At 43.5% G+C, this 66,538-nt stretch overlaps 1 protein-coding gene across 1 annotated transcript; it reads left to right on the top strand.

Annotated features, from left to right (window-relative positions):
* Nucleotides 1–56,825: 56,825 nt before the first annotated feature.
* On the top strand, nucleotides 56,826–60,243 carry LOC121582820 (oocyte zinc finger protein XlCOF6). Its single transcript, XM_041898940.1, has 4 exons — nucleotides 56,826–57,088; nucleotides 57,317–57,574; nucleotides 57,760–57,856; nucleotides 58,019–60,243. Exons 1-4 carry the CDS (start codon nucleotides 56,951–56,953, stop codon nucleotides 59,830–59,832), a joined length of 2,307 nt encoding a protein of 768 aa, XP_041754874.1. The 5' UTR covers nucleotides 56,826–56,950; the 3' UTR covers nucleotides 59,833–60,243.
* Nucleotides 60,244–66,538: the final 6,295 nt, after the last annotated feature.

The raw sequence follows: 66,538 nt of genomic DNA on the forward strand, positions 1-66,538 counted from the left end.
GACTTGCAACTCGACTTGGACTTTAACATCAATGACTCGTGACTTGACTTGGACTTGCGCCTTATGACTCGAGAAGACTTGCTACGAGGACTTGTAATGACTTGCAAAGGCTTGCTAAGAGGACTTGAAATGACTCGAAACTAAAATGTAGGACTTTGGACTCGACTTGAGACTTGATGGCTTTGACTTTTGACTCGACTTGGGACTTGCCTCATCTTTGACTCGACTTGACTCGGGACTCGAGGGCAAAGACTTGAGACTTACTTGTGACTTGCATAACAATGACTTTGTCCCACCTCTGCCATAAGATAACCCTTTTTGGTTCAAGGTAGAACTATTTTGGGTTCCATGTAGAACCATCTGTGTAAAGTGTTGTGCATGGAACTCAAATGGGTTCTACCTGGAACCAAAAGGTTTCTACTTGGAACCAAAAAGGGTTCTTCAAAGGGTTCTCCTATGGGGACAGCCGAATAACCCTTTTAGGTACTAGATAGCACCCTTTTTTCTAAGAGTGCAATTAAGGTTCCACCAATCTACTGTGTCACTCATATTATGAGTTCAAACAGGTTGGAGGATATAATGAGGTAAGGAGGGTGAGTAGCTAGCTTGCTAGCTACAATAACTGAGAAGTGTCAGTTAAAAGTTATGTTCATCAGCTGCACTTGGGTCATTCTACACTCTTAGAAAAAAATTGCTATCTAGAACCTAAAAGGGTTCTTCGGCTGTCCCCATAGAATAACCCTTTTTGGTTCCAGGTAGAACCCTTTTGGTTCCAGGTAGAACCCCTTTGGGTTCCATGTAAAACCCTTTCCACAGAGGGTTTTACATGGAACTCAAAGGGGTTATTTCTACCTGGAACCAAAACGGGTTATCCTATGGGGACAGCCAAAGAACGCTTTTGGAAACTTTTTTTCTAAGAGTGTAGCTATCGAGAATAGCCTATTTCTGTTATTATTGTACATCTCTAGTGTTTTACGTTGAATGTCTCATTTTCTTCCTCAGAAGAAACTGCTGTGTTCACTGATGGAGAGGTTGTGCAAAGAGGCCACAGACAAGATTATTAAACTTGTGGATGAAGGCACTGCAGAGAAAGAAGACCTGAAGAAGTAGCAGTTGGTGCAGACTGAGCAGGGTTCCATTAAAGACAGTCAGTGTATGGACACTTGCAAAGACTCTCTCCCTCAATCCTGCCTTTGCAATACTTTTTGGCAGTGTATATTTGACCTGCAGAAAATGAATGGTGGGGATGGCGGTACGCTAACTCAATCTGTGGATCAGTAGAGAGAACATGCAGACTTTCATTCTGATTAGTGGGGTCAGTTCATGCACTAGCTACTCATTAGAATAAGATATTTGCATGACAGAAAGTGTTGAAGTGAAGTGTTTCTGTATGACTGAAATGATCATAATATATATTTTTTAAGTGCAGTCATAAATGCGGACTGGTGTGGATCTCTGGTCAATGTGGAGAATTGTGATGGTGAGCACATCATGGTGAAGGACTTATAAATACAGGCACGACTCCAACACCATCATTAAGTTTGCCGACGACACAACAGTGGTAGGCCTGATCACCGACAACGATGAGACAGCCTATAGGGAGGAGGTCAGAGACCTGGCCGTGTGGTGCCAGGATAACAACCTCTCCCTCAACGTGACCAAGACAAAGGAGATGATTGTGGACTACAGGAAAAAAAAAAAGAGGACTGAGCACGTCCCCATTCTCATCGACGGGGCTGTAGTGGAACAGGTTGAGAGCTTCAAGTTCCTTGGTGTGCACATCACCAACAAACTATCATGGTCCAAACACACCAAGACAGTTGTGAAGAGGGCACGACAAAGCCCTCTCAGGAGACTGAAAAGATTTGGCATGGGTCCTCAGATACACAAAAAGTTCTACAGCTGCACCATCGAGAGCATCCTGACTGGTTGCATCACCGCCTGGTGTGGCAACTGCTCGGCCTCCAACCGCAAGGCACTACAGAGGGTAGTGCGTATGGCCCAGTACATCACTGGGGCCAAGCTTCCTGCCATCCAGGACCTCTATACCAGGCGGTGTCAGAGGAAGGACCTCAAATTTGTCAAAGACTCCAGCCACCCTAGTCATAGACTGTTCTCTCTGCTACCGCATGGCAAGCGGTACCAAGTCTAGGTCCAAAAGGCTTCTCAACAGCTTCTACCCCCAAGCCATAAGACTCCTGAACAGCTAATCATGGCTACCCGGACTACTTGCACTGCCCCCCAACCCCCACCCCATTTTTTTATGCTGCTGCTACTCTGTTAATTATTTATGCATAGTCACTTTAACTCCACCCACATGTACATATTACCTCATCTAACCATTACCTCAGCCTCCCTACTGTTATTTTATTTTACTTCTGCTCTTTTTTTCTCAACACTTTTCTGTTGTTGTTTTATTTTACTTTTTTATAAAAAAATAAATGCATTGTTGGTTAAGGGCTGTAAGTAAGCATTCGGCGCATGTGGCAAATAATATTTGATTTGATTTGATTTGATTAATTATTATCATGTTATGATTGCTTATGTTTTTGCTCATCTAACCTCACAGCGGGTACCGAGCCCAGTTCATATGATGGAGAGATGGTCAGTGAGCCTCAGCACCATGAAGAGGGATCAACAGCTCAGCTCACCCCTACAGAGAGCCTGGAAAAACCGGACAAACTGCTGCCTCCCCAGGTCCCACCTCAAACACCAAAGACAACGATAGTAATTCAGCAGAACAGAGCAATAAGAGCAGAAGCAAGACTACAGTAACACGAAAAAATGGTATACATGCAAACTTTGTGGAATGCATTTTTCGGCACAGGTTGATGTCACAAATCATGAGCAAATAGTTAGTACACCTCTTTAAGGCGAAACCATTAATCTGTGATTACTGTGGATTTCTTTTTCCCTGGTTGACACAGACATGCTCAGGAAAGTGATATCAGAACTTAAGCCTTCTACCTGCCTTCTCGAATCCTATCCCCACCACCTTGTTCAAAACGGTTTTTAATTGCATACAGTGGCTTGCGAAAGTATTGGCATTTTTCCTATTTTGTTGCCTTACAACCTGGAATTAAAATGGATTTTTTTGGGGTTTGTATCATTTGATTTACACAACATGCCTACCACAAACTATTTTTTATTGTGAAACAAACAAGGAATCAGACAAAAAAACAGAGAACTTGAACGTGCATAACTATTCATCCCCCCAAAGTCAATAATGTGTAGAGCCACCTTTTGCAGCAATTACAGCTGCAAGTCTCTTGGGGTATGTCTCTATAAGCTTGGCACATCTAGCCACTGGGATTGTTCCCCATTCTTCAAGGAAAAACTGCTCCAGCTCTTTCAAGTTGGATGGGTTCCGCTGGTGTACAGCAATCTTTGTTCTCAGGGTGATGAGAGGTGTTGGGTTTGCGCCAGACATAGCATTTTCCTTGATGGCCAAAAAGCTCAATTTTAGTCTCATCTGACCAGAGTACCTTCTTCCATATGTTTGGGGAGTCTCCCACATGCCTTTTGGCGAACACCAAACGTGTTTGCTTATTTTTTTCTTTAAGCAATAGCTTTTTTATGGCCACTCTTCCATAAAGCCCAGCTCTGTGGCGTGTTCGGCTTAAAGTGGTCCAATGGACAGATGCTCCAATATCTGCTGTGGAGCTTTGCAGCTCCTTCAGGGTTATCTTTGGTCTCTTTGTTGCCTTTCTGATTAATGTCCTCCTTGCCTGGTCCGTGAGTTTTGGTGGGCAGCCCTCTCTTGGCAGGTTTGTTGTGGTGCCATATTCTTTCCATTTTTTTATAATGGATTTAATGGTGCTCCGTGGAATGTTAAAAGTTTTTGAATTTTTTTTATAACCCAACCCTGATCTGTACTTCTCCACAACTTTGTCCCTGACCTGTTTGGAGAGCTCCTTGGTCTTCATGGTGCCGCTTGCTTGGTGGTGCCCCTTGCTTAGTGGTGTTGCAGACTCTGGGGCTTTTCAGAACAGGTGTATATATACTGAGATCATGTGGCAGATCATGTGACACTTAGATTGCACACAGGTGGACTTTATTTAACTAATTATGTGACTTCTGAAGGTGATTGGTTGCACCAGATCCTATTTAGGGGCTTCATAGCAAAGGGGGTGAATACATATGCACGCACCACTTTTCCATTATTTATTTTTTAGACTTTTTTGAAACAAGTTATTTTTTCATTTCACTTCACCAATTTCAACTATTTTGTGTATGTCCATTACATGAAATCCAAATAAAAATCCATTTAAATTACAGGCTGTAATGCAACAAAATAGGAAAAACACAAAGGGGGATGAATACTTTTGCAAGGCACTGTATCTGAAGAAGTGCAAACTATTGTTAATCACTCACAGTTCACAGGTACTTTCCCCATTGCACTAAAAACTGCTATGGTGAAACCCCTTCTGATGAAAAGTAATCTAGATTCTTCAGCTCTTAGCAATTTTTGGCCAATCTCAACCTTCCATTCTTAAGCAAAATTCTGGAGAAATGTTTAAGTGAAAACTGTATTTTTTTAAAATTCCAGTCTGGTTTCGTGCCCACCACAGCACAGCACAGAGACAGCCTTAGTTAAAGTGGTAAATGATCTTAGAGCCAACACAGATGCCAAACAGCTCTCTGTCCTTGTACTATCCTTGACCCTATCCCCTCCTCTCTTCTCCAGACCATTTCCGGAGACCTTCTCCCTTACCTCACCTCGCTCATCAACTCATCCTTGACTGCTGGCTATGTCCCTTTCGTCTTCAAGAGAGTGAGAGTTGCACCCCTCCTCAAAAAACCTACACTCGATCCCTCCGATGTCAACAACTACAGACCAGTATCCCTTCTTTCTTTTCTCTCCAAAACTCTTGAGCTTGCCGTCTCTAGCCAACTCTCCTGCTATCTCTCTCAGAATGACCTTCTTGATCCAAACCCGTCAGGTTTCAAGACTGGTCATTCAACTGAGACTGCTCTTCTCTGTGTCACGGAGGCTCTCCGCACTGTTAAAGCTAACTCTCTCTCCTCTGCTCTTATACTTCTAGACCTATCTGCTGCCTTTGATACTGTGAACCATCAGATCCTCCTCTCCACCCTCTCCAAGTTGGGCATCTCTGGCGCTGCTCACTCTTGGATTGCGTCCTACCTGACAGGTCGCTCCTACCAGGTGGTGTGGCAAGAATCTGTCTCCGCACCACGTGCTCTCACCACTGGTGTCCCCCAGGGCTCAGTTCTAGGCCCTCTCCTATTCTCTCTATACACCAAGTCACTTGGCTCTGTCATATCCTCACATGGTCTCTCCTATCATTGCTACGCAGACGACACACAATTCATTTTCTCCTTTCCCCCTTCTGATAACCAGGTGGCGAATCACATCTCTGCATGTCTGGCAGACATATCAGTGTGGATGTCGGATCACCACCTCAAGCTGAACCTCGGCAAGACGGAGCTGCTCTTCCTCCCGAGGAAGGACTGCCCGCTCCATGATCTCGCCATCACGGTTGACAACTCCATTGTGTCCTCCTCCCAGAGTGCAAAGAACCTTGGTGTGACCCTGGACAACACCCTGTCGTTCTCCGCTAACATCAAAGTGGTGACCCGATCCTGCAGGTTCATGCTCTACAACATTCGCAGAGTACGACCCTACCTTACACAGAAAGCGGCACAGGTCCTTATCCAGGCACTTGTCATCTCCCGTCTGGATTACTGCAACTTGCTGTTGGCTGGGCTCCCTGCCTGTGCCATTAAACCCCTACAACTTATCCAGAACGCTGCAGCCCGTCTGGTGTTCAACCTTCCCAAGTTCTCTCATGTCACCCCACTCCTCCGCCCACTCCACTGGCTTCCAGTTGAAGCTCGCATCTACTACAAAACCATGGTGCTTGCCTACGGAGCTGTGAGGGGAACGGCACCTCCTTACCTTCAAGCTCTGATCCTACACCCAAACGAGGGCACTATGTTCATCTACCTCTGGCCTGCTAGCCCCCCTACCTCTACGAAAGCACAGTTCCCGCTCAGCCCAGTCAAAGCTATTCGCTGCTCTGGCACCCTAATGGTGGAACAAGCTCCCCCACGACGCCAGGACAGCGGAGTCACTGACCACCTTCCGGAGACACTTGAATCCCTACCTCTTTTAGGAATACCTAGAATAGTATAACAGTAATCCTTCTACCCCCCCGCCTCCCCCACCCCCCCATTAAAAAAAGGGGGGGGGGGTTGTCCCACTGGCTATCCTAAGTTGAATACACCAATTTGTAAGTCGCTCTGGATAATAGCGTCTGCTAAATGACTAAAATGTAAAATGTAAATGTACTCTTGGATTTAAGTGCTGCATTCTACACTTTTGATTATGATGTCCTTCTGGACAGACTGGAGAGGTGGGTTGGCCTCTCCGGTCCAGTTTTAAATTGGCCTAAGACCTATTTAACCGGGCGAGAGTTTTTTGTTACCCTTGGTGAACATAACTCAGAGAAAATGCATATCACATGTGGCGTTCCACAAGGTTCGATTTTGTGTCCGGTTCTGTTTAGTTTATATATGTTACCCCTTGGCAGCGTTATCAGAAAGCCCTGCATTGATTTCCACTGCTACGCAGACAATACACAACTTTACATTTCTGTGTCACCAGAGGATTTTAACTCCACGGATAAATTATTAGACTGTATTAGTGATTTAAATACTTGGATGGCTCACAACTTCCTCCAGCTAAATCAAGACAAGACCGAGGTACTTAGTGTTGGAGCTAAAGCACAGAGAGAGAATCTGGCCGCACATTTTAATTCACGGGCAATCAATATAAAACACCAGGTAAAAAACAAGGTGCATCCGTTTCTCGCTCAGGCTGATGCAGAGAGACACATCCATGCTTTTATTACAAGCAGGCTTGACTACTGTAATGCTCTCCTGTCTGGTCTACCCAAGAAAGCCATTGGTCAACTGCAAAACATACAGAATGCTGCAACACCGGTACTGACCAAGACCAGACTGAGAGCACACATCACACCTGTTTTAAGGTCTCTGCACTGGCAGACTGTAAGTTTTGGAATTAATGTTAAGATTCTTCTATTGGTTTTTAAATCAATCCACGATTGTTCACCCCAATACATGTCAAACATGCTTTTAAGTTATGTACCCAGTAGTTACCTCAAGTCCTCTGGCACTGGCCTTTTAACTACCCAAAAGCCTAGGACCAAGAGGCATGGAGAGGCAGCCTTTAGTTATTATGCCCTCAGCCTCTGGAATAGCCTGCCAGAGAACCTGAGGGGGGCCGAAACTGTGGATATATTTAAAAGAGATCTTAAAACGCATATTTTTAGCTTTGCTTTTCCTTAGAGTGCTTTTTAGTCATTCAGTTTTTGTAATTATTTTCTTTTTATCTTATGTTTGTTGTGTAGTAAATATTTCAGCTTTTATTTTCATTGTTTTTTATTAGTTTTTTCCTGTGAAGCACATTGCGTTGCATTCCATGTCTGAAATGTGCTGTATAAATAATGCTTGATTTGATTTGATCAGATCTTTTCAGAGCTGATCTGATTGGTCAAAAGACCAATTCATGAAAAAAAGATCATAATTGGGCTACCTGTCTAGTCGCAGCCAAAGAGCACCAGAATATCCACACAGGTGAGAACCCATACAAATGTGCCACCTGTGGTAAGGATTTCGGATCAAGGATGTCTCTATCCAGGTACAGCAGTTTTCACAGAGGTGAAATGCCCTTTATAAGTACCACATGTGGAAAGAGATTCCGTCTCTGTCATTTCTTGAAGACTCATCAGGAGACACACTTAAAACAGAAGATGAGGAAGCTTGAAGTGAACTCACGGGCAGGTCCACAGTTTGAATAGAATTGATTTTGCTTTTCAGGTGAAGATATGTAGGCCTATTATGTAACATATGGGTACTGAATATGAATACTGATATTTATTAATCAATACATTACATGACTAAAATTAAAATAAAGTTATAATTTTTATTAAATGCAGCCTCTGTATATTTACTTGGTCATAAGTACATGTCAATAAACATTTTAAAAAATTATTATTACACATACTTAAAAAGAGTTTATGTATTTTGAAACAGTATTTTTATTTCATTATCCTACTTTTAGATATCTGTTATTTGACTTATTTTATTGCTGTTTTCGCACAGAATAAAGTATCTTGTTGACATTGCTTTGCTTAGCCTCATTGTGATGGCTTGAGTGAGTAATGAAAACGCAAAATACTATCACTGTTGCCCTATTCGGTTTATGGTTCTTAAGATTCACAATATCTAGTTGTTTTTCATGTCTAGGTTAAGCTTTAAACCCCTGCTTAATCACATATAATTCCCACTTAATGGTTCACAAATCATATAATTGCTCTATTGCTTTCCTTCATTTTCCACATTATAGTCTAATGGCTCACTGCCTTTAATCTGAAATTGTTTTGAGATAACAATGTTTTGAATAGCAAATAAGCTAGTAGATTTCCAAATAAAATTTTATTTTGAGTTGGGTTCACTAAAAGTTTATTTATCCTGTAACATCAACAACAACAACAGCTTTAATATGATACATAACACACATTTCCAAACAATAGTACAATAACAATAATACAGTATAATAATACAGTATAAACAAATTAAAGCTGCAAGCAGCATTGCCGGGATTTAAATGTTGCCCGTTATTGCGCCACCACGTGGTCGATATGAATGTGCTTGCATAAGCTGAGTCTTCACAGTGATTGGAATATGTGTACCAAGTTTTGTTACAATACGGATATCCGTATTATTACTGATTTATATGCATTTATGTGACAGACCACGCACACATTAATGTTTATTAGTCAGTTGCGGCCATCTTGTTTGACATACTAGCCTGGATTATAGTGTGTTTACAGACCTCGGTCCATAGATGCCATATATGAAGTTTCGTACAGAACGGCCATTCGGTGCCAGAGGAGTTTAAGTGTTTTTCACAAAATTCTAAATGGGGGAAAATCCATCATGGAGGACGTTGTGGGTCCTTGAGGTACATTTATTCCTTGTGAGGAGAGAGACATATGTATAACAAAGTTAATGACTAGATCACATGGTGTGCTGGGCGTGAGCTTTCAATATTTGCATTTTCAATAATTTGTTATAGCGCCACCATCTGTCCAATTGGCATGGCATTGCAGAAGGTGTGGCCCATGGCTCTTTACCATCATGCACATTTTCATCCTCCTAGGCCTTGTTACCTCACGGGAATTTGCATGTGAATTTTGGCCTTACGGAGGAATAATGGTCCCTCTTTAAATTATGATCATCTTATAAAGGCTTCATAAAGCCTTCATAATGCATTCATAAGCACTACATAAATGTGTTACAAAGTATCTATAACTGTATGTCATGCTTTATAAGGGTTCATAAATGTGGCAAAACTGTGTGATGTAATCACCAATGTCAAATGTGACATAACCCACTATTTCGAATATGATATAAATATGTGCTTTATAAAGGGTGACATGTTGTGCTGAAGGATGGCATACGCTCTAAAGTGAAGTCATGTTAGTCACATTACACCTAATCTCGTTCCCAGACACTACTGCCGAAATGCGCAGAATGTCTGGTGGACCAACGCATCAAACTTGGCTTCATTACTTAGAGTTAGGTTTAAAATCTCATTTTATGAAGAGAAATTGTGGAAATGGGCAGGGTTTAACCATAATTAGGACTTTGTGTCTGTGTTAACTAGTGGCGACCAGGGGGAATGTTTTTGCTAGCAAAGGACATACAGTTGAAGTCGGAAGTTTACATACACTTAGGTTGGAGTCATTAAAACTTGTTTTTCAACCACTTCACAAATTTCTTGTTAACAAACTATAGTTTTGGCAAGTCGGTTAGGACACCTACTTTGTGCATGACACAAGTAATTTTTCCAACAATTGTTTACAGACAGATTATTTAACTTATAATTCAATGAATCACAATTCCAGTGGGTCAGAAGTTTACATACACTAGGTTGACTGTGCCTTTAAACAGCTTGGAAAATTCCAGAAAATTATGTCATGGCTTTAGAAGCTTCTGATAGGCTAATTGACATCATTTGAGTTAATTGGAGGTGTACCTGTGGATGTATTTCAAGGCCTACCTTCAAACTCAGTGCCTCTTTGCTTGACATCATAGGAAAATCAAAAGAAATCAGCCAAGACCTCAGAAAAAACATTGTAGACCTCCACAAGTCTGGTTTATCCTTGGGAGCAATTTCCAAACGCCTGAAGGTACCACGTTCATCTGTACAAACAATAGTACGCAAGTATAAACACCATGGGACCACGCAGCCTTCATACCGCTCAGGAAGGAGACGCGTTCTGTCTCCTAGAGATGAACGTACTTTGGTGAGAAAAGTGCAAATCAATCCCAGAACAACAGCAAAGGACCTTGTGAAGATGCTGGAGGAAACAGGTACAAAAGTATCTATATCCACTGTAAAACAAGTCCTATATCAACATAACCTGAAAGGCCGCTCTGCAAGGAAGAAGCCACTGCTCCAAAACCGCCATAAAAAAGCCAGACTACGGTTTGCAACTGCACATAAAAGATAAAGATCGTACTTTGTGGAGAAACGTCCTCTGGTCTGATGAAACAAAAATAGAACTGTTTGGCCTTAATGACCATCGTTATGTTTGGAGGAAAAAAGGGGTTGCTTGCAAGCCGAAGAACACCATCCCAACCGTGAAGCACGGGGGTGGCAGCATCATGCTGTGGGGGTGCTTTGCTGCAGGAGGGACTGGTGCACTTCACAAAATAGATGGCATCATGAGGAAGGAAAATGATGTGGATATATTGAAGCAACATCTCAAGACATCAGTCAGGAAGTTAAAGCTTGGTCGCAAATGGGTCTTCCAAATGGACAATGACCCCAAGCATACTTCCAAAGTTGTGGCAAAATGGCTTAAGGACAACAAAGTCAAGGTATTGGAGTGGCCATCACAAAGCCCTGACCTCAATCCTATAGAACATTTGTGGGCAGAACGGAAAAAGCGTGTGCGAGCAAGGAGGCCTACAAACCTGACTCAGTTACACCAGCTCTGTCAGGAGGAATAGGCCAAAATTCACCCAACTTATTGTGGGAAGCTTGTGGAAGGCTACCCGAAACGTTTGAACCAAGTTAAACAATTTAAAGGCAATGCTACCAAATACTAATTGAGTGTATGTAAACTTCTGACCCACTGGGAATGTGATGAAAGAAATAAAAGCCGAAATAAATAATTCTCTCTACATTATTCTGACATTAAAAATAAAGTGGTAATCCTAACTGACCTAAAACAGGGACATTTTACTACGATTAAATGTCAGGAATTGTGAAAAACTGAGTTTAAATGTATTTGGCTAAGGTTTATGTAAACTTCCAACTTCAACTGTAGCCTGATGTCAAATACTTTACTCAGTAAGGTCACTCCCATAGAATTGTATGGTCACTCCCACTAAGGCCAACTTTGAATGGTTGATACACAAATACTCATGCAACAATATAACAAGCCGTACCTTGCTGTGCTGGACCCAGTCAGGTCTTTGACACATTCACCCACCCCCCACTGAAAGATCAACCACAAAAAGTTGGCACCATTAAAACAGGTTGTAATCAAGCCCTGGTCTCCAGCATGGGAACAGAACAGGAATACCTGGGGCGGTAGTCTCAGGTTGGACTACTCTAAATAATCTTGGCTCTGACACACACACAGTCGCGAGCTTTGCAGGTCCATCAACCCATTTAAATACCTCTCACACCCTACAGTAAGCTGTGGATCGTGAGAGAACAGTCATAAATCCACAGAACCTTAATAACCCATTTATTGACACTTTACGTAGTGTCCTGTATTACTTAGTTTGAAGTGAGACACTTTCGGTCATTCATAACACATCTACAAAGCCTCTATATCGCATCACGCTGTACTTACTTTAATGTCAAACCACTTTGGTCATTTATAACACATACATAAATGCCTTGTATCATATGATGGTGTGCTTACTATAAAGTCAGACACATTTGGTAATTCATAAAACATACATAAATGCCTTATATCATATGACGCTGTACACATTATAAATCAGACACCTTTCGTCATTCATAACACAGACATAAAGTCTTAATGATGTAAACACAAATGTATTAACACTTAGGGAATTAGCACTAACAGTTAAAACAAATAAACATTAAAGACATGTTTAAACCATACATTTACTTTTATTTGTACATTTTTAAAACAATACAAATACTTTAAGATTCAAAAAGTCCAGTAATGCAATTACATTGAACATTACACCGGGCTGTGAACAGTGTAGCTTGTTCCTAAGTTGGAGGACGAATGGTTCTTGCCTCTCTGCCTGCTGGAGGTACTGCATGTTGGTTCCAACCTTAAAAGTAACAACAAAGAAAGTTACCAGGTCTGTTAGAAAATGCCTTTGTCTCACCATTTGGATAAGGGCATTTATGTACTGCACCAGAAACACTCTAAATGGGGAGATGGGAAACTCCATTCAATTCGTATTATTATATTCCTCTTTCATTTACAAATCTCATGACGTGACTATGAGGCATGGCTGTATCTCGGGGGATCTTTATTGAGCTGAGTCTGCTAGCTAGCAACATTTCTGCTAGCTACCAATTGCTGTGAAGTCACTGAAATTATTTGAAATAATGATTGAGGTAGCTACAGTATGTAATCTAACTAAACACTTAACTACTCCAAACGAATTTAAATTACAATAAATAAAGATTAATTTACTATTTTCTTGCTGTCCAGTGGCACCACAAGTGAGCATTTGATTTGCGATCTGATCACGTGTGTGCTTACTGCGTTACCAAAACACCACCAACCAAACAACAGTGCAGGGCATGTGCACTGAATTAAAGTGCAACTACACTAAAAAACCTAAGTTTCTTAGATTTTTCCCAGACCTCAAAAGTCACCCCCTGATGTGGTTTAAGAATTGTTATGAAAACAGAAATTCCAAATTTGTTGTTTTTCTATTAAGAAAGTTTTTTTTTAAACTGGGGGAAAACCAGAAGAAAACTTGGAAAAACTGAAATTGGGAAGAAAAAAAAACATAATTAGGCACACAAAAAAAAACAGATTTGAAAGGCCCTACCAATGTTTATTTTGCTGTACATGACTGCACTTTAGAGTGTGTGTCATCCTGCAGCACAGCATTTTGAGGTCAGGTCTAATATTGGCTATGCACCCAAGAGAGAAAGAGGTTGGGCCAGCCTAGAAATGTTTTAGAGTAATATAATATATACAATTTAGCAGACGCTTTTATCCAAAGTGACTTACAGTAATGCGTGAATGCATTTTTATGTATGGGTGGTCCCAGGAATCGAACCCACTATCCTGGCGTTGTAATGCTCTACCAAGATGCATGACAGGGTTATAAATTCTTTGTAAAGCCTCAATTTATTAAGAAGTGCTTATGCCACCCTTTATAAACCACAGGTTTATGTCATATTTGACATAGTGGGTTATGTTACACAGTTATGCCATATTTATGAACCCTTTATAAAGCATGGCATACGGTTATAGATGATTTGTAAGACATGTATGTAGTGTTTATGAAGGCTTTATGAAGCCTTTATAAGCTGCACGTAATTTAAAGCGGGACCAGAATTTTTTATTAACAATAATGAACCAGAAGAAACACAATAGGGTTTCACCAGCTTCGCTGCTGAACCCCTAATAATACTCTGATTGATCATAGCATGATAAGGTGGGTGTCAACACATCCTGCATTTGAGTAATGGCGAGAATTAAACATTTCACAAGCAAATATTTTACAATGATCGCTTGTAAACATGGTTCTCTTGGAATTAGTATTGTAGGTATGCATAACCAGACTGTTTATCTGTTTCTGTGTACTATCCAACAAGCAGAAATCAATGTTTAATTCACCATCATTTACATTTACATATTAGTCATTTATCCAGAGCGTTCATCTTAAAATAGCTAGGTGAGACAACCACGTATCTCAGTCATAGTAAGAAGAATTTTCCTCAATAAAATATATCAGCAAAGTCAGTGATAGAAGGAAAAAGTCAAGTGCCAGCGTTAGTTCACAAAAGGCAAGGATGTTACTATAAAAACATACTATTATTTTGTATCATTATGTAATGTTTAACTCCACAGCCTCATCAATCTAGAATACCTCCCAATTTTAGCTAACATACAAAAAAAAAATACTTATAATAAACTACACAGGCTGAATAACTCAGAACAATATTATTTAGTACAATTACAATCATTAGTATTAAACTATTGATAATGCTCAGTGAACCAATCGTAGGTCACATTATGTGAGTGATTGCTTTTCTCATGGATTGATCGAACAGATTAGCAGCAGGGGAAAAAACTAAACACAAAGAGATTATGCAGGGTTCTCCAACCCTGTTCCTGGAGAGCTACCCTCCTGTAGGTTTTCGCTCCAACCCCAGTTGTAACGAACCTGATTAATTTGATCAACCAGCTAATTATTCGAATCAGGTGTGCTAGATTAGGGTTGGAGTGAAAACCTACAGGATGGTAGCTCTCCAGGAACACGGTTGGAGAGCCCTGGATTAGAGACACAACAGTCAGAGGCATTTTTAAGAATGAGGGCTATTAAATCTATTAAAATGCCATCAATCTGAATTTATTCCACAAATCCATGAGCCACTTTCATACCTTTACATCCCCTCCCCCGAACTACATGATGGTACTACTTTAAAGCATTATAGATTAACAGAGCAAATAAGCTGGCCTTTTGTTGGAATTGTCTCTTAATGGAAAACAGTGTTAGTTTATAGAACTTAATAATACTATCTGTTGTTGTTTTGTCAAGCAGGAACCTCCTGTCAAATGTTTATTTGACTCCGTTCATGAGCATTAATATTTTATGGTTCATTATTCACTAGCATATATATATATATACAGTGGGGAGAACAAGTATTTGATACACTGCCGATTTTGCAGGCTTTCCTACTTACAAAGCATGTAGAGGTCTGTAATTTTTATCATAGGTACAATTCAACTGTGAGAGACGGAATCTAAAACAAAAATCCAGAAAATCACATTGTATGATTTTTTAGTAATTAATTTGCATTTTATTGCATGACATAAGTATTTGATGCATCAGAAAAGCAGATCATAATATTTGGTACAGAAACCTTTGTTTGCAATTACAAAGATCATACGTTTCCTGTAGGTCTTGACCAGGTTTGCACACACTGCAGCAGGGATTTTGGCCCACTCCTCCATACAGACCTTCTTCAGATCCTTCAGGTTTCGGGGCTGTCGCTGGGCAATACGGACTTTAAGCTCCCTCCAAATATTTTCTATTGGGTTCAGGTCTGGAGACTGGTTAGGCCACTCCAGGACCTTGAGATACTTCTTACGGAGCCACTCCTTAGTTGCCCTCGCTGTGTGTTTCGGGTGGGAAGACCCAGCCACGACCCATCTTCAATGCTCTTACTGAGGGAAGGAGGTTGTTGGCCAAGATCTCGCGATACATGGCCCCATCCATCCTCCCCTCAATACGGTGCAGTTGTCCTGTCCCCTTTGCAGAAAAGCATCCCCAAAGAATGATGTTTCCACCTCCATGCTTCACGGTTGGGATGGTGTTCTTGGGGTTGTACTCATCCTTCTTCTTCCTCCAAACACGGCGAGTGGAGTTTAGACCAAAAGCTCTATTTTTGTCTCATCAGACCACATGACCTTCTCCCATTCCTCCTCTGGATCATCCAGATGGTCATTGGCAAACTTCAGACGGGCCTGGACATGCGCTGGCTTGAGCAGGGGGACCTTGCGTGCGCTGCAGGATTTTAATCCATGACGGCGTAGTGTGTTACTAATGGTTTTCTTTGAGACTGTGGTCCCAGCTCTCTTCAGGTCATTGACCAGGTCCTGCTGTGTAGTTCTGGGCTGATCCTCATCTTCCTCATGATCATTGATGCCCCATGAGGTGAGATCTTGCATGGAGCCCCAGACCAAGGGTGATTGACCGTCATCTTGAACTTCTTCCATTTTCTAATAATTGCGCCAACAGTTGTTGCCTTCTCACCAAGCTGCTTGCCTATTGTCCTGTAGCCCATCCCAGCCTTGTGCAGGTCTACAATTTTATCCCTGATGTCCTTACACAGCTCTCTGGTCTTGGCCATTGTGGAGAGGTTGGAGTCTGTTTGATTGAGTGTGTGGACAGGTGTCTTTTATACAGGTAACGAGTTCAAACAGGTGCAGTTAATACAGTTAATGAGTGGAGAACAGGAGGGCTTCTTAAAGAAAAACTAACAGGTCTGTGAGAGCCGGAATTCTTACTGGTTGGTAGGTGATCAAATACTTATGTCATGCAATAAAATGCAAATTAATTACTTAAAAATCATACAATGTGATTTTCTGGATTTTTGTTTTAGATTCTGTCTCTCACAGTTGAAGTGTACCTATGATAAAAAATTACAGACCTCTACATGCTTTGTAAGTAGGAAAACCTGCAAAATCGGCGGTGTATCAAATACTTGTTCTCCCCACTGTATATATATATATATATATATATATATATATATATTTACATCATTTATTGAGAGGTTATGGACCTAAAGCTTTTTTAGTAGATATTCAGTGTGTTGATGAAGAACTGATTTCTGTTAAAATTAACTTTGGTTTAATTCCAATTTATACTTAATATTTATTCATGTAAGGCTTGGAAATGACTGTCCGTAGCATAATAGGCCTATATTAGCCTTGGCCAGGTCAATGAAGACGGCTGCACAGTACTGTCTTTTATCGATCGCGGTTATTATATCGTTTAGGACCTTGAGCGTGGCTGAGGTGCACCCATGACCAGCTTGGAAACCAGATTGCATAGCAGAGAAGGTACGGTGGGATTCTAAATGGTCGGTGATCTGTTTGTTAACTTGGCTTTCAAATACTTTCGAAAGGCAGGGCAGGATGGATATAGGTCTATAACAGTTTGGATCTAGAGTGTCACCCCCTTTGAAGAGGGGGATGACCGCGGCAGCTTTCCAATCTCTGGGGCTCTCAGACGATACGAAGGAGAGGTTGAACAGGCTGGTGATAGGGGTTGCGACAATTTCGGCGGCTAATTTTAGAAAGAAAGGGTCCAGATAGTCTAGCCCAGCTGATTTGTAGGGATCCAGATTTTGTAGCTCTTTCAGAACATCAGCTATCTGAATTTGGGTGAAGGAGAAGCGGGGGGGGCATGGGCAAGTTGCAGTGGAGGGTGCAGAGCTGATGGCCGGGGTAGGGGTAGCCAGGTGGAAAGCATGGCCAGCCGTAGCAAAATGCTTATTGAAATTCTCGATTATCGTAGGTTTATCGGTAGTGAGAGTGTTTCCTAGCCTCAGTGCAGTGGGCAGCTGGGAGGAGGTGCTCTTATTCTCCATGGACTTTACAGTGTCCCAAAACCTTTGGGAGTTAGTGCTACAGGATGCAAATTTCTGTTTGAAAAAGCTAGCCTTTGCTTTCCTAACTGATTGTGTATATTGGTTCCTGACTTCCCTGAAAAGTAGCATATCGCGGGGGCTGTTCGATGCTAATGCCGTACGCCACAGATTGTTTTTGTGCTGGTCAATGGCAGTCAAGTCTGGGGTGAACCAGGGGCTATATCTGTTCTTAGTTCTGAATTTTTTGAATGGGGCATGCTTATTTAAGATGGAGAGGAAAGCACTTTTAAAGAACAACCAGGCATCCTCTACTGACGGAATGAGGTCAATATCCATCCAGGATACCCAGGCCAGGTCAATTAGAAAGGCCTGCTCGCTGAAGTGTTTTAGGAAGTGTTTGACAGTGATGAGGGGTGGTCGTTTGACCGCGGACCCATTACGGATGTAGGCAATGAGGCAGTGATCGCTGAGATCCTGGTTGAAGACAGCGGAGGTGTATTTAGAGGGTAAATTAGTCAGGATGATATCTATGAGGGTGCCCATGTTAACGGATTTAGGGTTGTACCTGGTAGGTTCCTTGATAATTTGTGTGAGATTGAGGGCATCTAGTTTAGATTTTAGGACAATCGGGGTGTTAAGCATATCCCAGTTTAGGTCACCAAGCAATACGAACTCTGAGGATAGATGGGGGGCAATCAATTCACATATGGTGTTCAGGGCACAGCTGGGGGCTGAGGGGGGTCTGTAGCAAGCGGCAACAGTGAGAGACTTATTTCTGGAAAGGTGGATTTTTAGAAGTAGAAGCTCAAACTGTTTGGGCACAGACCTGGATAGTATGATAGAGCTCTGCAGGATCTCTACAGTAGATTGCAACTCAGCCCCCTTTGGCAGTTCTATCTAAACGGAAAATGTTGTAGTTGGGAATGGACATTTCAGAATCTTTAGTGGCCTTCCTAAGCCAGGATTCAGACACTGCTAGAACATCAGGGTTGGCTGAGTGTGCTAAAGCAGTGAATAACTCAAACTTAGGGAGTAGGCTTCTGATGTTAACATGCAAGAAACCAAGGCTTTTGCGATTACAGAAGTCAACAAATGATAGCTCCTGGGGAGCAGGAGTGATACTGGGGGCTACAGGGCCTGGGTTAACCTCTACATCACCAGAGGAACAGAGGAGGAGTAGAATAAGGATACGGCTAAAGGCTTTAAGAACTGGTCTTCTAGTGCGTTGGGTACAGAGAAAAAAAGGGGCCGATTTCCGGGTGTTGTAGAATAGATTCAGGGCATTATGTACAGACAAGGATATGGAAGGATATGAGTACAGTGGAGGTAAACCTAAGCGTTGGGTAAAGATGAAAGAGATAGCATCACTGGAGGCACCGATTGAGCCGGTCTCCGCGTGTGTGGGGGGTGGGACAAAGGATCTATCTGAGACAGGTTGAGCAGGACTGGGGGCTCTACATTGAAAAAGTACAGTTAGAACTAACCGAAACAGCAATAGGCAAGGCATATTGACATGGGAGATAGAGTTTTACATTTTTAATGAAGGACCTACATGAGATGAAGCTGATGAACAATTCCAAGGAAAATGTATTACCACACATTAGGCTATATGCAGGAAATCAATAGGCTAATCATGAATTATTTCACACAAATATAGTTTTATTAATATTATAGGTTTTGACATGTCTGCTAAATACCACAATCTACTTTATAGGACATATCAATTATTAAAGTGAAATGGAATGTTGCCCTAGCTGAGCCACAAATTGCACCCCAAAAAAACTTAGCAGAACTTGACTATTGCAACAAAAATATAAAAATGAAAATAGTGTAAAATACAGTTGGCTGCTTATCATAGGCTAAGCTACACTTCAGTGACAGTGAGTGCTGTAACTAACTTTCCTCTGCACGTTTCATCATAGGATATGTTTGTTCAGTATGTACAGTGCATTCAGACCCCTTGACTTTTTCCAAATTTTGTTACATTACAGCCTTATTCTAAAATGGATAAAATCGATTTTTTTTATTCTCATCAATCTACACACAAAACCCCATAATGACAAAGTGAAAACAGGTTTTTAGAAATTTGTGCAAATGTATTTAAAATAAAAAACAGAAATACCATATTTACATAAGTATTCAGACCCTTTGCTATGAGACTTGAAATTGAGCTCAGGTGCATCCTGTTTCCATTGATCATTCCATTGATCAGATTTTTTTTGCACATTTATAAAAGAACAACAACTGAAATATCACGTAAGTATTCAGACCCTTTACTCAGTACTTTGTTGAAGCACCTTTGGCAGAGATTACAGCCTTGAGTCTTCTTGGGTATGACGCTACAAGCTTGGCACACCTGTATTTGAGGAGTTTCTTCCATTCTTCTCTGCAGATCCTCTCAAACTCAGTCAGGTTGGATGGGGAGCGTCGCTGCACAGCTATTTTCAGGTCTCTCAAGAGATGTTCGATTGGGTTCAAGTCCGGGCTCTGGCTGGGACACTCAAGGACATGTCCCGAAGCCACTCCTGCCTTGTCTTGGTTGTGTGCTTAGGGTTGTTATCCTGTTGGAAGGTGAACCCTCGCCCCAGTCTGAGGTCCTGAGCGCTCTGGAGCAGGTTTTCATCTAGGATCTCTCTGTACTTTGCTCCGTTCATCTTTCCCTCGATCCTGACTAGTCTCCCATTCTCTGCCGCTGAAAAACATCCCTACAGCATGATGCTGTCACCACCATGCTTCACCATAGGGATAGTGCCTGGCCAAAGAGTTAAATCTTGTTTCTCATGGTCTGAGAGTCCTTTAGGTTCCTTCTGGAAAACTCCAAGCTGTCTGTCATGTGCCTTTTACTGAGGAGTGGCTTCCGTCTGGTCACTCTACTATAAAGGCCTGATTAGTGGAGTGCTGCAGAGATGGTTGTCCTTCTGGAAGGTTCTCCCATCTACACAGAGGAACTCTGGAGCTCTGTTTCTCCAATTTGTAGAAACATCTCAAGGATGATTAATGGAAACAGGATGCACCTGAGCTCAATTTCGAGACTCAAAGCAAAGGGTCTGAATACTTATGTAAATAAGGTATTTCTGTTTTGTATTTTTAATACATTTGTAAAAATTTATGAAAACCTTTTTTTGCTTTGTCTTATAAGGTACTCTACCCACATGTACATATTACTTCAATTACCTCGACTAACCGGTGCCCCCGCACATTGACTCTGTACCGGTACGCCCTGTATATAGCGTCCCTACTGTTATTTTATTTTACTGCTACTCTTTAATTATTTGCTATTTTATAGTTTTTACTTATCTATTTTTTACTTTTCTTAAAAACGGCATTGTTGGTTAAGGGCTTGTAAGTAAGCATTTCACTGTAATGTCTACACCTGTTGTATTCGGCGCATGTGGCAATATATATATATTTTTGATTTATTGTATTCAGATTGATGAGGAAAAAAAATTTATTTTATAAATTTTAGAATAAGGCTGTAATCTAACAAAATGTTGAAAAAGTTAAGGGGTCTGAATACTTTCCGAATTCACTGTATTACATATATATAATATACAGTGTACTGCATATTTAATATATACTGACTATTATTTTCATTTTTTATTTCACTGCCTCTTGGGCCCCCCACGGGCCTGGGCCCAGGGGCTTCAGCCCCGGTAAACCCCTGCATTAATCCGACCCTGTCTGTACCAACTGAGGAAACTTGAAAGAAAAGTATCGGCTATGGTCAAGTTCTTCGTGCAGAGAAGCAGAATGTGGCTGAACACAAAGTTTGATGCATTTAATAAATAGAGCCAGTGTATTTTGAAAGAAAGGCAGCTACCAAAATAGCATCTTATTTACCTCTCTGAAACCTGTTCAGTGTCAGAGGTGATGGGAACACAAACTTGTCACCGCACTTGAGCTCACATCTCGCTGGGCAGTCATACAAGGAGTTATACGAATTGTCAGTGAAAGACCCAGAAACCTTTTGGGGATCAATTGCTAAAAAGAGGCTTACATGGAGTAAACATTTTACATTTTAGTCATTTAGCAGACGCTCTTATCCAGAGCGACTTACAGGAGCAATTAGGGTTAAGTGCCTTGCTCAAGGGCACATTTACGTCATTTAGCAGACGCTCTTATCCAGAGCAACTACAAATTGGTGCATTCACCCTATAGCCAGTGGGATAACCACTTTACAATTATATATATATATATATATATATTTTTTTTTGGGGGGCGGGTAGAAGGATTACTTTATCCTATCCCAGGTGTTCCTTAAAGAGGTGGGGTTTCAAATGTCTCCGGAAGGTGGTGAGTGACTCCGCTGTCCTGGCGTCGTGAGGGAGCTTGTTCCACCATTGGGATGCCAGAGCAGCGAACAGTTTTGACTGGGCTGAGCGGGAACTATGCTTCCGCAGAGGAAAGGGAACCAGCAGGCCAGAGGTGGATGAACGCAATGCCCTCGTTTGGGTGTAGTAAACCATTCGATCAAGTGAAGGACTGCGAAATGACTAGTGGAAATATATATTGGTTTCATGGGGGACAGTTGAATGTTCCTGGTAAGAATTGCCATCAACCTATTATTATAATAATAATTATTATAATTATTATAATTATTATAATTATTATTATTATTATTATTATTATTATAGGCTACACTAAAAATCTTTCCTACCCCATTGCATAATATTTACTTAGCATCCTACATATACTGGAAGTATATGTATATACTGGATCCTCAAGCCTAATTCTCTTCTAGGATGAAGTTGTTATTGATTTTGTTTGTGTCAATCTTGGTCAGGTTATCTAACTATGTTCAATGTACATTATGCTTACTGGACAACCCCCCAAATACTGGACAGTAAGTTGCATTATTTCTTTAATTTGATTGGCAGTGAATTGTTTGGATGTGCATGTTGCCAAGCATCCTGACAGAGTCGCCTTGGTCTGGGAGAGAGATGAACCAGGGACGACGGTAAAGGTCACCTATTGGTAAGTTCCTGCCTATGCAAGGACCTACAGCAGGGTGGGGGACTGGCAATCTTTCTATTTTAACATAATGCTTATCTTGGAAAGCTTGTGATATGATATAGAGTTCTCTGAATGAACTTCTCCACAGCATTGAGCAAAATAGCTGAAATCTATACTTTTCTGTGCAATAGAATAGGAGGTATAAAATAAAAATACTTCACATTCCACACTGATGTCAACCAGAGATGTATGCCTATCTTGTTAAGTCAACATCTTGTCCTCTTTCCAGTATCCATGTTAAGTTCTGTTTTCTTAGTTTATGCTATACTGTAAAGGGTAGGAGGAAACATGGCAGAGATTCAGCAGTAATACTATACCTAAATATTTACAATATTCCAAATGGTTCTCTGGAGATGCACAGTGAGATTTGCAGCTGTGCCATAGAATAACTGGATAAGAAACATGTTCTGGATCTGAATTAATATATTGTTATCTTTAATGTTGTACATTACATAAAGAGCATGACATTTAACCTTTATTGATACAGGGAATCCCAATTGAGACCAGGGTCTCTTTTTCAATGGCTCCCTGTGTTACAGCAATCAACAAATCATAAAGTCTTTAATAGTCCCATTGTACTTCGCATTATGAATGAAACACCACATGTACTTTATTGTTGATATGACATTAAATCATAAGGAAGTGTTGTTGAAATTGCTAAGGAATTTACACAATTGTTGTTGGTTGGGTGTCACAGTTATTGTGTAATGCGGTAGAGTGAGATTTCTAATTGACCATACAAGATGGTAAGAAAATGAGACCTTTCTGCCATAATGACTAAAGCTACTTCCTGTCGCACTGAATGTTCACCAGACATGAAACTGAAAGTGTACTGGAAGGTCATTTCAGTGCACCTGAAGATGATTAATTGAGAATATCCATTGTTCAGCTGTAAATAACAAAATACTTTCATACTGTGTAGTACCCAGAAATCCACCCATTAGTTTTCTACACTTCAGATAGTGTTTGACGGAATCAATACAGTACTCATACTTTTACTAACTTACACATGCAACAACAGTTGAGGTAACTGCGGCTCCAAGTATTAACTTTTGTCTGAACTTTATACAATTGTTCTACAGGGAGCTACTTGAGACTACCTGCAGCCTAGCCAACACCCTGAAGAGGCATGGGGTCAACAAGGGTGACCTATATGCCAGTGTCGCCCATCGCCGTGGCTGCCATGCTTGCGTGTGCTCGTATTGGTGCTGAGCACACGGTAGTGTTTGCTGGGTTCAGCTCAGAGGCCCTGGCTGGGAGGATTCAGGATGTTGAGTGATACTGGGCCTGGACTCATGTTTTACTGTGATTAACTCTTAATTTAAGCTTTAGAAATGTTAGGTCAAGTCACACTAGCCAAGTTGCCAACACGGTTGGGGCAGGCTGTCATTCTAGTTAGCAACCTTGGGCATGTCACAAGATCTCATGGTCCAGTTGGTAGCCCAAGAATGCATTTCAAGGATGTTTGTGTTTTGTATACAGTTGCTGTATACAGTAGCCCAAACATAATATTTGAATGTTTGACTGAGCACAAGGGCAATAAGGGCATTTCAATTGTGCATGCCTGCAGCCATTCAACATTTTGAGATTTAAAGACAGTAATCATAAAAATCTGACATAATATTTCAGCTTTGCGCCTTTAAAAAAAGTTTAATCATGTTGAGAATGTACAATAATTTCAGATTTTCTGTTCAAAGGCACAGGATAAATGTCTGATATTTAAACAGGCCATGACCCCTAACATGGCTTAGACTGAATGTCTGCCAAGTTTTCAGCACTCCAAAGTGAGTCATTGTGCATAGAGTAATATGCAAATTTTTCAAGTTGAACATGTTCTTGGCCGTTGTTGCTAGGATACACCAGTCATTGTAAGTCTCTTCCCCCTTTTTTCCAAATTAACTCCAGTGGAAAACGGTCTTGTTTTACTCAAATGCTACTAACATCATGAGATTAGACAAGGGTTTGTTACATTTCAAGCTACATTTTGCGCTCAGACAGAAAACAGGCCAATTAAGACAAACGCAAGGCCTGCAGATTAGGAGATAGACTGAAGGATTGGACAGAAAACTAGGAGCAACATATCATGTCAAACATTTATAACATGTACAGTATATACCTCAAACAGAACCAATAGATAACAGCAATTAGGCCAATTGTTATAAGCTTCTTGCATTTTCTCAAAGTACTTCATATTCTCAATTGGACTGTATAGTGATGTCAGCATGGTCTCAGATCTCTCAGACTGTGTCCCCCATCTGCAGCCCAGTGTAAAGCTGTGATCACGTGTAACCAAGGTGTGAGGGGAGTCCTGTACATTTACCTGAAACCTACAGTAGATGCTGCAGTGAAGAACTGCCCCTCTGTCCAACATATGTTTGTGGCCCAGAGGACCATTAAACCAACTTTCATTGGCAAATTAGACATCCCATTGGAGGTAATACTGATTCTGAGTAGTTGGACAAGCCAGTGGCAGTCCTGTAAAGTGATCAGTTTGCATTATAGCTTAGCTCCACTCACAGATGTAATTTGCTAGGTTATTTTTATCAAATGGCTATCAAAAATTGTGTTTTACCAAAATAAAGTAGCCTACCGGTAAGGTACCGCCGGAGACACAACCCTCATCTGGCTATATACAGTGAGGGAAAAAAGTATTTGATCCCCTGCTGATTTTGTACGTTTGCCCACTGACAAAGACATGATCAGTCTATAATTTTAATGGTAGGTTTATTTGAACAGTGAGAGACAGAATAACAACAAAATAAATCAGAAAAACGCATGTCAAAAATGTTTTAAATTGATGTGCATTTGAATGAGGGAAATAAGTATTTGACCCCTCTGCAAAACATTACTTAGTACTTGGTGGCAAAACCCTTGTTGGCAATCACAGAGGTCAGACGTTTCTTGTAGTTGGCCACCAGGTTTGCACACATCTCAGGAGGGATTGTGTCCCACTCCTCTTTGCAGATCTTCTCCAAGTCATTAAGGTTTCGAGCCTGACGTTTGGCAACTCGAACCTTCAGCTCCCTCCACAGATTTTCTATGGGATTAAGGTCTGGAGACTGGCTAGGCCACTCCAGGACCTTAATGTGCTTCTTCTTGAGCCACTCCTTTGTTGCCTTGGCCGTGTGTTTTGGGTCATTGTCATGCTGGAATACCCATCCACGACCCATTTTCAATGCCCTGGCTGAGGGAAGGAGGTTCTCACCCAAGATTTGACGCCACATGGCGCCGTCCATCGTCCCTTTGATGTGGTGAAGTTGTCCTGTCCCCTTAGCAGAAAAACACCCCCAAAGCATAATGTTTCCACCTCCATGTTTGACGGAGGGGAAGGTGTTCTTGGGGTCATAGGCAGCATTCCTCCTCCTCCAAACACGGCGAGTTGAGTTGATGCAAAGAGGTCGATTTTGGTCTCATCTGACCACAACACTTTCACCCAGTTCTCCTCTGAATCATTCAGATGTTCATTGGCAAACTTTAGACGGGCCTGTATATGTGCTTTCTTGAACAGGGGGACCTTGCGGGCGCTGCAGGATTTCAGTCATTCTGTAACGATCCCGGCAGTCTGAGTCGGGTCCTGTCTGTGGACTAGTTTTTCTGCTCGTGATCTCCAGTTTCCCGAGGGTTCTGGAACGCTCCGGGGAGCTCTCTTGAGTTCCGCACCTGCATCCCATCAGCAATCTGCACACCTGGTCCTGATCATCACCCTTCTTAGGCTCTGGCCTAACATCCATTCCCTGCCGGATCGTTAGCCATGAACATCACTCGTCCGGAACCTTCATCCAACCTCTGCCTGGTGGTCGGCGGCTGCCGAGCCATGATTGGATCAACCACTGCACCCCCAACAACTAATCAACGCCGCCCGCTCTGTTCCCTGGATTATTCAGCATCACTCTTGACTTTGTAAATAAACACTCACCTTCGTTTCAACTTACCTTGTCCTGGTCTGCTTCTGGGTTCTGGCTTTGTAACTCGTGACAGAACGATCCGGCCAGTAATGAACCCAGCGGACCTGGACTCTGTTCGCCATGCCATTACCCATCAGGAGAAGATGTTGGGCCATCATAGCACGGAGCTACAGGAGATCGCGTTGGCAGTTCGGAACCTTTCTACCGGTCTGACGGAGGTCCAGAACCAGCGCAAGTTTCCGGTGGAGGATCCACTACCGGTTTCACCCATCTCGCCTGCCGCGTCTGGAGCTGTGTCCTTCCGTGAGCCCAAGGTTCCGACGCGGATAAATATGAGGGGGAGCTGGGAAGATGCCGTTCTTTCCTTATGCAGTGTGGGTTAGTGTTCGATCTACAGCCCTACTCTTATGCCACAGACAAGGCTAGGATAGCCTTTGTGATTGAGTTGCTGCGTGGTCGAGCGCTGGAGTGGGCTTCAGCCGTTTGGGAACGACAAGACCCCTGCATGGCTTCATACCAGGGGTTCACGGCCGAGATGAGGAAGCTCTTCGACCATTCCGTCCGAGGGAGGGACGCAGCTAGGCGCCTGTTTTCGCTTCATCAAGGAACTCGCAGCGTGGCCGACTTCGTGATCGAGTTCAAGACGTTGGCTGTGGAGAGTGGGTGGAATGAGGAGTCTCTGCAAGCGGCCTTTTACCAGGGTCTGTCGGAGCAGCTCAAGGATGAGTTGATCTCCTATCCGGAGCCTAGTGACCTGGACAGCTTGGTAGCCTTGTCTATTCGGGTGGATAATCGAGTCCGTGAGCGAAGGAGGGAGAAGCAATGGGGTCCGTCCAATCGATCAGCTTCTCAGGTTCCAGTCGGGTCGGGGATTGGACCAGAATACGTCGATCATCGTCCACCACACAGGATTAGTGGAGAGGTCCTGTCTCCCGATTCTGAACCAATGCAAGTAGGGCGGCACGGGTTAACCAAGGAGGAACGCCAACTCAGACGTAGGGACTAACTGTTGCCTCTACTGTGGTGGTTCGGGACATTACCTCGCCACCTGTTCCCGGCGGTCGTCAAACTGCGCGGCTCGCTAAAGTTGGGAGGACTTTTAGCGAGCCAGTTTCGACCTCTCAATACCTCTGTCAGACCCCGTTTCCCGGCTACCCTTGTGAACAGGAATCAGAGCTTAGCGATTAACGCTTTTATCGATTCAGGTGCCGATGGAAGCTTTCTTGATGCCGAGTTGGTGGAACAGCTGGGGCTTTCCAAGGAGCAATTGCCGGAAGCCATTGAAGCGACCACTCTGAACGGCAGTAGTCTGGCACGTATCACGATGAGGACTGAACCGGTTAAGATGCTGTTGTCGGGGAATCATTCGGAGATGATTTCATTCTTCATTCTGCCGTCTTCCCATGTTCCTCTGGTCCTTGGATACCCCTGGCTGAAGGAACACAATCCCACGTTCGATTGGGTGACGGGCAAGGTAACGAGTTGGAGCCTTGATTGTCATGCTAACTGTCTCAAGACTGCCTGTCCCCATTCGGTTCCCAGTCAGGTGATTGAGGCTAAACCCCCAGATTTGTCCCTGGTTCCCGAGACATATCACGATTTGGGGGAAGTGTTCAGTAAGCAGAAGGCTCTGTCACTCCCTCCCCACCGACCATATGATTGTGCCATCAACCTGTTCCCTGGAGCTGTCTACCCCAAGGGAAGGTTATACAGTATCTCCCGCCCTGAACGTGAGGCTTTGGAGACCTACATCAAGGAGTCCCTAGCTGCTGGTCTCGTTCGTCCCTCGTCATCACCCCTGGGGGCAGGATTCTTCTTTGTGGGTAAGAAGGATGGCTCTCTTCGACCGTGTATTGATTATCGGGGGTTGAATGACATCACGGTCAAGAACAAGTATCCCCTGCCCTTGATGAGTTCTGCCTTCGACTCCTTACAGGGTGCTACGGTGTTCACCAAGCTAGACCTACGCAATGCGTATCACATGGTCCGGATCAGAGAGGGAGACGAGTGGTTGACGGGTTTCAATACACCGATGGGTCACTTCGAGTATCAGGTGATGCCGTTTGGACTGACCAATGCTCCAGCGGTATTCCAGAGTATGGTGAACGACGTCCTGAGAGATATGATCGGTCTCTTTGTGTTTGTTTACCTGGATGACATTCTGATCTTCTCGAAGGAACCTTCCCGACCACGTCCAGCATGTCCGGCAGGTTCTGCAGCGATTGTTGGAGAATCGCCTGTTCGTGAAGGCCGAGAAGTGCGAGTTTCACGCCCACACGACATCCTTTCTCGGGTACATCATCTCCAGGGGGGAGATTAGGATGGACCAGGAGAAGGTTAGAGCGGTTCTGGAATGGGCCCAGCCCGGTACGAGATTGCAGCTCCAGAGATTTTTGGGGTTTGCGAATTTCTACCGCAGATTCATCCGGGGATTACAGCCGTGTGGCCGCTCCGTTAACTGCCTTGACTTCCAGTATCAGGAGCTTCAAGTGGAATCCGGAGGCGGATCGAGCGTTTCTGGATTTGAAGAGGCGATTCACCAACGCACCGATTCTCTCTCAACCGGACACGGCCCGTCAGTTCGTCGTTGAAGTGGACGCGTCTGATGTGGGAGTTGGCGCCATCCTGTCGCAGCGATGCTCCACGGACAGTAAACTCCATCCCTGCGCCTACTACTCTCGTCGCCTTTCGCCTGCGGAGAGGAATTACGATGTGGGTAACCGGGAGCTTCTCGCGGTGAAACTTGCCTTGGAGGAGTGGCGCCACTGGTTGGAGGGGCGGAGCAACCGTTTATTGTCTGGACTGACCACAAGAATCTTGCTTACGTGCAATCGGCTAGACGTCTCAACTCCCGTCAGGCCAGGTGGTCGTTGTTTTTCGGACGATTCAATTTTTTCCCTGACGTTCCGACCTGGATCTAAGAACGGCAAGGCGGACGCCTTGTCTCGGATGTTCTCCAAGACGGAGGAGAGTGGGTCCAAGACCGAGACAATTCTCCCCGGAACTGCGTCGTGGGAGCTGTTAGGTGGAAGATTGAGGAGGAGGTGATGGCGGCCCTTCGGACGCAGCCCGGTCCCGGTAACGGTCCACCCGGTCGGTTGTTTGTGCCTGAGTCGGTTCGTCCTGCGGTCCTCAAATGGTCCCACGCCAGCAAGATGGCTTGTCACCCTGGCGTGGCTCGGACGATGGCGTTTCTTCGCAGACGCTTTTTGGTGGCCTGCCATGGCCGAGGATACTCGGGGTTATGTTGCTGCCTGTCCAGTGTGTGCGCAGAATAAGAGTACCAATCGGCCCAGCTCTGGACTACTTCACCCCCTTCCTATTCCCCGGCGACCATGGTCGCATCTGGCCCTGGACTTTGTCACTGGGTTGCCCGCTTCTGAGGGGAACACGGTCGTTCTGACTATCGTGGACAGATTCAGCAAGTTCGCCCACTTTGTGCCAATTGCCAAGCTTCCCTCTGCCTCGGAGACGTCCGAGATCCTGGTTAGGGAGGTTTTCAGGGTCCACGGTTTGCCCAGTGATATCGTTTCCGACCGTGGCCCTCAGTTTACCTCTGCTGTCTGGAAGTCCTTCTGTTTGGCCATTGGAGCTACAGTCAGTCTCACATCTGGTTTTCACCCCCAATCTAATGGTCAGGCGGAGAGAGCCAACCAGAAGATGGAATCCACGCTACGCTGCCTGGCCTCTTCCAACCCCACCTCCTGGGTCTCTCAGTTGCCTTGGGTTGAGTATGCCCACAATACTCTCCCTACATCTGCCACTGGGATGTCGCCCTTCCAGTGCCTGTATGGCTACCAACCTCCCTTGTTCCCTTCTCAGGAGAAGGAGCTCTCAGTGCCTTCTGTTCAGGCCCATATTCGTCGTTGCCACCGGACCTGGCATCGGGCCAGAAAGGCACTCCTTAGAGTTTCGGACCGGTATCAGCTCCAGGCGAATCGTCGCCGGATCCCCGCTCCCACCTATACCACCGGAGATAGGGTCTGGTTGGCCACACGGGATCTTCCTTTACGGACTGAGTCTAGGAAGTTGTTACCGAAGTTCATTGGTCCGTTTGTGGTGGAGAAGGTGATCAATCCAGTGGCAGTTCGACTCAAACTACCGAGGACGCTCAGAGTCCATCCCACCTTTCATGTCTCCTGCCTCAAGCCTGTTTTCCTCAGTCCTCTGTTGCCTCCTCCGCCTCCTCCTCCTCCTCCTCGGATGATCGGAGGTGGTCCTGCCTACACGGTGCGACGCATCATGGATTCCAGACGGCGGGGCCGGGGTTTCCAGTATCTCGTGGACTGGGAGGGGTATGGTCCTGAAGAGAGGAGTTGGATTCCGCGGCGACAGATCCTAGATGCTGACCTCATTCGTGACTTCTACCGCCTCCATCCTGGCGCTCCGGGGAGTCCGCCCGGTGGCGTTCGTCGGAGGGGGGTACTGTAACGATCCCGGCAGTCTGAGTCGGGTCCTGTCTGTGGACTAGTTTTTCTGCTCGTGATCTCCAGTTTCCCGAGGGTTCTGGAACGCTCCGGGGAGCTCTCTTGAGTTCCGCACCTGCATCCCATCAGCAATCTGCACACCTGGTCCTGATCATCACCCTTCTTAGGCTCTGGCCTAACATCCATTCCCTGCCGGATCGTTAGCCATGAACATCACTCGTCCGGAACCTTCATCCAACCTCTGCCTGGTGGTCGGCGGCTGCCGAGCCATGATTGGATCAACCACTGCACCCCCAACAACTAATCAACGCCGCCCGCTCTGTTCCCTGGATTATTCAGCATCACTCTTGACTTTGTAAATAAACACTCACCTTCGTTTCAACTTACCTTGTCCTGGTCTGCTTCTGGGTTCTGGCTTTGTAACTCGTGACACATTCACAGCGTAGTGTGCTACCAATCGTTTTCTTGGTGACTATGGTCCCAGCTGCCTTGAGATCATTGACAAGATCCTCCCGTGTAGTTCTGGGCTGATTCCTCACCGTTCTCATGATCATTGCAACTCCACGAGGTGAGATCTTGCATGGAGCCCCAGGCCGAGGGAGAGTGACAGTTATTTTGTGTTTCTTCCATTTGCGAATAATCGCATCAACTGTTGTCACCTTCTCACCAAGTAGCTTGGCGATGGTCTTGTAGCCCATTCCAGCCTTGTGTAGGTCTACAATCTTGTCCCTGATATCCTTGGAGAGCTCTTTGGTCTTGGCCATGGTGGAGAGTTTGGAATCTGATTGATTGATTGCTTCTGTGGACAGGTGACTTTTATACAGGTAACAAACTGAGATTAGGAGCACTCCCTTTAAGAGTGTGATCCTAAACTCAGCTTGTTACCTGTATAAAAGACACCTGGGAGCCATAAATCTTTCTGATTGAGAGGGGGTCAAATACTTATTTCCCTCATAAAAATGCTAATCAATTTATAACATTTTTGACATGCGTTTTTCTGGATTTTTTTGTTGTTATTCTGTCTCTCGCTGTTCAAATAAACCTACCATTAAAATTATAGACTGATCATTTCTTTGTCAGTGGGCAAACGTACAAAATCAGCAGGGGATCAAATACTTTTATCCCTCACTGTAGGTAGGCTACATGCTGATCGGGGCTTACATTTGATTTTACTTCGATTGTTCAGGTTCACCATTAGCAGTAGTTTTGGTAGTTTTGCTTTAAATAATCAGTATATATGGTCATCTTTAGATATACAGGGTAAAGTTGATCATTTCATAACGAGGACAGCAATCAATTTTGCTGCCGTCACTGCATGGTCGAAGTGGGAGAAGAAGAGAAGCTCACGCCAAGCAGTCAAAACCTCCAAACGGTCTAAACCAGGGGTGTCAAACTCATTCCATGGAGGGCCTACTGCCTGCTGGTTTTTGTTTTTTCCTTTCAATTAAGCCCTAGACAACCAGGTGTGGGGAGTTCCTTACTAATTAGTGACCTTAATTAATCAATCAAGTACAAGGGAGGAGCGAAAACCTGTAGACACTCAGCCCTCTGTGGAATGAGTTTGACACCTATGGTCTAAACCATTCGATTATGAGATGGGGGTGAAATCCAAAGTTGTGCTATATATTCATTGGCTATGAAAGCAAACATTGTCATATAGTATGCATTATAGGCATTTCTCCAGTGTTGAGTGACTCATTAACTGAATTGATGACAAGTTTAGTCTTGGTTTACTACCTTGGGTTCTCAACTGAAGAAGTACTTCAGAGTGTTATCAGTTAATTGTTAAGGTTTGCTGTAAGCTATGTAGTGGTAGGACATCGGCCATTGCACTCTGTAGCTTTGGCATAATTGGAAATGTCCTGTTCTTCTTTTTGTGCCCCTATTAAGTGGGTTATGGAAACAGGAAGGATATACTGTATTTCTGATGAGTAATAACTGTCACTACGAACCGATGTGGATGTGGTGGAGAAGTCAGGCGCAGGACACAGAGGTTACGTCCAACAGACTTTAATAGTCCCAAGTAAACGAGAAAACACGACCTCGACTAAAACCAAGAGGCGAGGGAAATTACGCAACACGCGTAAACAATAAACACAAAACAAAACAGAGTGCAAACACGTAGCTCCGACAGAATGGCAGTCATTAACAACACACAATCAGACTAGTGCAAAACAAGGAACTTATAAGACAAGTAATCAACACACAAATGGACACAGGTGTAACAGACAGACAAAAGCAATCACATAACGAAACATAGAGCGGTGGCAGCTAGTACTCCGGGGACGGCGAACGCCGAAGCCTGCCCGAACCAGGAGGAGGAGCAGTCTCGGCAGAATCCGTGACAGTACCCCCCCCCTTGACGCGCGGCTCCAGCCGTGCGCCGACCCCGGCCTCGGGGACGGCCAGGAGGACGCGGACCCGGGCGCGTGGGATGCCCACGGTGGAACTCAGTCAGGAGGGATGGATCGAGGATGTCCCTCCTGGGCACCCAGCACCGTTCCTCCGGACCGTACCCCTCCCACTCCACGAGATACTGGAGACCACTCATCCGGCAGCCTCGAGTCCAAGATGGTCCGGACCCTGTACGCCGGGGCCCCCTCGATGTCCAAAGGGGGCGGAGGGGTCTCTCCTATCTCATCTTCTTGGAGTGGTTCAGCTACCACCGGCCTGAGAAGAGACACATGGAACGAGGGGTTAATATTTTTGTACTCTATAGGCAGTTGTAACCTGTAACACATCTCGTTCAATCTTCTCAGGACTTTGAAGGGCCCCACAAACCGCCGACCCAGCTTCCGGCAGGGCAGGCGGAGGGGCAGGTTTCGAGTCGAGAGCCAGACTCGATCTCCCGGTGCGTACACCGGTCCCTCACTGCGGTGGCGATCGGCGCTCGCCTTTTGTTGACGGATGGCACGCTGCAGATGGACATGGGCAGCATCCCACGTCTCCTCCGAGCGCCGAATCCACTCGTCCACCGCAGGGGCCTCGATCTGGCTCTCGTGCCATGGTGCCAGGACCGGCTGATAACCTAAAACACACTGGAAAGGTGTTAAATTGGTGGAGGAGTGGCGGAGAGAGTTCTGGGCCATCTCTGCCCAGGGGATGAACCTAGACCACTCCTCCGGCCGGTCCCGGCAATAGGACCTCAAAAACCTACCCACATCCTGGTTGACACGTTCCACCTGCCCATTGCTCTCTGGGTGGTACCCCGAGGTAAGGCTTACCGAGACCCCCAATCGTTCCATGAACGCCCCCCAAACTCTGGAGGTGAACTGGGGACCTCGGTCAGACACAATATCCTCGGGGACCCCATAGTGCCGGAACACATGGGTAAATAGGGCCTCAGCGGCTTGTAGGGCAGTAGGGAGACCCGGCATTGGAAGGAGACGACAGGCCTTGGAAAACCGATCCACAATGACCAAAATGGTGGTATTCCCCTGGGAGGGGGGTAGGTCGGTTACAAAATCCACCGATAGGTGGGACCATGGTCGTTGTGGAACGGGCAGGGGATGTAACTTACCCCTGGGCAAATGTCTAGGCGCCTTACACTGGGCACACACCGAGCAGGAGGAGACATAAACCCTCACATCCTTCGCTAACGTTGGCCACCAGTATTTCATGCTAAGACAGTGCACGGTCCGGCCAATACCTGGATGTCCAGAGGAGGGTGATGTATGAGCCCAATAAATAAGACGATCACGAACCTCGAGCGGAACGTACGTCCACCCCACAGGACACTCGGGGGGAGTAGGGTCGGTACGCAGTGCCCGCTCGATTTCCGCATCGACCTCCCATACCACCGGAGCCACCAAACAAGATTCCGGCAGTATGGAAATAGGCTCGTTGGACCTCTCCTCTGTGTCATACCGCCTGGACAGGGCGTCTGCCTTACCATTCTGGGACCCTGGGATGTATGTGATCTTAAAAACAAACCGGGTTAGGAACATGTTCCACCTAGCCTGACGAGGGTTCAATCTCCTAGCTGCCCGGATGTACTCCAGGTTACGGTGATCAGTCAGAATGAGGAAAGGGTGTTGAGCCCCCTCAAGCCAATGCCTCCACACCTTTAGGGCCTGGACTACGGCTAACAGCTCCCTGTCCCCAACGTCATAGTTGCGCTCCGCCGAGCTGAGCTTCTTGGAGTAGAACGCACAGGGGCGGAGTTTAGGTGGCGTGCCGGACCGTTGTGACAGGACTGCCCCAATACCGGTCTCGGACGCGTCTACCTCTACTTGGAATGGTAAAGAGGGATCCGGATGCGCCAGCACCGGGCCGAGGTGAACAGGTTCTTCAGTTTGACAAATGCCCTGTCCGCCTCAGCCGACCACTGCAAACGAACCGGACCCCCCTTTAGCAGGGACGTAATGGGAGCTGCAACTTGTCCAAAAACCCCGAATAAACCTCCGGTAGTAATTAGCAAAACCCAAGAACTGCTGCACCTCTTTTACAGTGGTTGGAGTTTGCCAATTACGCACGGCCGATACACGGTCTACCTCTATCTCCACACCAGACGCGGACAACCGATAACCCAAAAAGGAGACGGACTCCTGGAAGAACAGGCATTTCTCTGCCTTGACATACAAGTCATGCTCCAACAGTCTTCTCAACACTCGCGCACCAGGGCTACATGCTCGGCTCGTGTAGAAGAGTACACTAGGATGTCGTCGATGTACACTACTACACCCTGCCCATGCATGTCCCGGAAAATCTCGTCAACAAAGGATTGGAAGACTGAAGGAGCATTCCTTAACCCGTATGGCATGACGAGATACTCGTAATGACCCGAGGTGGTGCTAAATGCTGTTTTCCATTCATCCCCCCTCCCTAATGCGCACCAGATTGTACGCGCTCCTGAGATCCAGCTTTGTGAAGAACCCGCTCCGCGTAACGATTCCGTCATAGTCGCAATCAGTGGAAGTGGGTAACTGTACTTAACTGTGATCTGATTGAGACTACGGTAATCAATACACGGGCGCAATCCCCCGTCCTTCTTCTTCACAAAGAAGAAACTCGAGGAAACCGGGGAAGTGGAGGACCGTATGTATCCCTGTGCCAAGGTCTCCTCTTGAGACAGGGGATACACACGACTCCGTGGAAGAGCCGCTCCTGTTTGGAGATTTATCGCACAGTCCCCCTGTCTATGAGGAGGTAGCCGTGTTGCCCTCGATTTGCTGAACACAAGTGCTAAGTCCTCATACTCAGGGGGAATGCGCAGTGCGGGCACTTGGTTCGGACTCTCTACCGAGGTCGCCCCTACGGAAACACCTAGACATCTCCCTACACACTGGGCAGACCACTCCATAAGAGCCCTCTGTTGCCACGCAATGGTAGGATCATGGGTGCTTAACCAGGAAGCCCCAACACCACGGGGGTACGCAGGAGAGTCAATCAGATAAAACTGAATGATCTCCTCATGACCCCCCTGCGTCGTCATCGTCAGTGGTGCTGTGACCTCCCTGATCAGGCCCGACCCCAACGGCCGGCTGTCTAAGGCGTGGACAGGAAATAGAGCTTCTACCGGCCGAAGGGGAATTCCTAACCTACAACAAAATGCCCGATCAATAAAGTTCCCAGCTGCGCCTGAATCTACTAGCGCCTTATGCTGGGAATGAGGTGCCACCTGTGGAAATTTCACAGGAATACTCATGTGACCAACAGAAAGCTCTGGGTAAGTGGGGCGCCTACTCACCTGAAATGACTCCCCAGTGCGTGACCTGTTGTCCCCTCTCCCAGGAGACCCTCCCCAGCACCTGGCCGTGGTGTGTCCTCCACGACCACAGGTGGTGCAGGGGATGGCCCCCCTCGGGTTCCCTCTCCTCCTCTCATTAGCACCAGCACCCCCGAGCTCCATGGGAATCGGCTCGGAGGTGCTGGAGGGTGGAATGGACGACCCCCACTCGGGACGTCCGCGGGTAGCCAGCAGGGTGTCTAGACGGATGGAAATGACCACCAACTGGTCGAACAACAGGTTGGTGTCCCTGCAGGCCAGCTCACGACGAACGTCCTCTCGTAGGCTACATCGGTAGTGGTCGATGAGGGCCCTCTCATTCCACCCCGCATCCGCCGCTAGTGTCCGGAACTCCAGTGCGAACTCCTGTGCGCTCCTCTTCCCCTGTCGGAGGTGGAACAGACGCTCTCCCGCCGCTTTCCCCTCAGGTGGATGATCGAAGACGGCCCTGAAGCGGCGGGAGAACTCCGCGTAGGTGATGGTAGCGGTGTCTATTCCCCTCCATTCGGCGTTGGCCCACTCCAACGCCTTGCCGGATAGACAGGAGATGAGGGCGGAGACGCTCTCGTATCCCGAGGGCACCGGGTGTATGGTGGCCAGGTAGAGTTCCACCTGCAGGAGGAATCCCTGACACCCGGCTGCAGAACCGTCATATGCCCTCGGGAGCGAGAGCCGAATGCCACTGGGTTCCGGTGCTGAGAGAGGAGGACTGGCCGTTGGTGATGGGATGTTGTAAGAGTGCGTGGGCACCTCTCGAGTCACCAACCGGCGTTGAGTGTTGGACACCTCGTCCATGGCGGCCCCAAGTTGCCGGATCATGGTGTCCTGGTAGCTGATCCGGTCTTCCAGGGATTCGGGTACCGCCGCTGTTCCTGCTGACTCCATAGTTTAGGTGTGTTGTTCTGTCACTACGAACCGATGTGGATGTGGTGGAGGAGTCAGGCGCAGGACACAGAGGTTACGTCCAACAGACTTTAATAGTCCCAAGTAAACGAGAAAACACGACCTCGACTAAAACCAAGAGGCGATCGAAATTACGCAACACGCGTAAACACTAAACACAAAACAAAACAGAGTGCAAACACGTAGCTCCGACAGAATGGCAGTCATTAACAACACACAATCAGACTAGTGCAAAACAAGGAACTTATAAGACAAGTAATCAACACACAAATGGACACAGGTGTAACAGACAGACAAAAGCAATCACATAACGAAACATAGAGCGGTGGCAGCTAGTACTCCGGGGACGGCGAACGCCGAAGCCTGCCCGAACCAGGAGGAGGAGCAGTCTCGGCAGAATCCGTGACAATAACTATGTGTATATAGTGTATTGCTTTTCCATGATGACTATCTGTCTCTGTCCCCTCAGAGCGATACTGGGAGACGGTGCAGCGACTTGGCATTAACCAGTTCTACGGTGCTCCCACTGCCATCAGGCTGCAGCTGAAGTAAAGTATTAGGAGAGCTGGGTGAAAAAGTATGACAGGTCCTCCCTCAAGACCCTCGGCTCTGGTGAGAGAGGCCCCTTGCATCATAATCTGCCGCTGAGCGCACAGTTGAGCAGTTTCCAAGCAACCACTTTAACCAATGTTGTCAAACTACCCAGCACAACTTATTATACTATCAACTGGAACAGTTGATTCTACCAGATAGATTAAATTAATGATGAACTGTTCTGTACATAATTTAGTTGCATAGTTGCCGATCCAAATTCAAAGTTAATGGCTTTGCGTATTATGAAACTTGACTTGATTACAGTGATTCCTGTCAGTGTTACAATAACATTAATAAACGATTTGTCTCTCAGTTCTTGGCTATAGCTATCAGCATCACATTTATAGACCAAAATGAGAATTAATCAAAATAGTTCAAAGCATTTAATATCTTTATTATTAGTATCTCATAGCTGAAAACCCCATCAGTAAAAAGGCAGCCTAGATAATAAAGCATTTATATGCCTAGAGTACATTTCACAATTTCTTGAACTAGCACTGAGTGTACCCAGAGCTGGGTGTAACTACACTGCTCAAAAAAATAAAGGGAACACTTAAACAACACAATGTAACTCCAAGTCAATCACACTTCTGTGAAATCAAACTGTCCACTTAGGAAGCAACACTGATTGACAATAAATGTCACATGCTGTTGTGCAAATGGAATAGACAACAGGTGGAAATTATAGGCAATTAGCAAGACACCCCCAATAAAGGACTGGTTTTGCAGGTGGTGACCACAGACCACTTCTCAGTTCCTATGCTTCCTGGCTGATGTTTTGGTCACTTTTGAATGCTGGCGGTGCTTTCACTCTAGTGGTAGCATGAGACGGAGTCTACAACCCACACAAGTGGCTCAGGTAGTGCAGCTCATCCAGGATGGCATATCAATGCGAGCTGTGGCAAGAAGGTTTGCTGTGTCTGTCAGCGTAGTGTCCAGAGCATGGAGGCGCTACCAGGAGACAGGCCAGTACATCAGGAGACGTGGAGGAGGCCGTAGGGAGGGCAACAACCCAGCAGCAGGACTGCTACCTCCACCTTTGTGCAAGGAGGAGCAGGAGGAGCACTGCCAGAGCCCTGCAAAATGACCTCCAGCAGGCCACAAATGTGCATGTGTCTGCTCAAACGGTCAGAAACAGACTCCATGAGGGTGGTATGAGGGCCCGACGTCCACAGGTGGGGGTTGTGCTTACAGCCCAACACCGTGCAGGACGTTTGGCATTTGCCAGACAACACCAAGATTGGCAAATTCGCCACTGGCGCCCTGTGCTCTTCACAGATGAAAGCAGGTTCACACTGAGCACATGTGACAGACGTGACAGAGTCTGGAGACGCCGTGGAGAACGTTCTGCTGCCTGCAACATCCTCCAGCATGTAACTTTGGCGGTGGGTCAGTCATGGTGTGGGGTGGCATTTCTTCCTCCATGTGCTCGCTAGAGGTAGCCTGACTGCCATTAGGTACCGAGATGAGATCCTCAGACCCCTTGTGAGACCATATGCTGGTGCGGTTGGCCCTGGGTTCCTCCTAATGCAAGACAATGCTAGACCTCATGTGGCTGGAGTGTGTCAGCAGTTCCTGCAAGAGGAAGGCATTGATGCTATGGACTGGCCCGCCCGTTCCCCAGACCTGAATCCAATTGAGCACATCTGGGACATCATGTCTCGCTCCATCCACCAACACCACGTTGCACCACAGACTGTCCAGGAGTTGGCGGATGCTTTAGTCCAGGTCTGGGAGGAGATCACTCAGGAGACCATCCGCCACCTCATCAGGAGCATGCCCAGTCGTTGTAGGGAGGTCATACAGGCACGTGGAGGCCACACACACACTACTGAGCCTCATTTTGACTTGTTTTAAGGACATTACATCAATGTTGGATCAGCCTGTAGTGTGGTTTTCCACTTTAATTTTGAGGGTGACTCCAAATCCAGACCTCCATGGGTTGCTAAATTTGATTTCCATTGATAATTTTTGTGTGATTTTGTTGTCAGCACATTCAACTATGTAAAGAAAAAAGTATTTAATAAGATTATTTCATTCATTCAGATCTAGGATGTGTTATTTTAGTGTTCCCTTTATTTTTTTGAGCAGTGTATATTGAATGGACCTTTCTTCAAGCAGTGGGGGAGCCTAACAATCACGAGGCATGGGAATGATTCTACAAAATGGTGGAAGATGGAAGATGCCCTCTAGTGGAAACATGGTGGCAGACAGGTAACCTCAGCGCTGCTGCCTGTCTTGGCCAAGGTTGTCTGATGTGGTAAATGCTTAATCTTTGATGGTTTTAGCTCAATGGCACATTATAACATTTCCTCAGTCTTTTAAAGAGGCGTTTTAATTTGTTTTAAGTCTTTAAATATTTCATTGCACTACCATGATAATACAGTACATGACATGGCAGAAGTGCTTAACAAATGCATATAAAATCAGGTCAAGTTAGGTTTGTAAGAAGGAGGAGACAATCATGACTTTCAAAAATCATACATAAGCAAGCTTATTTTCTGCATCAAATGAATGCTAACATTAGTGGTGTTAAGTTGCATGCTGCTGGAGGAGAAAGCTCTGCGTCTAAGGCACATCTTGATTTGCTGTGGTAGTTTCTGTGCTGATCTAGCCAGTAAGTCTGTCTGATACTGTTTATCGGTGGCTTAACACTAATTTCCGATTAAGACAAGGAACATCTGCATGCTCCACTGAAAATGAATTAAAATAATCCCCCCCTCACCCCCAACAGACTTACCCCCTTCTCCCCAACTCTCCCCACGCCCCAGCAGGAGGAGGCTCTCCAGTGAGGGCCTGGCAGGAGGCGAGTGGGGAGGGTCATGACCTAATTCCTCGAAAATCACTTTCTGGGGTTTTCTCCATGAACATATGTGCTAAGTCTTTCGAGGGTGGCTGGAGAGTAGGTTTCTTCCAAAGGCTTAATAAGAAAATGAAGTGCAATTTTCTTGTACAGTACTGCAATTCCTTATTTATTAAGGTGATTATCACATATTACTCATTTGCCATAGCCACGGGGGTTCCTTTCAATACACCCCTCAGCCCTCTTCCCCATCAGGAAAACATAGACAATCTGTACTGCAGCCAGACTTAGTTTAAATACAGTACATATCAACTACTCTCCAATACGTCAGCAGCACATCCCTTTAACCCTGCTTATTGCACTTATCTCCTGTCTTTCTCTCTGTCCCCACAGACGGTATGTATTGTATTGTGTAATTGATGTGTATATACACTACCAGTCAAAAGTTTGGACACACCTACTCATTCAAGGGTTTTTCTTTATTTTTTAAAAATGCTTACATTGTAGAATAATAGTGAAGACATCAAAACTATGAAAGAACACATATGGAATCATGTAGTAACCAAAAAAGTGTTCAACAAATCAAAATATAGTTTATATTTGAGATTCTTCAAAAAGCCACCCTTTGCCTTGATGACAGCTTTGCACACTCTTGGCATTCTCTCAACCAGCTTCATAAGGTAGTCACCTGGAATGCATTTCAATTAACAGGTGTGCCTTCTTAAAAATTAATTTGTGGAATTTCTTTCCTTCTAAATGCGTTTGAGCCAATCGGTTGTGTTGTGACAAGGTAGGTGGGGTTTACAGAAGATAGCCCTATTTGGTAAAAGACCAAGTGCATATTATGGCAAGAACAGCTCAAAGAGAAACGACAGTCCATCATTATTTTAAGACATGAAGGTCAGTCAATACGGAACATTTCAATAACTTTGAACGTTTCTTCAAGTACAGTCGCAAAAACCATCAAGCGCTATGAGGAATGGAAGACCCAGAGTTACCTCTGCTGCAGAGGATAAGTTCATTAGAGTTACCAGCCTCAGAAATTGCAGCCCAAATAAATGCTTCACAGACTTCAAGTAACAGACACATCTCAACATCAACTGTTCAGAGGCGACTGTGTGAATCAGGCTTTCATGGTCGAATTGCTGCAAAGAAACCACTACTAAAGGACACCAATAAGAAGAAGAGACCTGCTTGGGCCAAGAAACACGAGCAATGGACATTAGACTGGTGGAAATGTGTCCTTTGGTCTGATGAGTCCAAATGTGAGATTTTTGGTTCCAACCACGGTGTGGGTGAATGGATGATCTCCGCATGTGTAGGTCCCACCGTAAAGCATGGAGGAGGAGGTGTGATGGTGTGGGGGTGCTTTGCTGGTGACACTGTCAGTGATTTATTTAGAATTCAAGGCATACTTAACCAGCATGGCTACAACAGCATTCTGCAGCGATATGCCATCCCATCTGGTTTGGGCTTAGTGGGACTATCATTTGATTTTCAACAGGACAATGACCCAACACACCTCCAGGCTGTGTAAGGGCTCTTTTACCAAGAAGGAGAGTGATGGAGTGCCGCATCAGATGACCTGGACTCCACAATCCCCCGACCTCAACCCAATTGAGATGGTTTGGGATGAGTCAGACGGCAGAGTGAAGGAAAAGTAGCCAACAAGTGCTCAGCATATGTGGGAACTCCTTAAAGACTGTTGGAAAAGCATTCCAGGTGAAGCTGGTTGAGAGAATGCCAAGAGTGTGAAAAGCTGTCATCAAGGCAAAGGGTGGCTATTTGAAGAATCTCAAATATAAAATATATTTTGATTTGTTGAACACTTCTTTGGTTACTACATGATTCCATATGTTATTTCACAGTTTTGATGTCTTCACTATTATTCTACAATGTAAAAAATTGTAAAAATAAAGAAAAAAAACCTTGAATGAGTAGGTGTGTCCAAACTTTTGACTGGTAGTGTAGATATGTGTAGTGTAATTGTTGTTTATTGATGTGTTGTTTATTGATGTGTTTGACAGGTCGTCATTGTAAATAAGAATTTGTTCTTAATTGACATACCTATATAAATAAAGACAAATAATTGTACATAGTAACCTACATATTGATGAGTGGCAAAGATAACAGGGTTAAAACGAATACCGGTATATTTGTCTAACATGTCAAACAGTGTTGACAGTGTTGAGATAACGGTTATTGAGAGACCTTGGGTCACTGTTTATTACCTAAGGGTGAGCTTTGGAATTGATTCTATTCCAGGTCATTACTTCATTGGGGATGGAGCATATCGGTCTAAAGAAGGCTACTATCAGATAACAGGGCGTATGGATGATGTTATCAACATTAGTGGCCACCGATTGGCTACTGCTGAAATCGAGGATCCCCTAGTAAGAACTAACACACCTAGCCTATTTGTTACATGAATGCAGCAGTATAAAGTAACTAAGTACTAATAAGTTGAAGTACTAAGTAGTTTTTTGAGGTATCTGTACTTTACTATTTACATTTTTGACAACTTTTACTTTTACTCCACTACATACCTAAAGAAAATATGTAATTTGTACTCCCATACATTTTCCCTGACACCAAAAAGTACTCATTACATTTCGAATGCTTAGCAGGACAGGAAAATGGTCCAATTCACGCACTTGTCAAGAGAACACGTGGTCATCCCTACTGCCTCTGATCTGGCGGACTCACTAAACACAAATGCTTAGATTGTAAATTATGTCTGAGTGTTGAAGTGTGCCCCTGGCAATCCATATATTTAAAAAATACAAGAAAATCGTGCTATCTAGTTTGCTTAATATAAGGAATTTGAAATGATTGACAGCATTTGCTTTTACTTTTGATACTTAAGTATATTTGAGCAATTAAATGTACTTTTGATAGTATATTTAAAACCAAATACTTTAAGACTTTTACTCAAGCAGTATTTTACTGGGTGAATTTCACTTTTACTTGAGTCATTTTCTAATAAGGTATCTTTACTTATGTTCAGTTGACTCACTAATCAAATCAGTATCATGATTATGTTAAAGAGTCACTGTACTGTTGCTAGTACATTTCCTGCATGGTTGTCTTCTGTCTTTTGGGATGAACACCCAGCAGTTCCTGAGACTGCTGTGATTGGCATTTCCAATGATATCAAAGGAGAGGGTAAGAATACAAATATACACATACAAATGCAAAACCTCTCTATCATCCCATATTAACACACACAAAATAATTTTTTTACAGTATGTATGTGAATCGGGTATTTCTGGAGCTTTGAAATGGCTTCTAAACCGTTGACTCACAGTACAATGCAACCAGGAAATGGAGAGCTTCTTAGCTTTGAGTCAACTGACCAGGATACATCAGTCCTTGGCCATGATAGAGACTCTTAGACTAGAGACTCCCCCTGGTTTCTCTTTCTCTTTCAGTCCTGTTTGCTATTATGAACGTTACAGACTGGTCACCATGTCCTTGATTATAGTCAACGTTTTCCTTCAGTGAAACAATAGGCTCTAGCCCTCAGCTGTGTCAATACTGGTGTAATCTACTCTAAACTATAGGGGCAAAACCAACAGTATCTTAGTATGGTTTGTCACTGAGGTGAATGGTCAACCCTGAGAAAGCCCATAGCAGTTTCCTCTTGGTAAACTCTTGACACTCAGCACCACCGTGTGGCTATAAAGGGGAATAACAAGGAATATGTGGTGTTCTTCATTGGCCCCATTCAGACTTGAGATACTGTAAGCAGACTGAACATGGACTTAAAGGGCAATTCCACCACTTTTCAATATATTCATATTCATTATCTCTAGCACCAAACCAGTGTCTACAGGTGTGAAAACCCCTTCTGATAACCAGGTGGCGAATCGCATCTCTGCATGTCTGGCAGACATATCAGTATGGATGACGGATCACCACCTCAAGCTGAACCTTGGCAAGACGGAGCTGCTCTTCCTCCCGGGGAAGGACTGCCCGTTCCATGATCTCGCCATCACGGTTGACAACTCCATTGTGTCCTCCTCCCAGAGTGCGAAGAGCCTTGGCGTGACCCTGGACAACACCCTGTCGTTCTCCGCTAACATCAAGGCAGTGACCCGATCCTGCAGGTTCATGCTCTACAACATTCGGAGAGTACGACCCTGCCTTACACAGGAAGCGGCACAGGTCCTAATCCAGGCACATGTCATCTCCTGTCTGGATTACTACAACTCGCTGTTGGCTGGGCTCCCTGCCTGTGCCATTGAACCCCTACAACTCATCCAGAATGCCGCAGCCCGTCTGGTGTTCAACCTTCCCAAGTTCTCTCACGTCACCCCGCTCCTCCGCACACTCCACTGGCTTCCAGTTGAAGCTCGCATCTGTTACAAGACCATGGTGCTTGCCTATGGAGCTGTGAGGGGATCGGCACCTCTGTACCTTCAGGCTCTGATCAGTCCCTACATCCAAACGAGGGCATTGCGTTCATCCACCTCTGGCCTGCTGTTCCCCTTCCTCTGCGGAAGCATAGTTCCCGCTCAGCCCAGTCAAAACTGTTCGCTGCTCTGGCACCCCAATGGTGGAACAAGCTCCCTCACGACGCCAGGACAGCGGAGTCACTCACCACCTTCCGGAGACATTTGAAACCCCACCTCTTTAAGGAATACCTGGGATAGGATAAAGTAATCCTTCTACCCCCCACCTATAAAAAAATAAATAAAAAAAAGATCTTGTAAAGTGGTTATCCCACTGGCTATAGGGTGAATGCACCTATTTGTAAGTCGCTCTGGATAAGAGCGTCTGCTAAATGACGTAAATGTAAATGTAAATGTAAAAACAGTGTGTTTCTATGATCTGTGGTTAAATAGATAATAAGGTCCTAAAAAATGCTTCTCTGTGACATCACAGGGTAGGATTAAACGATTTCTAGTCAGAGGGAGGGTATTTCTTTGCTTCCCACATCACTGTGAATCTCAAATCACTGTTTTCAAAATGTTTTAACTTTTGATGATGTCATCGGGTAGAACTTTTTAACTTCATATTTCTTTCTACAAATATAGAAATGCACATTTTCACTACATGACCAAAAGTATGTGGACATCTGCTTGTCGAACATCTCATTCCTAAATCATGGGTATTAATATGGAGTTGGTCCTCCTTTCATGCTATAACAGCCTCCACTCTTCTGGGAAGGCTTTCCACTAGATGTTGGAACATTGCTGCAGGGACTTGCTTCCATTCAGCCACAAGAGCATTAGTGAGGTCGGGCACTGATGTTGGGCAATTAGGCCTGGCTCGCAGTCAGCGTTCCAATTCATCCCAAAGGTGTTCGATGCGGTTGAGTTCAGGGCTCTGTGGAGACCAGTCAAGCTCTTCTACACCGATCTTGACAAACCATTTCTGTATGGACCTCGCTTTGTGCACGGGGGCATTGTAACGCTGAAACAGGAAAGGGCCTTCCCCAAACTGTTGCCACAAAGTTGGAAGCACAGAATCGTCTAGAATGTCATAGTATGCTGTAGTGTTAAGATTTCTCTTCACTGGAACTAAGGGACCTAGCCCGAACCATGAAAAACAGCCCCAGACCATTATTCCTCCTCCACCAAACTTAATAGTTGGCACTATGCATTGGGGCAGGTAGAGTTCTCCTGGCATCCGCCAAACCCAGATTCGTGCATCGGACTGCCAGATGGTGAAGCGTGATTCATCACTCCATAGAACGCGTTTACACTGCTCCAGAGTCCAATGGCAGCAAGCTTTACACCACTCCAGCCGGCGCTTGGCATTGCGCATGGTGATCTTAGGCTTGTGTGTGGCTGCTCAGCCATAGAAACCCATGTCATGAAGCTCCCAATGAACAGTTCTTGCGCTGACGTTGCTTCCAGAGGCAGTTTGGAACTCGGTAGTGAGTGTTGCAACCGAAGACAGACGATTTTACGTGCTACGCACTTCAGCACTCGGCGGTCCCATTCTGTGAGCTTGTGTGGCCTACCACTTCTCGGCTGAGCCGTTGTTGCTCCTAGATGTTTCCACTTCACAATAACAGCACTTACAGTTGACCGGGGCAGCTCTAGCAGGGCAGAAATTTGACGAAGTGACTTGTTGGAAAGGTGGAATCCTATGACGGTGCCACGTTGAAAGTCACTGAGCTCTTCCGTAAGGCCATTCTACTGCAAATGTTTGTCTATGGAGATTGCATGGCTGTGTGCTCGATTTTAAACACCTGTCTGCAATGGGTGTGGCTGAAATAGTTTTAAGGGGTGTACTTTCCATGTTCAAATGTTATGGGATGCATTTTCTCCATTGTTTTTGATGGTAGGCCACTCTGGTAGGCCTACATTATGATCAAATAGCCACAGTAGCCTACTTGACCACTGTTAAAGCTAACTTAAAGCGAAGTTGCACAAGTTTCCGCTCAGCAGACCTGAAATTTGCTCAGTGACGAAAAGAAAATTAGAGGGAAAATTGCTTTTGAATTTTGTGTAACGTCAGTAATCTAGTCAAGGAAGCATCATCCTAAATATATTGGCACATCCACTTACCAAGACCATTGACAAATAAGGCACGCTGTCAGCTGCTTTTATAGTAAGCCTTGAGGTGGTACCACCCAGCACATCTAGAAGGGAGTGTATTTCATACCGAACCCCTCCCTTGAGTTGACATAGAGGCACCTTCTCAAGATGCCTTTACATCACAATTTCAATGGTAGAGTTGAACCGCTAGGGGCAAAAAGAGCTAGATTTACTATTAAAATACTGTACCAAAATAAATAATTTTTGCAATGAACTGTCAAAATGAAAACCAGAATTGACGTGTTTCACTATAACTAAGCCATAAACATCTGGTTTTTGATTAAAACAATGTTTTTTCATGAAAGTTACTCTTTAATGTCATTATTGCCACTTTGTATTGCCGATTATAACACTTCAGCAGGGATATGCTTCAGGAATATCATTAAAACAGGTTAACATGCCTCACCAACATTAGACAACTATACAGAAAGCCCTTCAATTGCTGACACATGAATGTTCTTGCAACGTTCTCATTTAACATTTCTAGATTAATATCTTATGTTCTGAGAACATGGTAACCACATTCTAGGTAAGTTCTATTTGAAATTAAGGGAATGGTCTCTTGGAAACATTCCTTGCACATCACGGGAACATTCTTATTCAAACGTTAGTTAATGACCTAATGAGACTCTTAAGGGAACATTCTCTAAAGTTGTGGGAACGTTTGTTGTTAGCTGGGTAGCTTGTCTGCGAAGTGGCTGGCTTTCCCTTTATAATCCGTGACTGTCTGGAGTTCCTGCACGTGTCTCATGTCTGACCCGTTGAATTGCGACTCCACTTTGTCCATGTATTGTAGTTTTTCCTCTTTGATTGCCTTAAGGAGGTCATAGCTGGTCTGTTTGTACACTTCCATATTCCCAGTCACCTTGCCGTGGTTAATTGCAGTGGTTTGCGCTTTCAGTTTTGCGCGAATGCTGCCATCCATCCACAGTTTTTGGTTTGGATAAGTTCTAATCGTCACAGTAGGAACAACATCCTCTATGCACTTCCTGATGAACCCAGTCACCGAGTCAGTGTATACGTCGATGCAATTCCCAGAGGCGACCCAAAACATTTCCCAGTCCGCCTGATCAAAACAGTCTGAAAGCATAGATTCCGATTGGTCAGACCAACGTTGAACAGTCCATACCTGGGTGCTTCCTGTTTAAGTTTCTGCCTATAGGCGGGGAGAAGCAGGATGGAGGTGTGATCTGATTTGCCGAAGGGAGAGCATGGAGGGCTTTGTAGCCACCCCAGAAGGGAGAGTAAGCGTGTTCTCTCGGCGTGTAGCACAGGACATGTGTTGGTAGAATTTCAGGAGTGTTTTCCTCAGATTTCCTTAATTAAAAGTCCCCAGATACAATACATTTGGCCTCAGGATATACTATATGAATTTTACGGACACAGTATATTTTACATGAGTTATCTTTTGTTTGTTTTTAGTCCCATCCTTCAGCTACCCTCAACCCCTCCCATCTATCTCTGAAGAGCATCCAGATTTCTAGCTGCCATATATATTTCCTCTGTGCTGTAATGTTTCACAAAAGTTCTGAACCTTTCTATTCTCATTGTTTCTACAGATTGTACAGTGCCTTGCAAAGGTATTGGTGAAGTGAAATAAAAAAATTAACTTGTTTCAAAGAATGCTAAAAAATAAATAACAGAAAAGTGGTGCGTGCATATGTATTCACCCCCTTTGCTATGAAGCCCCTAAATAAGATCTGGTGCAACCAATTACCTTCAGAAGTCACATAATTAGTTAAATAAAGTCCACCTGTGTGCAATCTAAGTGTCACATGATCTCAGTATATATACACCTGTTCTGAAAGGCCCCAGAGTCTGCAACACCACTAAGCAAGGGGCACCACCAAGCAAGCGGCACCGTGAAGACTAAGAAGCTCTCCAAGCAGGTCAGGGACAAAGTTGTGGAGAAGTACAGATCAGGGTTGGGTTATAAGAAAATATCCAAAACTTTGAACATCCCACGGAGCACCATTGAATCCATTATTAAAAAATGGAAAGAATATGGCACCACAACAAACCTGCCAAGAGAGGGCCGCCCACCAAAACTCACAGACCAGGCAAGGAGGGCATTAATCACAGAGGCAACAAAGAGACCAAAGATAACCCTGAAGGAGCTGCAAAGCTCCACAGCGGAGATTGGAGTATCTGTCCATTGGACCACTTTAAGCCATACACTCCACAGAGCTGGGCTTTACAGAAGAGTGGCCAGAAAAAAGCCATTGCTTAAAGAAAAAAATAAGCAACATATTTGGTGTTCACCAAAAGGCATGTGGGAGACTACCCAAACATATGGAAGAAGGTACTCTGGTCAGATGAGACTAAAATTGAGCTTTTTGGCCATCAAGGAAAACGCTTTGTCTGGCGCAAACCCAATACCTCTCATCACCCCGAGAACACCATCCCCACAGTGAAGCATGGTGGTGGCAGCATCATGCTGTGAGGATGTTTTTCATCGGAAGGGACTGGGAAACTGGTCAGAATTGAAGGAATGATGGATGGCGCTAAATACAGGGAAATTCTTGAGGGAAACCTGTTTCAGTCTTCCAGAGATTTGAGACTGGGACGGAGGTTCACCTTCCAGCAGGACAATGACCCAAAGCATACTGCTAAAGCAACACTTGAGTGGTTTAAGGGGAAACATTTAAATGTCTTGGAATGGCCTTGTCAAAGCCCAGACCTCAATCCAATTGAGAATCTGTGGTATGACTTAAAGATTGCTGTACACCAGCAGAACCCATCCAACTTGAAGGAGCTGGAGCAGTTTTGCCTTGAAGAATGGGCAAAAATCCCAGTGGCTAGATGTGCCAAGCTTATAGAGACATACCCCAAGAGACTTGCAGCTGTAATTGCTGCATAGGGGGCTCTACAAAGTATTGACTTTGGAGGGGTGAATAGTTATGCACGCTCAAGTTTTCTGTTTTTTTTGTCTTATTTCTTGTTTGTTTCACAATTTTTTTTATTTTGCATCTTCAAAGTGGTAGGCATGTTGGGTAAATCAAATGATTCAAACCCCAAAAAAATCAATTTTAATTCCAGGTTGTAAGGCAACAAAATAGGAAAAATGCCAAGGGGGTGAATACTTTCGCAAGCCACTGTAAATTAAAGATAGCATTTTTTGCTAAGAGTATTACTATATTATTGATCGACTGACTATGACTTTTCAAATCACCCAGCAGTGCTATTTGCAGAGTTAAAAATGTTGCTAATTTTCAGCCATTAATGAACCTGTGACCAAAACATGCTACATATGGGCAGCACCAAAACAAGTGATCGAATGATTCTGTCTCTTTGCAGCAAAATCTGCAGAGCTGGGATGGTTGCATCCCCCATATATATAACATTCTATTGGTTGCAAGAATTTTGTATAATCATATAAATTTAAAAACTACGTTTAGAATCTGCTGTCGTTTTGTGTATCAGTTCATAAACATGTGCCATGGAATCGGTACATCGAAAACCTCCTCCCAACTATTTTGTCAATTTTTTGGTCCTTAAATGAAACTGGTATACTTTTTTATTATCACAATTTTCTTTTACCAATTTTGGTCTTTAATGCAGGGCCGAATGATAAGTTCCTTACCTTCCCCCCTTCCACTTGCCTCCTCCATTTTTGCGGTAATGCTGCAATCAGTTGGTTGTAATTTTGGATAGAGCAGACATTTCCATTTATTTTAGTTAACTCCACCAGTCCTATTTATTATATCATTACAAAGATTATACCGTTTTTTTAAATCCCAAAATATTGTTTTTTTTATCAATTAGTATTATTTGAGTTTAACCATAACATTTGTTGTAATATTTGTTCTGAAATTGCAACCAGCTTTCTATGGCTTGTTTTAAAATAGCGATATTTTGGAGATTATTTCATTTTCAATTAACCGAAAGTGAGAGGTTGAAATCTGAATGAAGGGGAAAAGGCCATTCTTGAACATGGGGTGAGCCATTCTTACTAATCTGCTAGAGAACCCGTTCATATTTAAGTATAGTTTTTGTATGACTGAAGCCTTTAGTGAGAGGTCCAATGCTTTAATATTTAATCATTTCTGCCCTCTGAATTCATATTCATCATATAAATAGGCCCATTTAATTTTGTCTGGCTTGCTGTTCCAAATAAAGTGGAATATTTTTTCATTAGCTGTAGGCAGGGCCATAAGTAAATAGGTAAGTTGGGATATGACTGAATAATTAATCAGGATGATTTTTCAAAAAAGAGACAGGTGTTGTCCTTTCCATGGTATCAAGATCTTATCTAATTTGGCAAACTTTTTATTAAAATATAATGTAGTGAGATAATTTCTTTCTTTTGGGATATCAATACCGAGTATGTCCACTTCACCATCGTACCATTTTATTGGTAAACTACACGGTAATGTAAAAGTTGTGTTTTTTTGCGATCCAATACATAATATGGTGCACTTATCATAATTCGGTTGTAATCCAGAGAGGTTAGAAAAATTATCTAGATCCTCTATGAGGCTGTGCAGGGATCCAAATTGCGGATTTAAAAGAAAACGTGAATCGTCAGCGTACAGCGACACCTTTGTTTTTAAGCCATGGATTTCTAGCCCCTTGATATTATTTTTGGATCTGATTTTAATAGCTAACATTTCGATGGCCATAATAAATAGAAATGCCAATAGTGGACAACCTTGTTTTACTCCTCTTGACAATTTAATACCTTCTGAGAAGTAGCCATTATTTACTATTTTACATCTGGAGTTACTATACAACCGAAAGTAAGATATGGCCAGGTCATCTGATGCAGCACTCCATCACTCTCCTTCATGGTAAAATAGACTTTACACAGCCTGGAGGTGTGTTGGGTCATTGTCCTGTTGAAAACAAATGATAGTCCCACTAAGCGCAAACCAGACGTGATGACCTATTGCTGCAGAATGCTGTGGTAGCCATGCTGGTTGAATGTGCCTTGAATTCTAATATAAAATTACCAACAGTGTCACCAGCAAAGCACCCGCACACCATCACACCTCCTCCTCCATGCTTCACGGTGGGAACCACACATGCGGAGATCATCCGTTCACCTACTCTCCATCTCACAAAGACACGGCGGTTGGAACCAAAAATCTCCCATTTTGACTCATCAGACCAAAGGACAGATTTCCACCGGTCTAATGTCCATTGCTCGTGTGTCTTGGCCCAAGCAAGTCTCTTCTTATTATTGGTGTCCTTTAGTAGTGGTTTCTTTGCAGCAATTCGATCATGAAGGCCTGATTCACGCAGTCTCCTCTGAACAGTTGATGTTGAGATGTGTCTGTTACTTGAATATTTATTTTATTTGGGCTGCAATTTCCGAGGATGGTAACTCTAATGAACTTATCCTCTGCAGCAGAGGTAACTCTGTCTTCCTTTTCTGTGGCGGTCCTCATGAGAGCTAGTTTCATCATAGCGCTTGATGGTTTTTGCAACTGCACTTGAAGAAACTTTCAAAGTTCTTGACATTGTCACAAGTGTAGAGAGGAGTAGGCAGGAGGAAGTCACAGGTTTAGAACTACTGGATTTATTAAAGCACCATAGCTTAAAGAGGGACGAAACCCAGAGTGCAAAATATAAAGTATTCAGGAAATAGTAGGAGAGATTCCCCTCAGGAAAACAAGCAACATATACAATGACCGACAAAGACAAATGACAGAGGGAGTATATATACAGTGAGGGAAAAAAGTACTTGATCCCCTGCTGATTTTGTATGTTTGCCCACTGACAAAGAAATGATCAGTCTATAATTTTAATGGTAGGTTTATTTGAACAGTGAGAGACAGAATAACAACAAAATAATCCAGAAAAACGCATGTCAAAAATGTTATAAATTGATTTGCATTTTAATGGGGGAAATAAGTATTTGACCCCTCTGCAAAACATGACTTAGTACTTGGTGGCAAAACCCTTGTTGGCAATCACAGAGGTCAGAAGTTTCTTGTAGTTGGCCACCAGGTTTGCACACATCTCAGGAGGGATTTTGTCCCACTCCTCTTTGCAGATCTTCTCCAAGTCATTAAGGTTTCGAGCCTGACGTTTGGCAACTCGAACCTTCAGCTCCCTCCACAGATTTTCTATGGGATTAAGGTCTGGAGACTGGCTAGGCCACTCCAGGACCTTAATGTGCTTCTTCTTGAGCCACTCCTTTGTTGCCTTGGCCGTGTGTTTTGGGTCATTGTCATGCTGGAATACCCATCCACGACCCATTTTCAATGCCCTGGCTGAGGGAAGGAGGTTCTCACCCAAGATTTGACGGTACATGGCCCCGTCCATCGTCCCTTTGATGTGGTGAAGTTGTCCTGTCCCCTTAGCAGAAAAACACCCCCAAAGCATAATGTTTCCACCTCCATGTTTGACGGTGGGGATGGTGTTCTTGGGGTCATAGGCAGCATTCCTCCTCCTCCAAACATGGCATGTTGAGTTGATGCCAAAGAGCTCCATTTTGGTCTCATCTGACCACAACACTTTCCCCCAGTTCTCCTCTGAATCATTCAGATGTTCATTGGCAAACTGCAGACGGGCCTGTATATCTGCTTTCTTGAGCAGGGGGACATTGCGGGCGCTGCAGGATTTCAGTCCTTCATGGCGTAGTGTGTTACCAATTGTTTTCTTGGTGACTATGGTCCCAGCTGCCTTGAGATCATTGACAAGATCCTCCCGTGTAGTTCTGGGCTGATTCCTCACCGTTCTCATGATCATTGCAACTCCACAAGGTGAGATCTTGCATGGAGCCCCAGGCCGAGGGAGATTGACAGTTATTTTGTGTTTCTTCCATTTGCGAATAATCGCACCAACTGTTGTCACCTTCTCACCAAGCTGCTTGGCGATGGTCTTGTAGCCCATTCCAGCCTTGTGTAGGTCTACAATCGTGTCCCTGACATCCTTGGAGAGCTCTTTGGTCTTGGCCATAGTCGAGAGTTTGGAATCTGATTGATTGATTGCTTCTGTGGACAGGTATCTTTTATACCGGTAACAAACTGAGATTAGGAGCACTCCCTTTAAGAGTGTGCTCCTAATCTCAGTTTGTTACCTGTATAAAAGACACCTGGGAGCCAGAAATCTTTCTGATTGAGAGGGGGTCAAATACTTATTTCCCTCATTAAAATGCAAATCAATTTATAACATTTTTGACATGCGTTTTTCTGGATTTTTTTGTTGTTATTCTGTCTCTCACTGTTCAAATAAACCTACCATTAAAATTATAGACTGATCATTTCTTTGTCAGTGGGCAAACATACAAAATCAGCAGTGGGTCAAATACATTTTTCCCTCACTGTAGGTCACAAATAAAGCTATCCCCAGTCAAATTGGAGCACAACTCATGAGCCCACCTCCTGCACTGCAAATTTCCAAAAATTAGATGAACTTTCCACAAAATTGTTTTGTTTAAATATCTCCAAAAGTTGTGATGACACAGAGGAAAAGTTTTTGTTGAGCAAGAGCAGTGTCAGCCAGGGAAAGTGTTGGGGGAAATAAGTTGGTGACATCTTGTGGTTACCCCAGGGGGCTAGTTACCCCCTTGTAACATGTTAGGGTGAAAGAGGTCGAGGTGTCAAGGATCTGGGCTGTATGGCAGATCTCGTATGTGGAGGCGGTAAAGAGAGTGGAAGGGGCAAGAGGCCACAGTGCTGGAGAAGATATGGTGCACGGCAACCAGTTGCAAATGTTTTACGGCAATCAAGTGATCTGGATACACTCATTGTGAAGAAGGTGGGTTTTGTAGCATTTATAGCCACAGTTATTAATTGTAGAATTCAAGAAGCTGGACATCATTGTATCTGCAGCTGAAACGTTTTTTAGGCTCAAAGACTTCATGGCAGAAGCACTGCAAAAACGACTGTCTCCAGAAAATGTCCCGCCTTCACAGGATCCTTCTGAGCCAGTGTAGGGACCTGATTAGAATATTAACAGAAAAGCAAGTTGATTTTGCTTAGTTTAAGTTTATTTTTGATAATTTGTATGAATATTTTTTTTTACGCCGCATTATTTCCTTTTTGGGATCTTTATTATCCACCCACACAGTTATGAACGCCATTATACCAGAGAAGAAGAAAAAATATTCAAAAAATCCGTGACCCGGAAGTGCTTAGTTATTCTTCCCTGCTTCATTGTGGTATCATTATAGATAGAAAAAGAGCCAGATAGCCTATTTCACCGGATGTATAAATGTGAAGCATTTTCTAATCGATGAAACATTTGATCTCAATACAGTTTTCTGTTCCCAAAACTAAAATCGGTTACAAACAGAGTGGACTAAGTTTTGTAGACTTGACCCTTTGCCAAAGTTTAACAAAAAATTGCGTTGTTCAGAAGGAGTGCATGTGCGAATAGAGTTATTGCACACGCGCACTACACAGAGTAGGCGTTCCCTAACGGAAATGCACAAATACATGCTAAAACGCGCCAATAAGATCTCGCTAGCTCATGCTTGGCTCTGCACCCCTTCTTGCTTGTTCTGCCCACTATATTTCACTTCTTCCCATTTGAAACGACAGTCTGTGGTCTATCTTGGGTTAGTTATAAAACAATTTTGTGTAATCTTTCAACAACATTAACTTTCCGGAAATGCCTTGCTCATATTGATATCAAACGCTATCGATATAATATCAAATTATATCTATTGGTGCCCACCACTACATGAATAAATAACACATTTATATTTAAATATCATTTCCTTACTAAGCATATAGCTTCATTTCATCAGTCTGCTGTATCATTCAAGCGTAAAATCTTAACTTCTTTCAACTAAGTCATTTCCTATCTGATAAATCATGTAAAACATAGTCTCCCATGCCATTTTGAAAAAGTGTATCCACATTGCCCTCTCATTAGACTGCTTTAGAGAAAAGCACACATTAACACCAATACTGCTACTGTTTTCTAAAAGGTTGAAGCTGCGGATTCAACCTTTTCTGGACCCTGCTTCTCTGCGGTGCAAATAGGCCTACCCATGAGAACTTTTTAAAATGCCGACCACATATTTATGAGTGGGTGGAGTAGAAAGTGTTGCTGGGCATATAAACCTCAGTCCCCCATGAAATAACACCATATATAGATTCTACAGACCCTACTGAGTATTCCCTACAATACTTTTACTGCGGCTCCTAGAATAGTTTTTGCTCTATAAGCCAATATGTATTCTGTATACAGTGATTCGCATTGTATCCAATGGAATAGGTGGAGTAAAAGGCCAGCAACACTCCATATTATTCAGTCCCCCATGAAATGGCACCATATATAGATTCTACAGACCCTACTGAGTATTCCATACAGTACTTTTACTGCGGCACCCAGAATATGTATTCCATATACAGTGATTCACATTGATGGAATTTATTTGACTTTGGAACATGTTTTAAAACCCAAATGTAATGCAAATGAATTATTGTTAATGTTTAGACAATTGTTTTTCTTATATCATGAATAAATACAGGATATTGACACTTTCCTACTATTACGTGTGGGACTTTTATTTCGAACGTTTCTGAAATTCCGTGACCCGGAAGTACGTTTTTAGTGTTGCCAATGTCATCTTGTTGAATAAAATAGTTAGCTAGTAAATCAAAATGTGACAGCATCTACTGCGTAATCATAACGTTATATTTGTCTAAATGTAGGCTTTTAAATCTCAGGGAAAATGTCACGTGTAAAGGATCAACTGGCCACGGTCATGGGGCTTTTAGTAAATGCAGCCGTGGTGGAAATAAGTAAATTGTGCACGAGTCAAAACGTTTACACCGATTCACAGAGGCAGTGCATTGGCCCTGGGACTGAGGTAAGTGTGTCACAAGCAGTGTTTACATTTGTCTAGCTAACCAGCTAGCATTGTGTTGGCACGGAAGTGTGTGTAACATAGGATAAATTGTATGGGTAGCTAACGTTAATTGTTTGTTTGACATTATCATGTCAAATGTCTTGGGTCAGAAAATTGGCATTGAGACTAGCTAGCTAGGAAGATAAGAAAAGAGTCAGTGTAATATGTTTGTGTCTTCTCCATATACAGCTGTCTGCCATCATGAAGAGATTGTGCAAAGAGGCCATGCAAAAAATAATTAGTCTCATTGATGAGGATACAGCTTCTCTGCGTCTGCAAGTGTCAGTGAGTCAGAGAGATAATCAGGTTCTGAAGGAGAATCTCCAGTTGATGGATGGGGACCTGAGGACGACTAGAGGGCTTGGAGAGGAGGGTGCAGAGGACAGGAAGACCCAAGGAACAGACGTGACTAAATTTGAGCGCTTGTCTGAAGTCAACAGTGGCATGGTAAGCTCCCATATATCCATATCTGGTCACCAATTTCTTGAATATGAATAAAGATGCAAATTAGTTGCTATTCAAGGAATGTAGCTTGCCTATTTTGGAGGTCTGTGTGTGTGTGTGTGTGTGTGTGTGTGTGTGTGTGTGTTTGGGGAAGGATACTTTCCACTGATTAATTATTTCACATCTAGTCTTCAGAGACGGAGGAGGAAAGTGCTGAATGGATCACATTGAAGGAGGATACACTGCTACAGGACACCCAGACAGGACACACACATGAGGACGCAGGTAAGTAGTTATGAAGTCACCTTTCACGACATTCAGAATGGTCTGAATGTAGACAACTGACTGCATTACATCTTATATTCAGAACTTTTTAGAAAGTTTAAATTAAATGCTGGAACTGCAGCACAACAGCAGTGATAATAATATTGAATATCTACTGCCCAGATGGAGAATCCAGGACAGAGGCTGGGGAGGATGCTACTATTGACCACAACTTGGAGGAAGAGATTACTACACCACTCTCACCAGCAAAGGCTCAAGAGGACCAAGACTTACAGCCTGCTGCACCCACAGACATATCCAATGATGCTAAGATGGTGGCTCCCACAGTACATCAAATGAGACTGCGTGTGGTGAGACGCACAAAGGGCCAGAAATCTGTCAAAGGAGACAAATGTTTAAGCTGTGTACAGTGTGGGAAGGCTTTTAGTAAACTAAGTAACCTGAAAGCCCACCAGGTTGTCCACACGGGTGAGAGGCCATTTAAGTGCACGCAGTGCGGGAAGGGCTTTACAGCAAAGTGCAGTCTCAAAGTACACCATGTTATAGTGCACAAAAGGGAGAAGCGATTCAAGTGCACATACTGCGGGAAGATATTTGGCACCCAGAGCCAGCTTAACGAACACCAGATGGTTTTCAAAGGAGAGAAAGGGAAGGTATTAAGATGTACTTTGTGTGCTAAGGCTTTCCCTGCAAAATGTAGCCTCAAAGCTCACAGAATAGCTGTACACAGAGGAGAGAAGAGATTCAATTGCTCTCAGTGTGGGAAGGTTTTTGCCAGGCAGAGAGATATGATAGTACACCAGGGTGTACACACAGGAGAAAGACCATTTAAGTGTACAACATGTGGGAAGTCTTTTACAGCTAGACGAAGTTTAAATGTACATGTGCTGACTGTACACAAAGGAGAGAGACCTTTCAGCTGTGACATATGTGGCAATAGATTCAGCCAGAGAAGTGGCCTCAAGGCTCACCAAAGGACCCATACAGGAGAGAAACCCTACATATGTGATCAATGCGGAAAAGGCTTCAGCCTGAAAAGTGTACTTAATACCCACCACATAGTTCACACTGGTGAGAAAGCATTTAGCTGTGAGATCTGTGGCAAATGTTTTAGTTTAGCGCCTAACCTCCGCAGACACCAGCAGACTCACTCTGGCGTTAAATCATTCACCTGTGACATATGCCAGAAGAGTTTCACTCAAGCTAGTCATCTCAAAGTCCACCAGCGCATTCACACAGGTGAGAAAACGTTTGTATGTGACATATGTGGAAAGGGCTTCAACCAAAAGAGTTCTCTGATGATCCACCAGAAGATACACAGTGGGGACAAACCCTATGACTGCTCAGAGTGTGGAAAATGCTACCGGTCTGCAAACTATCTGAAAAGGCACCAGGTGATACACACAGAGAAAAAATCTCACTCTTGTGAAGAATGCGGAAAGAATTTCCACACTGCGACCAATCTCAAAACTCATCGTCGGGTCCACACAGACAAGAAGCCGTTTACCTGTGATATATGTCAACAAGGATACAGCTCCCTGAGTTACTATAACAGTCACCGGCTCATTCACACTGAAGGGAAACCATTCAGCTGCACCATGTGTGAGAAGCACTTCGCCAAACAGCGTTTCCTCGATCTTCACCTACGCACTCACACTGGAGAGAGGCCTCATACCTGTGACCTGTGTGGGAAGAGCTTCAGTTTTGCACAGAACCTTGTTCGCCACAAACGTGTGCACACTGGGGAGAAACCGTTTCTCTGCCTTGTGTGTGGGAAGACGTTCAGCCAAGCGAACAATCTCAAGGCTCACCAGCAAGTGCACACTGGGGAAAAACCATACAACTGTTCCAAATGCAGGAAGAACTTCTCCTGTATGAGAAATTTGAAGGAACACAAGTGTATTGAAGTTCAAGAACAAATAGTGGAAGTGACTGTTGGAGACTGTCTCACTAGTACTGTAATAATATATGAATAATGGCACAATACCATCACGCCTGCCTAACTGGAGCTGCTTGGTAAGAATGCTATGAATGTTGCAAATCCATGAAGTAATTATAATTATAGAATATCTAGCTATTACACAAGATGCATAAATGACAATGCAATTCTTCTACATCCATGGTCCTTCCATGGATTCCCCCTGATGTTATATTAGGATGGGTAACCTGGGCCTAGCCTATTGATAAGTACTACTATGTTATTATATGTATGTAATATGTATTTAATATGTCCTTGTTTCAACCCACATGCACCAGTAATGTTGCAGCATGAGTATTTTACAGTATGTTGCAATTCCTTTGCTCACTTTACAACTCAAGAAACAAGAGGTGTTGTACTTGTATTTTGTCCCTGTACATCTGAATTAAATACATCTTCTTAAAAACAAGTTATATATGTTTATTTGTTACCTATTGCCTGTGTCGCTGTTCAGTTGAACCAAAGAAAAGGTCTCCTTTAATGTAGGCTTAATTAATGTTGTGAGTTTAAAGATAATGAAATGCTTTAATTTAATAATTTATTTCCGGAATGACAGTTTTTGTGTTGTATAGTTGTCTAGGCCTGAACTGTAGCAGCGAATGTAGGCGCAATCAATCAATCGATAAATGTATTTTGAAGTAAACAATATTCAGAACTTGGAGTTTTTCAATTTAAATGATTATACAAAATTCTTGCAACCAATAGAATGTTATACAGTGGGGGAAAAAAAGTATTTAGTCAGCCACCAATTGTGCAAGTTCTCCCACTTAAAAAGATGAGAGAGGCCTGTAATTTTCATCATAGGTACACGTCAACTATGACAGACAAAATGAGAATTTGTTTCTCCAGAAAATCATATTGTAGGATTTTTAATGAATTTATTTGCAAATTATGGTGGAAAATAAGTATTTGGTCAATAACAAAAGTTTCTCAATACTTTGTTATATACCCTTTGTTGGCAATGACACAGGTCAAAAGTTTTCTGTAAGTCTTCACAAGGTTTTCACACACTGTTGCTGGTATTTTGGCCCATTCCTCCATGCAGATCTCCTCTAGAGCAGTGATGTTTTGGGGCTGTCGCTGGGCAACATGGACTTTCAACTCCCTCCAAAGATTTTCTATGGGGTTGAGATCTGGAGACTGGCTAGGCCACTCCAGGACCTTGAAATGCTTCTTACGAAGCCACTCCTTCGTTGCCCGGTCGGTGTGTTTGTCATGCTGAAAGACCCAGCCACGTTTCATCTTCAATGCCCTTGCTGATGGAAGGAGGTTTCACTCAAAATCTCACGATACATGGCCCCATTCATTCTTTCCTTTACACGGATCAGTCGTCCTGGTTCCTTTGCAGAAAAACAGCCCCAAAGCATGATGTTTCCACCCCCATGCTTCACAGTAGGTATGGTGTTCTTTGGATGCAACTCAGCATTCTTTGTCCTCCAAACACGACGAATTGAGTTTTTACCAAAACGTTCTATTTTGGTTTCATCTGACCATATGACATTCTCCCAATCCTCTTCTGGATCATCCAAATGCACTCTAGCAAACTTCAGACGGGCCTGGACATGTACTGGCTTAAGCAGGGGGACACGTCTGACACTGCAGGATTTGAGTCCCTGGCGGCGTAGTGTGTTACTGATGGTAGGCTTTGTTACTTTGGTCCCAGCTCTCTGCAGGTCATTCACTAGGTCCCCCCGTGTGGTTCTGGGATTTTTGCTCACCGTTCTTGTGATCATTTTGACCCTACGGGGTGAGATCTTGCGTGGAGCCACAGATCGAGGGAGATTATCAGTGGTCTTGTATGTCTTCCATTTCCTAATAATTGCTCCCACAGTTGATTTCTTCAAACCAAGCTGCTTATCTATTGCAGATTCAGTCTTCCCAGCCTGGTGCAGGTCTACAATTTTGTTTCTGGTGTCCTTTGACAGCTCTTTGGTCTTGGCCATAGTGGAGTTTGGAGTGTGACTGTTTGAGGTTGTGGACAGGTGTCTTTTATACTGATAACAAGTTCAAACAGGTGCTGGATTTTTTTTCTCAATTTGTCTGTCATAGTTGACGTGTCCCTATGATGAAAATTACAGGTCTCTCTCATCTTTTTAAGTCGGAGAACATACACAATTGGTGGCTGACTAAATACTTTTTTCCCCCACTGTATATATGGGGGATACAACAAACCCAGCTCTGCAGATTCTGCTGCGAAGAGACCGAATCATTAGATCATTTGTTTTGGTACTGTCCATATGTAGCTTGTTTTTGGTCGCAGGTTCAGGAATGGCTGAAGAATTGCAACATTTACCTGGAGTTAACTCTGCAAATACCACTGCTGGTGATCTGAAAAGTCATAGTCAATTGGTCAATAATATAATAATAATACTCTTAGCAAAAATGTTTATCTTTAATTTACAATCTGTAGAAACTATGAGAATGGAAAGGTTCAGAACGTTTGTGAAACATCACAGCAGAGTTGAAAAATACAGTATATGGCAAATAGAAATCAAAACTGGATGGTGTTCAGAGATATATGAGAGGGGTTGGGGGTAGCTGGAGGATGGGACTAAAAACAACCAAAACATAACTATTGTAAAATATACTGTGTCCGTAAAATGTATATAGTATGAATAAGCTGGAAGTAAAGCCTAAGTGTTGTTGTCCATTAGTGTACTCCAATTAGGGGAGGGGAGGTAGGGTTAGGGGAAAATAATAAAGAAAAATATATAAAAATATAAACAGTGCATTTGGAAATTATTCAGACCCCTTGACCTTTTCCACATTTTGTTATGTTACAGCCTTATTCTAAAAAAAAATTTCCCTCATCAATCTACACACAATACCCCATAATGACAAAGCATAAATTTACATAAGTATTTGGGGAGTTTCTCCCATTCTTCTCTGCAGATCCTCTCAAGCTTTGTCAGGTTGGATGGGGAGCGTTGCTGCACAACTATTTTCAGGTATCTCCAGAGATGTTTGATCTTGTTCAAGTCCAGGCTCTGGCTAGGCCACTCAAGGACATTCAGAGACTTGTCCCGAAGCCACTCCTGCGTTGTCTTGGCTGTGTGCTTAGGGTCTTTGTCCTGTCGGAAGGTGAACCTTTGCCCCAGTCTTAGGTCCTGAGCACTCTGGAGCTGGTTTTCATCAAGGATGCTCCGTTCATCTTACCCTCGATCCTGACTAGTCTCCCAGTCCCTGCTGCTGAAAAACATCCCCACAGCATGATGCTGCTGTCACCACCATGCTTCACCGTAGGGATGGTGCCAGGTTTCCTCCAGACGTGACGCTTGGCATTCAGGCCAAAGAGTTCAGTCTTGGGTTAATCAGACCAGAGAATCTTGTTTCTCATGGTCTGCGAGTCCTTTAGGTGCCTTTTGGCAAACTCCAAGCGGGCTGTCATGTGCTTTTTACTGAGGAGTGGCTTCTGTCTGGCCACTCTACCATAAAAGCCTGATTGGTGGAGTGCTGCAGAGATGGTTGTCCTTCTGGAAGGTTCTCCCATCTCCACAGAGGAACTCTGGAGCTCTGTCAGAGTGACCATCGGGTTCTTGGTCACCTCCCTGACCAAGGCCCTTCTCCCCCGATTGCTCAGTTTGGCCGGGCGGCCAGCTCTAGGAAGAGTCTTGGTGGTTCCAAACTTCTTCCATTTAAGAATGATGGAGGCGACTGTGTTCTTGGGGACCTTCAATGCTGCAATTTTTTGGTACCCTTCCCCAGATCTGTGCCTCGACACAATCCTGTCTCGGAGCTCTAGGATAATTCCTTCGACCTCATGGCTTAGTTTTTGCTCTGAAATGCACTGTCAACTGTGGGACCTTATATAGACAGGTGTGTGCCTTTCCAAATCATATCCAATCAATTGAATTTACCACAGATGGACTCCAATCAAGTTGTGGAAACATCTCATGGGCAAAGAAATTCAAAAGGGGTGATGATATTAATTAATAGTAATTTCGATCCGAATGTGCAAATTGTCCAAATAGATACGCAAGGTAGATGGATTATTTTAAATATGTTATTGGACCATAAACAGATATGGCTCATTTATCTTTACGGACCAAATAATGATGATCCACAATTCTTTGACAATATATATAATAAATTATCAAGCCTGCAAGCAACTCGACAATATTATTATGGTGGGGGATTATAATACTGTTTTAAATAGCTCAATGGACCGTAAAGGAAATCACACCACAAACAATCACCCACATGCTCTTAAGGAAATTGTGAATGTCATGGATACATTAGAACTAGTAGATATATAGAGGCTTAAATATACTGATCTAGTGAGATATACATGGCGGAGACTGAATCAAGCTAGTCGTCTTGACTTCTTTCTTATCTCATTCTCGTTGGCACCAAAAGTAAAAAAAGTGTTGATAGGGGACAGAATGCGGTCGGACCATTATATAATAGGCATATACATTACTCTTACTGAATTTCCACGTGGGCGAGGATATTGGAAATTTAATCAAAGCCTATTGGATGATAATTTATTTATAATTAGAAAAAAGGAATTTATAACTGACTTTTTCCAACATAACATAGGTACAGCGAATCCCTTATTGTATGGGACACCTTTAAATGTGCCTTTAGAGGCCATGCAATTCAGTACTCATCTCGAAAACAAAAGCAATTTAGGTCAAAAGAGTTTATACTAAGAAAGGAAATAGAAAGTCTAACAGAACAGATAGATGGCAATAAAAACTGTAACATAGAGGCTCAGAATAAATTAGAGGAAAAACAAAAGAAATGGAGAAACTTATTCAAGAAAGATCAAGTGTAATATATTATAAAAATAAAGCAAACTGGATGGAATATGGGGAAAAATGCACAAAATTATGTTTTAATCTTCAACATAGGAATGCTACCAAAAAGAACTTAATGAAACTGGTTACAATTGACGGAGTCACCCATAATTCACCAAATGATATTTTGAAGGAAGAAACAAAGTACTTTAAGCATATGTTTTCTTTTCAGTCGCCTCCATCTCCTCTAACTGAAGCTAATTGTAGAGATTTTTTTTCTATTGATAATGTCAAATTAACAGCCACACAGAAAGACTCATGTGAAGGTGAAATTACAGAGGGAAAACTCCAGGGTTGGATGGCATACCAGTCGAGGTATACCAAACCTTTTTTGATATACTAAGAGGACCGTTATTAGCATGTTTTAACCACTCCTATGTAAATGGTAGATTATCTGACACTCAAGAAGGTCTGATCTCATTATTACTGAAACAGGATACAAGTGGAAAATATAAAGATCCAGTCCATTTACAAAATTGGAGGCCCCTTACACTTCAGTGTTGTGATGCAAAAATCCTAGCAAAATGTATAGCGCATAGAATTAAAAAGGTATTGTCGGATATTATTCATTCTAATCAGACAGGTTTTTTACATGGAAGATACATTGGAGATAATATAAGGCAAGTATTGGAAACAATAGAACACTATGGAAAATATGGGAAACCAGGCCTGCTATTCATAGCAGACTTCGAAAAGGCATTTGATAAAGTTCGACTGGGGTTTATATATAAATGCCTGGAGCATTTCAATTTTGGAGAATCTCTTATAAAATGGGTCAAAATCATGTATAGTAACCCTAGGTGTAAAATAGTAAATAATGGCTATTTCTCAGAAAGTTTTAAACTGTCAAGAGGAGTGAAACAAGGTTGTCCACTATCGGCATATCTATTTATTGTGGCCATCGAGATGTTAGCTATTAAAATCAGATCCAATAATAATATCAGAGGATTAGAAATACAGGGCTTAAAAACAAAGGTGTCATTGTACGCAGATGATTCATGTTTTCTTTTAGATCCACAACTAGAATCCCTCCACAGCCTCATAGAGGATCTAGATACATTTTCTAACCTCTCTGGATTACAACCAAATTATGACAAATGTACTATATTACGTATTGGATCACTAAAAATACAATTTTTACATTACCATGTAGTTTACCAATAAAATGGTCTGATGGTGATGTGGATATACTCAGAATACATATCCCAAAGGAAATAAATGATCTCACTTCAATACATTTTAATAGAAAGTTAGCAAAAATAGATAAGATCTTACTACCATGGAAAGGAAAATACCTGTCAATTTGTGGAAAAATCACCCTGATTAACTCTTTAGTATTATCCCAGTTTACCTATTTGCTTATGGTCTTGCCTACGCCTAGCAAACCATTTTTTAAATTATATGAGAAAAAAATATTCAATTTTATTTGGAACGGCAAGCCAGACAAAATTAAAAGAGCATATTTATATAATGAATATGAATTTGGAGGACAGAAATTATTAAATATTAAAGCATTAGACCTATCACTAAAATCTTCAGTCATACAAAAGTTATACTTAAATCCGAACTGGTTCTCAAGCAAATTAGTAAGATTGTCTCACCCAATGTTCAAGAAAGGCCTTTTTCCCTTTATTCAGATTACAACCTCTCACTTTCAGTTATTTGAAAAGGAAATAATCTCCCAAATGTCACTATTTCTAAAACAAGCCATAGAAAGTTGGTTGCAATTTCAATTTAATCCTCCAGAAACGACAGAACAAATAATGCAACAAATATTGTGGTTAAATTCAAATATACTAATTGACAAAAACCTTTATTTTTTGACAGAATGTTTAAAAAAGGTATAATCTTCGTAAATGATATCATCGGTAGGACTGGTGGAGTTATGTCGCACATGCAGCTAAC

Source organism: Coregonus clupeaformis, chromosome 1, assembly GCF_020615455.1.
Source record: "Coregonus clupeaformis isolate EN_2021a chromosome 1, ASM2061545v1, whole genome shotgun sequence".
NCBI classification, from domain to species: Eukaryota; Metazoa; Chordata; class Actinopteri; order Salmoniformes; family Salmonidae; genus Coregonus; species Coregonus clupeaformis.

Bases quoted from the DNA above. Each gene is read 5' to 3' on its own strand.
- LOC121582820 (XM_041898940.1), top strand. From the start codon at position 56,951: ATGTCACGTGTAAAGGATCAACTGGCCACGGTCATGGGGCTTTTAGTA. The intron at 57,575-57,759 runs GTAAGCTCCCAT...TTTCACATCTAG, and splicing joins CTGAAGTCAACAGTGGCATG to TCTTCAGAGACGGAGGAGGA. The intron at 57,857-58,018 runs GTAAGTAGTTAT...TCTACTGCCCAG, and splicing joins ACACACACATGAGGACGCAG to ATGGAGAATCCAGGACAGAG.